A 72,089-nucleotide genomic window follows, 5' to 3' on the forward strand; every position below is an offset into this window, starting at 1 on the left:
GGTTTCGCCTTGCCTGGAATTGAACCCAGGTGTCTCGCTTGCAAGGTGAGTGCTCTAACCACTGAGCTACAGGCCTTGTTGTTGATCAACAACAAGGCAAGCTAGAAATCATCACTCCTGAGAGAAGAAGACTCAGAGGGGACCTCAAAGAAGTACATGAACTATTAAATGGGATTGACAAAGTAAACTTGGATTAATACTTCAGAATATATTATGACAGCAGAACAAGAGAACACAGATTTAGAGTTGCAAAGGGCAAATTAATGACAGATTCCAGAAAGATTTATTTACACAGAGATTAATCAATGACTGGACCTGGATATCAGGAAAGGTTGTAGAGGCCAGGACACTGGACTTATTTAATAAACAGCTTGATTCTATGATGGGGGATCGTAGGGTGTTCTGGGCCAAAGGGCCTTCTTCATTCAAACCAATGTTGTGATCTTGTGAGGCTTAATTTAATCAAAAACACTTAAAATATGACAAATGGAACTATTTAGTAAATTGTCATGTACACTATTTTTCAAAAGAAAGAATACAATAGGGTGAATATTTTGATGTGCGATGTGTCAAATAACACCAGTAGTGTTAATTAACAAATTGATCAAAAAGTGAACAGGCATGGGTTAATGTATTGACTAGTCCTGAGTGTTCCCACATCCCCAGAAGCTGCTCACAATATTTACACCCAGAAGCCAGCCATGCAACAAACGGATTGGAAGTATGTGGACTGACACATCTTGGAGCAAAACCAGGCCACCATTCCAATGCAGTGCAGCGGAAGCATTGAATTGTCAGAGGTGCTGTGCTTCAGATGAATTAAATCAAGGGCTTGTTTGCCTGTTCAAGTAGACTTGAAAGATTCTATTGCACTATTGTGGACCAGGGCTCCCTTTGCCTCCTCGTCCTACTTGACCTCTCTGCTGCTTTCGACACGATCGACCACTCTAATCTCATCCACCGCCTCTCCTCTAACTTCAACCTCTATAGCGCTGTCCTTGATTGGTTCAGATCATGCCTCTCACACCGCCTGCACTTCAGCTCCACAAACAGCTTCTCCTCTAGCTCCCGGACCATCTCATGCGGCGTTCCTCAATCCTTGGCCCCCTGCTCTTCAATATCTGTATGCTCTCTCATGGTAACATCATCCACAGACATGGGGTCAACTTCCACATGTATGCAAATGACATTCAACACTACCTCTCTGCCACCACCCTTGACTCCAGGATTACTGCTGTCCTGACAGAATCTCTGTCAGATATCAAGTCCTGGATGAGAGCTGACTTTCTTCAGTTGAATGTCAACAAGACCGTGGCTCTCCTGATTACCTCTGGTCAGCGATTCCTCACCTCAGGCGCCTACAGCATCACCATACATGGTTGCACACTCCACCTTACTAAGCCAGTCCAGTCTTATTTGACCCTCAACTATTCTTTCTACCCCACATCGGTGCCATGACCCGCTCTGCCTTCCCCCACCTCTACAACGTCGACCGGCTCCGCCATTGTCTCACACCGCATGCCGCCAAAACCCTCATACACGTCTTCATTACATCGAGGCTCGACTATGCAAACTCATTGCTTGTCGGTCTCCCCAACTCCTCCCTCCACAGGCTGCAGATCATCCAGGACTCTGCAGCCCATGTCCTCTCCCGCACTAGGCTCCGCGACCCTATCACCCCCATCCCTGCCCAACTCCACTGGCTTCCTATTATACAGAGGATAAAGTTCAAGATCCTGGTCCTCACCTTCAAAGCCCTCCACTGTCTTGCTTCCCCCTACCTCTGTGACCTCCTAGCCCCCTACCATCCTGTTCACTCCCTCTGCTCAGTGGGCTCTGGCCTACTTCATGTCTCCCGCCTTGCTCACCCCCCCAGTATTGGTGGGTGGGCGTTCCGCCACTCTGCCCCCAACCTCTGGAACTCTTGTAGGATATTGCTATGCACAAATTGCTGTTATACTCACCTACAAATATACAGTCAATAAACTTCACAGTAATTCCAATGAAGTAAATTGAGACTTTTGATAATGTGATAAAATGCTACATGAAATATAAGAATTATAAGTTATTATAACTTGGCCAGTTTTCTCTGAGGTGGCACTGAACAACAGCTATCACAGGTAACAATAACAATAATGATAGTATTGGAAGCTTCAGACAATTGATGAGTAAAAAGAGATTTAGATCACACTTTTTGGTAATGTATTAAATACCAGATGAAATTCATGCCTGGATTGCTTGAAGGATAATGGTGTGTGTTCCTATATGAGCAAGTCAAGGTGTCCAAAATTATGTTTGTGTGTCCAGCAAAAGTTGCCATCGATAGGCAGCTACATGAAGATTGATGATGCCATCCAAATAGATGAGGAGAGTCTGTAGCAGCTGACTGCAGCCTTGGGAAAAAAAGGTGGTGGCATCTCATATCCTTCTGACATCTGGATCCTGGCATCCTTCATGATTCTGTTGCTTCTTCATTCCCCAGTGCACAATCTTGTACCTAGCTGCAAGACTGGAAGACTGTAAGTTACTGCACTGCTTGGTCATGTATAGCAACAACTCTAGTCATCTGTCTGAAAATCCATGGAGACTAATTAAAGCTAACCCCACAACCACACTACTATAACTGCAAAAAATAACAGGGAAGTAGATGAGCACAGGCAACAAATCATATGTACTGCAAAAATATGATCACACTTTATTTCACAACAATAACAAATTACATTTGTATAGCACCCTTCACATCGGAAAGACATCCCAGACATTGGTCAATTAGGGGTTTTGGACCCGAGCTGGGAGTTGAGTTCAGAAGGGGAGGAGGGCTGGGTGGGTGGGAGGGTGGCCAAAGGCACAGTCGAAGAGGAAGGTCTTCAGATAGGACTTGAAGGAGGCAAGCGAGGGGTGAGGTGGAGGGATTGCGAGATAGAGTTCCAGAATGTGGGAACAGAGATACTGAATGCCCGACCGACAATGGTGGGATGGGAAGTGCAGGGGACCTGAAGCAGGCCCGTGTCCACCAAGCGTAGGGAGCAGACAGATTGATATGAGGTTATGAGTTTGGGGAGGTAGGGAGGAGAACATCGTGGATGGCCTTGAAGGTAAGAATGAGAGTTTTAACTCAATTCTCTGAGGAATGGGGAGCCAGTGAAGCCCAAGAGTGTTAGGTTCATGGAGCCTGGTGCAGGAGAGGACATAAGCTGCAGAATTCTGAATAATGTGGAGTCCTGTAGCTCAGTGGTTAGAGCATTCGCTTTGCAAGCGAGAGACCTGAGTTCAATTCCAGGCAGGGCAAAACCTTGGGCAAGTTTCCTTACTCCACACGCCTAATAATAATCCCTCCAAAAAACAATAATAAATTGGTCATTTTCAGTCTACGACTGTTTGTGGGACATTGCTGTGCGTAATTGGCTGCCGCGTTCACCCACAAATATACAGTCAATTCACTTTACAGTGTGTTCTGTGAAGCGCTTTGGGGCGTCCTCCCGATGTGGAAAGTGCTATATCACATGTAAGAATTATTATTATTATTATAATCTGCAGCTTGTGAACGGAAGAGTTGAGAAGTCCAGTGAGCAGGCAGTTGGCGCAGTCAAGCCGGGACATAATGAAAGCGTGTATCAGGGTCTCGGTGGCCTGCGGTGAGAGGCAGTGGAGGAGGCGGGCAATCCTTCTCAGGGCCTCCTCTGCGTTATTTCCTTCACAATTAAAATTTCAACTCAATAAAACTCCACTTTCTTATCTGTCCAGTCTTATTTCTTGTGCAACAGACTGTGCCTATTCTGTTTCATTTTGAATTCACAGCTCTTGCTATACAAATAAGATGTTGTTGTTGTTAAAGCTCAGTATTAGGCCCCTCAGTGTTTAAAACTGTTTATTTTTCTTATTGGTGTCTTAAGTTTAGTCTGTTCTGGAGATTTTTGGAATTCCTCCTGTGCGTTTTAGTTGGGCTTATCAATGCATGATAGTTTGTAAATTTACGCACTAATTTTCACCAGGCTTCTCTTTCTAAGATCCACTATAACATGCCAATTATATCTAGCCCCAAGAGCATTCACTGGCAAGATGGTGGATGTTCATGCCTCAGAATTTTCCCAGACTTTTCTGAGGGCATCAATTTAAGATGATTGCACAAGGAATCAAATGGATGTTTTTATTTAAAAAAACACAGTATCTTTATACTGAGGCTGTATCTTTAGACCTTTATAGAAGATGGAATACTCTTAACACAAACCGTTGTTGAATCAGAATCCATCAGCTATGTTAAAAGGGAATTAGATAGTTGCTTGAAAAAGAGTTCTGTGAAGCGGTAACTCCACGTGTGGCTGGTATGAGCATTGAGCCAGACTAATGGAATGAAATCAGAATGGTGGGGAGGCAGGAGATCAGCTGTCAGACATCAACTGACAAATCACTTGGGTGGAATTTTCAACAATGTAACAGCACCAATAATAATAATAATCTTTGTGTCTCTAAGCATTTCACAGAATATATATTGTAAAGTGGAGTGACTGTATTTTGTGGGCAAAACACAGCAGCCAATTGCTTACACCAATGATAAATACTAATAATGCTAATTGTCACATCTCATGTTGTGTTTCTTAACCAAAATTTTCTTTTAATATTCTCTAATCAGTTCCTAGCAAGTTAGGAAATGGCAGAGGTTCAATACCATCCATATCACATTTCCTGGCTGCAATGAGTACACATGCACTGTATTTAACATTATTGGCTACTGTTAATGGCTACATCGGTTATGCACACCAGCAAGTATTGCATTGGAAGTCAGCTTGGTTCAATGTGTAGCACTTTCATCTCTGAGTCAGACGTTGTTGGTTCAGGGTCTATATCGGGATTTGAACTCACTCGGACACTCTGTTGCAGTGCTGGGGGTGTGCTGCACTGTCAAAGGTTAAGATGTTAAATCGTCTCTCTGTTCAGGTGAATGTTAAAGATCCCATGGCAATACTCGAAAAAGAAGCAAGTTTCTCCCAGTGTTCTGACAGACAAATCCCCTAAATAAATTGGCCATTAATTTCATGGCTATTTGTGAGAGGTTTGCAATTGGACCTCTGTGTTTGTCTCACTTAACTTCATAGTAAATCTAGTAAAGCACTCTTCCTGACATGAAATCCTCCTATACCAAATGCAAGATTATTATTGTTATCTGATTGCATTGTTCCAAGATACCCACCCTAGCATCTTCCCATCACAGAATCAAGCTACTTTTTTAAATGAGTCCAGTCTCTTGGCTTCAACCTCCTAGCAACCTGTTCCAGTTGTTAATTACTTTCTTTTAAGATTTACAGAAAACCGGCTTCAAAGTTCAGACCGAATTCAACAATTTGCCAAATTCTAGACACGCTGAAAGGTTACCGAAATAGAGTAAGCCAAAGCCCAGATGGAATTTCTCTCCCCTGTGCAGTGTTCCCTCAGTACTTCAACAAAATGTCAGCCTGGTTTCTAAATTTAATTCCTGGTGTGGAGCTCAAACCCACAACCTGCTGATCCAAAGGCAAGAGTGCTACTAACTGAGGCAGAGTGACAGTTCCTATTGATAGCTATGCTAGGATTTATACTTTTTTTTGTTTGAAACCTGATGGTTGAGTACGTTATGATCTTGCGTAATAACATTTCTGAGTTGCTTTGGTAGAAAATCTTGGAGCCAGTTTGTCAAGACTGTGAAACTTTCACAAGGCATTTTTTTTTAACCCACCACAACTTATTTTTTTCACAGATTTTAGTCATAAACAACTGCTTCTGACCTGGAGTTCAGTGGATTGTGTTTGAGGTTATTAAAACTCAATTCTATCCATGCCTTATTTTTTGATTTCTACACACATGCTGTGGTAAACAGTCTGGCTCAGTTGTAGCACTTTCGCCTCGGAGTCAGACGATTGTGGGACTAAGCCCTGCATCGGCACTTGGAACCATATAGTCTAAGTTGACACTCCAATGCAGTGCTGAGGGGTGTTGCATTGTTGGAGGTGCTGTCCTTCACATGAGGTCTTGTCTGCCTGCTCAGGTGGACGTTAAAGATCCCATGGCACTACTTGAAAAGAGTAGGGTGTTTCTCCCGATACACTAGACAACAAATCAAGCAAATAAAATTGGTCCCTCGATGCATGGCTATCTGTATACTATTGCTCTGCGTAAACTAGCTGATGCATTTCGCCCACGAACTACAGTCACTCCACTTTACAGTACATCCTGTGAAGTGTTTTCAGACACCTTGATGATATAAGGTGCTTTATGAATTGGAAAGGATTATGATTATAAAAAATTATTAACAATATTTTAATAAGTGAAGGACAACAGCAATATAAAAACTGTTACACATTTTTTCTTACTGAACCTAAACTCTGTTAATATGAAAATATTTAAAAGGGAACTATATCTTGTTGCTCAGCAACCAAGATCTGAAAGCAAGGCTTCTCGGTGCCTTTCTGTGAAATGTGATTCTCACTTTGAATTATGGCACTGACTGGCGTTGTAAAAATGATACATAATCATATCATTTGTTTTATGAAGTCGGGATGGAGGTATGGTCAGCCTCACAAGTGGAAATAATGTTAGTATCTCATGGGGAGACGTTAAGTGCTCCTGTTTGTCAAATGTGATTGTTTTTGCATGACTGAAGTATAAATTATTGTGTTTTATTTTAAAGATGGATATTCAAAGGAAGGTTGTGTGACATGTGGTTGTCATGACTTGGGGAAGTATCAGAGATGAGATGCATAATCAAAAAGTGAAGCAGATCGCAATGCAGTTCAAAGCTACAGAGCAGTCCTCATATGTCACAGAAAACACATCAACATGAGGGAGACTTGACAGGGCTGATGGAAATGTCAAGCCAGCAGAATGCAGTGGTAGTAAAAATATTTAAAATATTTACCCATTTATCGCTTCCCATCAGAAAGACAAATTCAGCGCAAAATAGATTTTCAGTGGTGCCCGGGAAGGTTGGCCAAAAAACATTCATGTGGAAAATTTCCCTAAAACAAATAGAGTTGGCACAATTGGTAGTGCTCTCACCTCTGGGTCAGTAGATTGCAGGTTCAAGCCTCACATCAGGAATTCAAACTAACAGTCTAGGCTGACACACTAATGCAGTGGTTGACATTGTTAGAGGTGTCGTCCTTCGGATTTGATGATAAATTGAGGTCCCATCTGCCTGTTCAGGTGGATTGTAACGATCCCACAGCACTGTTCGAAAAAGAGAAGGGGATATTTCCTGGTATCCTGCCCAACCATCCTCTGAATAAAAGATTGGTCACTCACTCACTCATGGCTAATTATGGGACATTGCTATGGGCAAATTGGCTGGAAAATTCGCTTACAATATGCACAGTCACCACAACTCAGTATAATTCTGTGAAGTGCATTGAGCTGTGTCAATGATGTGATAAGGTGCTCTGTCAAATGAGAGGATTATTATTATTAACTATTTCTGCACAAAGCTTTTATGCAATTCATCAAGTTGTTCTGTGTTTTATTATTTTTCTAATTTCTCTGCTCCTCTACTGAATACTTTGATTCCTTCTTTGTTCTTTTGGGGCACAGTTGCACAGATGCCGAGCAGCCTTGGTTACCTGACCCAAGCGGCCATCGTTTACACGTGAGCCTTGACAATCTGCCAGCAGATGTGTAAAGATATCTGTCTCCTGGTGCCAAGCACTTCAGTGCTGCATTTTTCCTGCTCTCATCCTCTGAAGCAGAAAAGAGTCAAATTATTAAATTACTGAAAAGCAGCAATAGTTTTGCTCCTTTAATATGTCTTCTTTAAAAATACATTTTTTAACTTTCAGGCATTGTGCCCCGCTTTGTGGATCTCCTCCCACCACTGCATTGCCCCCTCTTTATCTGCCTTCAAAATTTGTCTTAAAACTTATCTTTTTCACTGAGCTTTAGTCTCTTCACCCCCCACCCCGCCTCCCACTCAGCTCAGTTTCCCAGTCAACTTTGTGAAGTGCTCCCGTCATGAAACATATAAAAGTAATTTTTGTTGTTCCATCTTCCATTATATATTTATAATAATAATAATACATAATAATAATCCTTGCATTTGATATAATGTTTTATTGTTGAAACATTTCAAAGTACTTCACAGAATATAATGTAAAGTGAATGAATTGACTGCATATTTTGTGGGCGAAACGCGGCACCCAATTGCACACAGCAGTGTCCCACAAACAGCCGTGGATTGAGTGATTTTTTTTATGGGTTGCGATGGGGGATAGTGACAGCCAATTAAAACATAGACAATCAGAAATAAAAATGATCAGATAAAATATTGCCAGATTCATGAAAATGATGAAGTTAATGTGCAAGCCAGATTTTCAGAGGAATGTCAGGAGCGAGGAATGTGAACTACAAATGTGGATCTGCTCCCTCTGGAGAAATCATGATATAAATTTACATGGGCTGCAACCTAAGGGTTAAAACTGATAGCAAGGATAGAGCTAAAGACACTGACATAATGTCAAGGCTCAAATAATGTGTTCAAAGCACATGCACATCATTGCAGTCTATGACATCACCTAAATACTTCAATTGTCTCCTGCCTTATAATTCTCTTACATGGGTAACTATCCATCATTCTCCATAATAACAATAATTACATTTGATTTTTTTTTAAATAACAAAGTTTATGCATCATTTCACTGCACTGACAGATCAATGAAGAAATCTTGGGCAAGCAATTTAAGATGATGGAATTTCAGAGTCTCAGAGAGAGTCTATGCTGTGCTGCACTGATAATACAAGCACCATATTCTCAGCTCCCCTACTTTTTGATATAAACTCAGTTCAATATCATAACACATATCTGTTATGATATTGAACTGAGTTTATGTCAAAATGTAGGGGAGCTGACAATATGATAGGCAACATATTAATTCCCATAATTTTCCACACAGCAAGTTCATGATTTTGACTGCTATCAGAGGAGAAGCTGTATGGAGGATGGGGACTGCCTCAAGAGCAGAGAGAAAAATAGAAATCAAGTCAAATGGGCTGTTCTCAAATATTCCTATAATCATTTATGAAGAAGTATTATGAAAGAGCCAGGAGAAGAGTCATTCATTTCATGGCTGTTTTGGAGACATTGCTTGTTCAAATCGGCTGCCATGTTCACCCACAAAATAATAAATAAATAATAATAATCCTTGCATTTGATATAGTGCTTTTTACATCTTCTAGACTTCTCAAAGCGCTTCACAGAATATACTGTAAAATGAATTGATTGTATATTTGTGGGCGAAATGCGGCAGCCAATTGCACCCAGCAATGTTCCACAAACAGTTGTGGATTGACTGACCAAATTATTATTTTTTTCCTTGAGGGATTATTATCAGGCATGTGGAGCAAGGAAACTTGCCCAAGGTTTCACCCTGGCGGGAATCAAACCCAGGTCTCTCGCTTGTGAGGCGAGTGCTCTAAACACTGAGCTACAGGACTCCACAAAATACTCAATCTTGGTACATACAATCCTGTGAAGTGGTTTGATCCATCTTCCCAAAGGGAAAGTCATTATATAAAATGCAAAGATTATTATGAAATTATATTATGCTCTTACCCGTAGTCCTATTCTTCCATTGATAATCCTTATCCTATCTCTAATCACCAAAGAGCAGCAATATTCTTAACAATTATAATAATAATCCTTGGATTTGATGTAGCACCTTATCACGTCAATGAGATTTCTCAAAGCGACTTACAGAATATACTGTAAAGTAGAATGACTATATTTTATGGGCGAAACATAATGAAAGTTTTTTCTAAGATGATTCTGCAATTGATGGTTCTATGTTATGAATGAAGGCAGTAATTTTGGATACTGCAAGGTCATACAAACTACCTAGGGGTGAATGACCAATAGATCTAATTGTTGGTTAGGACACTGGGAGAATCTTCTTTCTCCTAATTTCTCTTAATTTCTCTGCTTATCTACTGAATATTATTATTCCTGATTCCTCCCTTGGCACTATTCAAACAGTGAGCCAGAAAAAGAGGCAAACAGCAACTTGGTTTCATGTATTATCCAAAAGACGGCATCACTGACAATGCGGTACTTCCCCAGTGCTGCCCTGAATTTGAGCTCAATTTCTGACAAGTGATTTAAAGCCGGAACCTTCTAACCCATGCACCAAAGTTCTACTAACTAAGCGAGGCTGATGATGATGGAAAATAGATTAAAAAAAAGAACATGATAGAGTTCTTTGAAAAAAACATGTGATGTTGATGTAAGCAAGTTTTTTAACTTAGAAGTGAGCAAAGAATTGGAAGATGTAGAAAATAAACAAGCCTCCAGCAAGACTGAAGTTGAAAATATTTTTCCCTATAGAGTAATGGATATGTGAAACAGACTCTCAGAAACAAACATCGCCTAACTTTAGAAAAAATTGAATATAAATTAAATTTGGAGTCCTGTAGCTCAGTGATGTCGAGTCCTGCAGGTCAGTGATTAAGCATTTGCTTAATCAATTACAAGAAAGGGATTGCTGGAGCAAGTTCCTGAATAACGGAGCTATGGACAATTTGAAGAGTAAAGATATTGCAACTCTGTGTAAAACAACTTGTATTCATATAGCTCCCTTCATGCATAGTGGCACCTTGGAGCACTTAACAGTGACAGAGCTTGGCGCTGATCTGGAGAGAAAGGGGAGGTGACTTTAGGCACAGTCAAAGAGGAAGATCTTCAGGTGCAATCTGAAGATGGACAAGTAAGGGGCAAGGTAGAGGGATTGAAGCAGGGAGTTCTAGAGGGTAGGGTGTAGTGGCTGAAAGCACGGCGGCCGATTGTGGAGCGGAGAGAAGTGGAGAAGACCTTTCTTCCTCCATACATTCCTCTTGCCCCTGGTCTAAGTGTCTTTAAATCCCTTCTTAAAATGTACCTCTTCGATTGCACATATGGTCATCTCCCAATCTCCCTTCCTCGGTGTTCAACCCCACTACTATGATCGTTCTGAGATATTAACCAATATGAAGGGCCCCTATATACAAATTGTTGCTGCAGTTGTATCTTCCATCCTCACTGTATTCATTCTAAAATAATTAATGGAGCATTGAAGCAAAAACATCTGAAATGGTTACTGTGGCAACTGTTCAAACGCTACGCCACAGAAAATGGGGACAAGCAGAAAATGATTTGGTAAAGACAGGAGGTAATAAACCACATTAAGTTAAAATGATTGCAATAATAATCCTTGCATTTAATGTCTTATCACGTCTTCGAGACTTCTCAAAGCGCTTCACAAAATATACAGTAAAATGAAGTGTCGGTATATTTAGTGGGTGAAAAGCAGCAGCCAATTGTACAGAGCAGAGTCCCAAAAACAGTCGTGGATTGAGTGACCAAATTATTATTATTTTAATGGAAAAGTGATCCGCCAATCGACTAATAACCGGGTTCCTACATACTGCTGGGTGAACAGAGGTGTGCGGAGTGAAAGTTGCTCAACGTTTCGTACCTCCTGGGAATCTAGCCCAGGTCTTCTTGCTTGCAGGGCGAGTGCTCTAACCACTAAGCTACAGGACTCCACAGTTGAATATATGCCCTTGAATTGTAATTTGTATGTTAAGTATTTGCTCGAAATTGCTGCAGAAACAGAAAATGGCATGGAAACTATCAGTAAAATGTATTAGTATTGTAGATGAGCAATTCCATTTTAGTCCTATTGGTTGAAGAAATGAATACTATATCAAATAATAAGCTGAAATTGTGATTGGTGATAAATTACTTGTCTCATTGATAAAAGATGTCAATGAGGCTCGTTATAAGGAAGTCAATAATTAGAATGGCAGCATGTTGTGAGTTACAAAATAAAACAATTCTAGGAAATCTAGAGCGCAAGATGGTTCCAAGTTCAATCTTGTTATGTGTTATGTTACCTCTTCTCAAGTGGGGTGATATGAGGGGGAACTAAAACTTATTTCGACATCTCAAGCTCTGAGGGAAAAAATTAGCCAAGCTCCATGTTCAGATTGCTTTTATGCATCTATGGATATCGAGTAAGGATATGATAGGGCTTGGTTTGGAATCTCCCTCTCACAACAGTAAAGTTGCCAGACAACACTGTCAAAGGTCAACTGTCACTTGGGTGAACTATCAGGAGACAACTGGCATCTGAAGAGCATTATTTCCAAAAGAAAAAAAAGATTAAAAAAAGTTAAAGGTTAAAGCCAATGATTCGCATCTGCTTCAAATCCAAGTGTTCGACTGCAGAATCTACTGTTCAAGTTATTTTTCTTGAGCTTTCTCTGAAAAGGGATTGTGCAATGCACAGCACCAGGCAAGCAACTAGTTATGCTAAGGCGAAGCCTCCTGCCTTTTAACATCTATAATCAGAAAAATAGCTAAAAATAGTCAAATGCAGTTTAGAATTAATTGGGAATATTCGCACAGCAATCGAGAAAGATGAAGACTGCTTCAAAATTCAATTTCCTTCAGAACAGTGAGAGATAAATGAGACATAAAGCAAAGCATTGATATTAAATTAGAACAAGGTCTACCAAAATGTTCAGGTAATCGCTGGAACTAAGCAAAGGTGGAAAAGAAAAGAATATTCACTGCAGCAACATTGAATTTAGAAGCCTCATTAAACAAATGGAAAAAGATGAGATGAAGGAAATGTTAACACCTTCCTCGAGGAGGGAAGAAATTATACTACTGACAATGAAATCCTTCCTGATAAGGTGATCTAGTCAACAAGACAACAACAACAACAAGATTCCATTTATAAAGCGCCTTTCACGTCAGGAGGACGTCCCATGAATCAGAGAAGCCAATGATATAGAAAATTGAGGCCATTGCACAAACCTAAGAATATGGGGAACCATCAACTTCTTCCCACATTGTTACTGTCCTCTAAAATGTGCAGGAGAGCAGCCTAGGTAGCAACCTATGATTCTGTCTTTTCCTGAGTGCCCCTGTGACCTACCCAGATGATGTGGGTTGGATGGTGAATTCACCACACAGGGATCAAATCTGTGTCCTATTGGGCTATGCAGTAAAATAATGAATCAGAAATTGGATAAAACTAGAATACAGATTATATCATTTTCACAAAATTCCTTTAAATCCTGGCAGCAGAGTAGAATTTAGGAGGAAATTTTCCACGAGATCCTTCAGCTCACAAATATACGGTCAATTCACTTTACAGTCTATTCTGTGAAGTGCTTTGAGATGTTGAGAAGACGTGAAAAGCGCTATATCAAATGCAAGGATTATTATTATTATTATTATTATTATTACATTATCCTGCAAGATAAAACAATGATTTCAAATGGGTATTTTGAGATGAATAGAAATTGTGCTTTCTCCTACAACGCGTTAGTAAAACCTAGAGGCAGGCTCTGCAATACTACAATAAACCCAAATATAATGATGATAATAATAAAGATAATAATTCTTACATTTAATGTCTCAAAAGTACTATGCAGGATCTTACTGCAGTGACTGTGCATTTGGTTAGCTAATGTAATACTTGCTTTGACTTAGCAATTTATCCACCTGGAGCACCTTAAAACTCTTCACAATAATTACTGTTCAGTGCAATAACTGTGTGTTTATGGATGAATAGAGCAGCCAATTTATATGCAGTGTCCCACAGATAGCAAGGAGGTGAATGATCAATTTTAACTGGAGAATTATTGGCCAGGATACTGGCAGAAACTCTCTTCTCATTTTGAATAGTGCCATGAGAACTTTATTATTCCAGCTGAACAGGGAGAGTGTTTCAGAATTTTGGGGCATAGTGGCTGAAAGTACGAGCTCCAATGGTGCGGCGGAAGGTGCAAGGGATGAGCAGGAGGCCAGTGCCAGTCGAGCAGAGGCGCTGGGTGGTAGATTGTGGAGTGAGGAGGTCAGAGAGGTAGGGAGGTGCCAGGGAGTGAAGGGATTTGAACACGAGAGTGAGGATCTTGAAGTCAATCCGTTTGGTGATGGAGAGCCAGTGGAGTCTGGCCAGAACTGGTGAGATGTGGTTATGGAGTTTGGTCTCGGTCAGTATGTGGGCAGCAAAACTTTGTACGAGCTGGATCTTGTGAATAGTGGAGCTGGGGAGACTGGCGAGACGTGTGTTGGAGTAATCTGAGTGGGAGATGAGAAACGTATGCACAAGGGTTTTGACTACATTTGGGGTAAGGTACGGTTGGAGGAGGGCAATGTGAAGGAGGTGGAAGAAAGTGGTCCTGGTCAGGAACTGGATGTTGGGAAGAAAAGGATAACTGGGCATCGAACCGGTAGCCTAGGTTGCGCGCTGGTTCAGTGAGTCTGAGAGAGAGCCCAGGGAGGTTGAGGAGTTTAGATCCACAGGAGTGAAGATGAAGATGGGAGCCAAGGTGTATGGCTTCTGTCTTGTCCACATTCACCTGCAGGAAGTTTACACTTATCTAAGCCTTGATGTCTGCCAGACAAGCTGATAGAACATCGGAGGATCTGGAGTTCTTACTGGAGGAGGCAAAGTAGATTTGTGTGTAATCCACATACATGTTGAAGTTTACCCCATGTCTGCGGATGACATCGCTCAGAGGGAGCATATAAATAAGGAAAAGAAGAGGGCCAAGGATGGAGCCCTGGGGTACCCCGCAGGTGACCAGGCAGGGGTGGGAGGAGAAACCATTTGCTGAGATTAAATAGAGGCGGTTGGTTAAGTAGGACTCGAACCAGGCAAGTGTGGCCCCACTAAGGTAGATGAGGGAGGAGAGGCGGTAGAGGAGGATGGCGTGGTCAAATGTGTCAAATGCGGCGGAGAGATCCAGGAGGATGAGGAGGCAGAGGGAGCCCTGGTCACAGATAGAGAGAATGTCGTCTGTGACTTTGACAAGCGCTGTATCTGTGCTGTGGTCAGGGCAAAAACCAGACTGCAGGCGCTCGAGGAGGGAGTGGAGGGAGAGGTGTGACTGAAGTTGACCTGCAACAATGCGTTCCAGGACTTTGATAAGGAAGAGTAGGTTGGAGATTGGACGGTAGTGATGGTTAATTTTGAAATAATGTAGCTTGCCAGTGAAAGCACTGTTTGCCAAGCTTCCTGTGGCTTGTCCAGCTAGGACCACCCTACCAGTGAGGGCTTTAGCTTGGAGCATTAACAAAGAGCTGAGTGGGAAGAGTCCTATGTGGATTTGAATTAATTAACTGCAACAACAACAACTTGCATTTATGCAGTGGCTTTCATGCAGGATAACAACTCTGAGCACCTGCATAGTGATGGGATTGGATGTCAAGCAAAGGACACAGATTTAGTGAAGTAATTAAGAAGACTTCACACCAACACTATACAGTTACGAAACACATTGGTGTATATTCCTTATCTTAATTAGAAAAGGGAACACTGCCATTCTTATTCCTAAGGTCCTAGTCCCTACATGTTTAAGAACAAGTAAGGTTTGATGCAATTAAATAACACTTGCAAGCTTCACTCTGGCTGAGTGAGTTTATCCAGTGAGTAACTTAGGCACACAGGCCGGGAAAGCCCAGGTTCAATCCACAGTCAATTCTGAGTTAGCTGGTCTGAGCTTTGGTATCAGTAATGGAGCTACTTTTGTCATCAGTCCTTTGTGCTAGGCTAAGAAAAGTCACAAGTGACTCTTGCTCCTGGTCACTATCTAGGAATTTCTGCTGGAGGTGCTCAACCTGCTCATTGAGTGAGGTGAACATCAGACCCACTGTGACATGGCTTAACCTTGGCACACACACACTCAAGCAGAGAATAATAATAATAATAATCCTTGCATTTGATATAGCGCTTTTCACGTCGGGAGGACGTCCCAAAGCGCTTCACAGAACACACTATAAAGTGAATTGACTGTATATTTGTGGGCGAACGCGGCAGCCAATTGCGCACAGCAATGTCGCACAAACAGTCGTACATTGAAAATGACCAATTTATTATTGGTTTTGGTTTTGGAGGAATTATTATTAGGCGTGTGGAGTAAGGAAACTTGCCCAAGGTTTTGCCCTGCCTGGAATTGAACTCAGGTCTCTCGCTTGCAAAGCGAGTGCTCTAACCATGGAGCTGCAAGACTCCACAAACTGCATTGGAGGTGCACAGTACACACAATGGAGACTTTTGTCATTGGAAGGGCTCTAGACAGTGACTGCCAGGATTAATTTTACAGAAAGGGCCAAGACAAGTACCTCAGGAATGCTTTTAACATATCAAATCTGATGCATCCCGACATGTGCGTTTCATGCTGTGTCATACATAGTGTTAACAGTATTGAGAGTAGAACATACCATAAACCAGGTAAAAGAAACCTCTTATCACCTTCAGTCATATCCTACAGAGGTATGTAGATCAGCGCAACTGCCATCTTTTATTTGGTTCAGTAAACATCAACATTTATAAGACCACAGGGGAAGCAAAGTCCATATGTTGGGCCATCTGGGATGTTGATATATTCATGCATGCAGATAAATACAGAGCTGTCAATGTGCAGTGAAATGTCTAGTGAGGCCTCTGAATCCTTTACTTTCAACGGTGTGTCAGCTGCAGGCTACATTAAAAGTGCATTGGAGGTGCACAGTCATCATTTAGTGACATGATGACAGTTTATGTCATGACTGTTTAGTTGGTACTTAAGACATATCAAAGTATCAAAGTAATTAACACATTACATTATAATTGGCAAGACATTTACCGTGATGCCTATCTAGAATATTCAGTTTGTTTAATTGTTTTATGGCTATTTTGATGTGTTCTCTCATTCTTATTTGATAAGTTTCACTATATTACTCAGCTCTCTCAGATCATGCACATGTTATGTAGTCTACAACAGAGGTCATGTTATCTCTGAGTCTTTGGTGCTGGCAGTAAGCAGAATAATAGCATTATCTTTTTTACAAATTTATTGAAAAGAGGTGATTGAATGACTAGATCCATAATAATGTTATAACATAATCCATCAGTTTGAGGAAGAGAATTCAGTTTGTATCCGTCTCATTCATAATGCATGGATTTCACTTCCCCAAAACCACAGCTAAGCAATCATGGTGCTTTGCTGACAGGTGTGCAGCATCACTATACCCATTGGGCTTATTTTATCAAAAACAATTCAGTCCAATTTAAAATCTTCTATCTGTCCACAAGGTTCCCTTTGACATATGACTTTTCAAGGCAGACGATCCCTAACCTGTCTAATTGTTGCTCATAACTCATTCGTCTAACATTGGGGATCATCCTCGTTGCTCTCCTCTGCAATGCCTCTTGGGATTGGGCAGCTAAGGCAATATGTTATGTTATGGCAACCAGGACTAAAGCAGGTGCATCTTGAACAGAGCATTGTACAACCTGAGTATGATTTCTAGATATCTGAACGCAATGGATTTGGCAATATAGTCCAGAACCCTTGTTGATTGCTGCTTCACAATTGATATTTCTGCATCATGCATCGACCTCCACAGACTGGATGATTGATTTGGTTTTGATTTCCTGAAACATAAGTCTTTTTGGAGTCACTTTCCAGAGAGTGAAAGCCCAATTGTTTGAAAGCTGTTCTCACCTCTGAAATAATCAATGGGAGTCAGGAACAAGGTAACCAAAGAGTTTCAAATTTCAGCTCTTTTTACAAGAATGGTGAAGTAAACAACATTCTTTGTAATATCTTTGATGCGAAAAAATAAATTAATTAAATCAGACAGGCAAAGACAAAATGGAAAAAATAGCAAACAGGGGAAAAAAAAGCAATGACGCAGAATTTAAATGTTTTATTCTAATTAAGATAAATCTTAAGATGATTGAGTTGAATATCCTTGTCCACAGTCCTAAGATCCTCTCATTGTTTCATCTAAATTTGGTATATAATCTTCTTTAGCCAAACGTTCCAGATATCAAGCTCTGTCCTCTTTTTCAAAACCACTTCCACTTGTTACATTTCAATGTCTTTAAAATCCTCTTTAAAACATATTTCTTCAATCATGCCTTTAATCAACACTCAAATATTTTATTTCCCTACTCTGTGTCCACAATTATATTTGTCACATATAATATCTCAAACATGGTAGATTGAAGGAGTAACCAGATTATTCCTTCTATAGAACTGCTTTAGTCTATCTTAATCGATCCCAATCATTCAAGCTAGGTTTGGTGTATTGCTACTTGTCAACAGTTGACACACAGTTCTCTGACAATGATGTTTTGTAATTGCCTGCTTGGAAGTGTGGAGTAATGTAGACAGGCTGTAGTAGTGCTGCTGTCCCTATGGAAAGGTGCTATCACTGCCCAGTGCTTGTCCTCGACAGCCTGAAAAGTTTTGTATAAAGAAAATCATGGATATCGATTTGTAAGTATGAGTGTCTACAGGAATCATGTAACTCAGTGGTTAGAGCACTTGCTTTGCAAGCAAGAGACCTGGGTTTGATTCTTGGCAGGGTGAAACCTTGAACAAGTTTCCTTACTCCACACTCCTGATAATAATCCCTCAAGAAAAAAAAACAATAATAATTTGGTCTCTTTAATCCATGACTGTTTGTCGGACACTGCTGTGTGCAATTGGCTGCCGCATTTCACCCACAAATATACATTCAATTCACTTTATAGTCTATTCTGTGAAGGGCTTTGCGATGTCTAGAAGATGTGTAAAGCGCTGTATCAAATGCAAAGATTATTATTATCACTACATAAATGCAAGCTGTTTTTGAACTAACATTTTTGAATAAAAGCAAAGTTGAAGCTTTGATGGTGAAGGCTTTCAGTGACTGTTTTAAGAGCTGAATCTACTTATAAACGCTGTAGCCTGGATTTGTACTGGGGGCTTTGAATGATTTTTCCACAATAGAGAACAGTAGTTGCTTTGTTTTAAGTTGTAATGTGTATTGACTTCTCAGAGGGCGATTTAACAGGAATGATAACTCAGTTATTTGATCAAAGAAGATCGACAAAAAAGTAAGCTGAGAACACTTGTCGGTGGATTATATTTATGAGTAAAGTATCAACATTAACTCTTTTTAAATGAAGTAGTAATCTTCTTTAATTTTATTTGAATGTTGATAAGGAACTTTCATGGACTTCTCCATTCCAGCTTTTAACTAAATGGTGAGTAAACAAACAAGAGATCAAATGCTATTTATTTTGCTTCTTAAATTCAAATACTTTGCAATAATTGCAAACTGCTCTTCTGTTATTAAAGCTACAACAGCCCTGATCAAAGTGACAAATGACATTCTGTCCATCTGTGACCAGGGCTCCCTCTGCCTCCTCGTCCGCCTTGACCTCTCTACTGTTTTTGACACCATCGACCACTCTATCCTCATCTACTGCCTCTCCTCTCACATCAACCTTCATGGCACTGTCCTTGACTGGTTCAGATAGTACCTCTCGAACCGCCTCCATTTCATCTCCTCAAACGGCTTCTTCTCTAGCCCCTGGACCATCTCATATGGCATTCCTCAGGGCTCTGTCCTTGGTCCCCTCCTCTTCACCATCTCTATGCTCCCTCTTGGTGACATCATCCGCAGACATGCGGTCAACTTCCACATGTACAACAGCAACAACAAAATCACATTTATAGAGTGCCTTTCACATCAGGAGGACGTCCCAAACTCTATCTCTCTGCCTACATCATTGACTCCAGGACCACTGCTGTCCTGACAGAATGTCTGTAAGACATCAAGTCCTGGATGAGAGCTAACTTTCTTCAGTTGAACATCAACAAGACTGAAGCTCTCCTGATTGGCTCCTGTCAGCGACTCCTCATCTCAGGCACTGACAGTATCACTATCCATGTTTGCTCACTCCACCTCACTGAGCCAGTCCGGAACCTTGGGGGCTTGTTTGATCCTCAACTATCCTTTCGACCCCACATCTGTGCCATGACCCCCTCTGCCTTTCCCCACCTCCGCAAGGTTGCCCGGCTCCGCCACTGTCTCACACCGCGGGCTGCCGAAACCCTCATACACACCTCCATTACATCGAGGCTCGACTATGCAAACTCATTGCTTGTCGGTCTCCCCAACTCCTCCCTCCACAGGCTGCAGATCATCCAGAATTCTGCAGCCCGTGTCCTCTCCTGCACCAGGCTCCGCGACCCTATCACCCCCATCCCTGCCCAACTTCACTGGCTTCCTATTATACAGAGGATACAGTTCAAGATCCTGGTCCTCACCTTCAAAGCCCTCCACTGTCTCACTCCCCCCTACATTTGCAACCTCCTAACCCTCTACCATCCTGCTCGTGTCCTCCACTCAGTGGGCTTTGGCCTACTTCACCTCCCCCACCTCACTCACCCCACTATTGGCGGGCGGACCGTCTGCCACTCTGCCCCCACCTTCTGGAACTCCATTCCGCAGTCCCTCCATCTCGTCCCCTCCCTGCCACCTTCAAGACCCATCTCAAGACCCTCCTCTTCGACCGTGCTTTCAATCTCCCTGCTTTCCCACTTACCCTCCACCTTCCCCGAACCCCAGCTCGGATCCGTAACTCTGTCTGTCCAGTGCCTTGGGACATCCTCCCGACATGAAAGGCGCTTTACAATGTAAATTTGTTGTTGTTGTAAAACAGAATACTCACACATCAACACTCCCAGATATCTGCTTAGTTCTTTTGCATCTTGCCCTGCAATCATAATCGTAACCTTTCGATTTCAATGAAGGATTTTACACTTCAAAAACCAATCATATTTTAAAGTGATTGAAAAAGATTCACCATCTTCTACCAGGGCATGTTATACAGGAAAAAGAAAACATATCTGCCAAAGTAAATAGGACGTCTGTGTTATGAAAATCCTATTCGGTATGAAATCTGTAAAGATTTGATTGTTTTGGGGAATGTAACTAATTTTTATGATCTGATAGTGAAAGTCTACAGGAAAAATAATGTGCAGCCATAATGTGTGCTAAAGAATTTGTGTGAGCATTCTGGCTCCTTCAGTACCTGTTTTTTGTGTAATTCACTAAAAATTTTATTGAATAGAATCATATCATGTACAGCAGAGAAACAGACCATTCGACCCATCAAGTTTCCATTGGTGTTTTCTCCACTTGAACCACCCAATGTAATCCCACTTTCTTCTTATTCTCCAAATTAATTCCCTTTAAAATAAATTCTGGACTCTGTTTCAACTATGGTATGTGGTAAAGAATTTCACATTCCAAACACCTTTGGTGTAAAGAAATACAAATGCAGTTTGTGACTTTTTAAGCTTTCAACTTGATAATTATTGCTGTGCATTACCCACATCAGGACTTGAACTCTCACAGTCTAAAGTGACACTCCAATACAATGCTGGAGTGAGGGGGGTGGGGGTGTTGCATTGTTGGAGGTGCAATCCTTAGGATGAGGTGTTAAACCGAGGTCCTGTTTGCCTGTTCAGGTGGATGTCAAAGATCCCTTGCTACTACTCGAAAGAGAAGGGAGTTCCTCCCCTCCAACAATCACTCAAATAAAATTGGTCATTCGTTTCATAGCTGTTTGTGGGACATTGCTATGTGCAAACTGGCTGCCCTATTCACTTACAAAACACACAGCAACTACACTTCACAGTAATATTCTGTGAAGCATTTTGAAGCAGCTTGACAGGGTGATATGGTGCTTTATCAGATTCAAGGATTATTATTATAGTTTTAAAGACCTCAAACTATTACCCTTTAATCTTTTCAGTTCAATAAAAATGCTCTGACTTGTCAAGCCTTCTACTTTACCTACTGAGATCATGATACGATTCAATGTCTGAATCAATTGATGTATTAAATCAAATGCTCTATCATTTGATTTATTATTCAGTTTCAGATGGAAAGTTAAACATTTGTAAACTTTTACTTTTTACATTAAAATCTTATAAATTCTCCACATATTCATCAGTGTGAAATATTCAGATGTCCTTTTTTTTTCCCCCTGCAAGTATAGCATTTTATCATGGTGTCAAGACTTCTCACTTCGCAGGAATCACTGTAAAGTGTAGGGACTGTGTATTTGCAGGTGAATCCAGCAGCCAATTTGTTCACAGTAATCACCCGACCCATAAACAGCCATGAAGTGACTCCTTGTCATATTCACACGTGCAGTACGTTTGCCAAGCCTATTAGCAGCTATTTGTGAGTTCCTTTAAATTATCCCTCCAAGTGTTGAATTTCTGTTGTAGCTAGAAATACAACTGCTGCAGGCAAGCCAAGAGGTAGTTAATAAAGCAAATTTAGAAGCTTTGTTTGAAGGTAGATGTTTGATGGTTCCCCCTGGATCATCTATAAAATAAATTGTTTTACAAGGTTTCTCATTTCATGCTAATGGTATTTTTAAAAGAGGTTCTTAATTTTTTGTTTTAAAGCTAATTGCAATTTGAGTGGTTTGTAAAATTCACTGATTGACTTGTTGCTGTGTTTCAAAGAGCAATCAAGTTAGCATAAAATCGGAAGCTTTATAAAATTGTGCAATCCTGTCTGTTTCGCTTAGGAACATAGGAACCAGAATGGGCCATTCGACCTGTCAAATCTGCTCTGGCAATTCTTAGGTCATGGCGGATCTAATGCTATTTGCCTGCCTTTTCTCCATACTACCTGATATCCTTACTAGCCAAATCAAAAAAGAGATAGTCAGATTCTTGGGTAATGTGAATATTAAGAGGTATGGTGAAAGGGCAGGGAGGGCATTGAGATTAAAGGATGTTCACACCGATCCCCTTTTCAGTTCCCATCCACACAACATTCTTACCTAGTTTGGGTGCCCAGCACAGTATCAAATGACATCCTCCCAGTGTGAAATGTGCTATATAAAAGTAAATCGTATTGCAATGTGTCTGTCAAGATCTAAATCTGGTGGAACAGGCTCGATGGGCTGAATTGTTTTTTCTGTTCCTGTTTCACATGTTCAGAATTGGTATCTTGTGCAGTGTAACTGTTTTTCCTTTTAAATACAAAATATAATTTACATGGTACCTTCACATCAGGAGGACATCTCAAAGCGCTTGACAATGCTTTGAGGGGGTGGGAAGGGGAAAGGTGACCGAAAGCATGGCAAAGAGATACGTTTTGAGGTGGCACTAGAACGAGTAGAAAGCAAACGAGTTGGAAGGCCTCTAGGTTGGAGTTACAGAAAGCGAGAACAGAAAGGCTGAACGTCCGCCTGCTAATGGTGGGGCGAGTAGAGTGGAGGACATGTTTACAAATGTAATTTTGTTGTTGTTGTTTCAGTGTTTTTAAATGTTTCAATATGCTATCAATTTTATTCGGGAGTGAATGTGTTAGTTTTGTTTAGTGGGGAATTTGTGTATGTACCAAAAGCTTGACAAAGGCCTACCCTGAGATCAGGAGTTTTTGACAACTGTCCAGCAGCACATAACCTCAAGGGAGAAGCCATTATTATACAGTATCATCAACCTGAGGGGAGATGTTTATGTCAAAATATTTAGGAATATAACAAAATTTACAACAAGAAGAGGTAATTCAGCCCTTTCCTTCCATAAAGAGTACACAATGTATACTATCAGGTATCTACTTCACTAGCCCCCTGAAGCTAACTTAGAGCTACATAGAATGATGGATGCACGGAAACAGGTCATTTGGACCCACTAACCCATGCCGGTGTTTATACTCCTCCTATTCCCCTCACCAATACCTCTCAATTTCCTTCTCCATCATGAATGGGTCAAGATTTTTAAAAACATCATTGATTGATACATTCCTTTAACCACAGATTGCAACAAGAATGAGAAAGAGTTCCAGATTCTTTCAGTTCTCTGAGGCTTTTCATGGTTTTGACCTTAATTTTAACGATACCACTAATCCTTGCATTTGATATAACGCCTTATCATGTCATTGAGATGTCTCAAAGCGCTTTACAGAATATACTATAAAGTGAATTGACTGTATATTTTGCAAGGCAAGCTAGTTAACCACTACACTACAGGACTCCACAAGATAAAATTGTATGGAATGAATTTGGAAACACTTTAAGTTTAGTCTCAGTTTTGAAGTCAGTTTTTTTACAGTTCTTTTTAAAGTATGTGGTATAATAATCATAATAATCCTTGCATTTGATATAGCAATTTTCACGTCTTCTAGATGTCTAAAAGCGCTTCACAGAATATGCTGTAAAGTGAATTGACTGTATATTTGTGGGTGAAACACAGCAGCCAATTGCGGACAGCAGTGTCTCACAAAGAGTCGAGGATTGAAGTGACCAATTTATTATTGTTTTTGTTTCTTGAGGATTATTATCAGGCGTGTGGAGTAAGGAAACTTGCCCAAGGTTTTGCACTGCTGGGAATTGAGCCCAGGTCTCTTGTTTGCACGGCAAGTGCTCTAACCACTGAGCTACAGGACTGAGCTACAGGTATCCAACAAATAAGCATAACAAGAACATGTTTACATTTAAATAGTACCTTTCACGTTAGGTGAACCTCCCAGGTGTTTAGGAAACAATAAAGATCTAACCAATATGTGCATACAATTGTCTTCTGGTTGACAAAGGTAAGGCAATAAAATAGTATTGTAGAAATTCTGAAATAAAAAACTAAATAGTTTTCCTAAGAGTTCAGCATTAATAAGTTTACTTCTTCAAAAGGGAAATTACAAAGGATAAGACAGACACCAGGTTTCTATCTACAAAATTTGTGGTGAGAGTACTGAAGCTGATCCACAAACTATTACTGAAGTTCATGAGGTGGTGACAGGAACCACCAGATGGTTTGGCTTCTGCTCAGCATGATTTCATCTTATACAAGATTCCCTCTGAGATGTCTCTTTTCAATGCTGTAAATTCTTGATTTATTTATTCTGTTCTCTGAGCTCTTCTCTGACGTTGGATTCAAACCACATTGCTTTCTATCTGCATAATGGATGCATCCCATACATCATTATGTGTTGGCACTTATGTGTAAGCAGGTGAACAAGATTCAGGTGTAATCCACACTCTACAGGAGTTCATCACAAGTTAAAATCCTTGTTAAAACCATGTAGGGTGTAGAAAGACCCTTTACATTGCAACGGGGATAGATTAAAAGTTCTGACTGATATAAATTCTATAAGTGTTTCAGACTCAAACAGCATCTCACGTTATATGTGAATGGGAGACTAACAATCTGGAACAGGTTTTGATGGAAACTTTTTCTCCTAAGTCCTATCATATCAAGCCTGAGGGAAGTGACAGCCAGATTCTTTGGATCAAAGACAGCACAAATCTCTAATGGATCAACAATAATTGTCATGATTTGTTTTATTTTATTAATTCTGTCTTTCTGTCATGCTGGATAATAATCTTCTTTTGGACTTGGGCTATTTAATTTTCTTAACTTTTTCCGAACATACATGCAGCTTGTAATTTAAATCAAGTTTTAAGGTACACTCCGGAGTACATATCTTTGCAAGGGAGACATTGGCAAACATTCAAATCAACAAATATACAACCAATCCAACAATATGGGAAACAATATAGACAGAAAATCAAAACAAATACGTTGGACCCAGAACATTCTCTCTTCTATTCACAATAACAAAACATTATTCGGTACAAATACATTACCGTCTGAATTTTCTGTCAGTTGGGTGCCTCTCAGCCTCTCAGCCCCTAGGCTCTGGAACTCCATCCCCCAGTGCCTCCGCCTTGCTTCCTCCGTTTCCTCCTTCAAGGCTGGTCTCAAGACCTTTCTCTTCAACCGTGCCTTCACCTCCCCTCTCAACTCTCTACCCCCTCCTTGCTCCTTCCCTTCCCTCCCCTCACCATTTCCCCCCTGCTTGGGTCCCGACCCAACTGTCCAGCGCCTTGGGACATCCTCCCGACTTGAAAAGCACTCTATAAATGCAATCTTGTTGTTGTTGTTGCCTGACATATGCAGAAATCCTGCACAAAGCTTAAATGTATCAAAACCAGACTGAGAATGCCACATGTTAGGTGTCAGCTTCACTCTGTTGATAGAACTCTCATCTCTGAGTCAGAAGATTGTGGGTTCAAACGCCATGTCAGGACTTTCAACTCACATAGTTGAGGCTGATACTCCAATAAAGTGCTGGGGCTACACTTCATTGTTAGAGGTCCTGATGTGAAAGGCATTATACAAATGTAATTTGTTGTTGTTGTTGTATCCTTTGGGTAAGACGTTACACCGGATGTTAAACCAAGGTCAGATGAACATTAAAGGTCCCACGGCGCTATTCAAAAAGAAAAGAGTTTTTCCTGGTATTCTGACCAAAATCCCCCACCATCACAAATTTAGTGATTGATTTTCATGGCTGTTTGTGGGACATTGCTTTTGGCAAATTGACTGCCGTCCTCATGTCAAAATACAGAGTTACTGCACTTTACCGTAAATGTTGTGAAGTGATTTGAAATGTTCCTCCAAAAGTCATTATATCAAATGTAAAAATTATTGTTGTTATTTATAAGTATGCCACTATGTATAGTGACTAGTTGGTCATTTGACCATTGATGAGCAAATGTTTGGGCTCTCCTTAAATGGATAACTACCTGGTAAGCAGCACAGCTCAGCATGAAATATGTGAAAGCATTGCCAACTTCCTCCTACTCACAACTCAGATACACATCCCTGCTCACTGAGCAATGGTTTCACCAGTTGCAAGTGTGGAACTTGAGCAGTAGCTGGTTACCTCTCTTCATATCAATGACAGTGGAAACCAAACCTTGGAATATATGAGCATGTGCTCATAGGTAATGCTTTACAGGTAGCTATCATCCCAAGTTTTGTCATCAACTATTTGATGGACATGTATCTTCAGCATGATGGGAGGACCTAAGCAGGACAGTTTGTGATTTGCCAGACACCTTGCTGTTCCAAATGTCCAAGTCCAATCCGAGGCTTACTCAACACCAACTACTTACTCCTTGATCTCATGTGAGGGGCTGTGACAAAGGGACATGCCCACTGTGAAGCTGATTTCTATCTAGAGGGTGCTCAGAAACAGGTCATTGAAGTCCAGAGTCCCCCCCCCCCCCACCCTGAAGCCATTTACCCTGTTTATTGCACATCCATTGCCTGGTTCTGGACTTCTCAAATGTGCCAAGAAAACCCTTCCACTCCATGCTAATGAGCTCAGAACTTTGTTGACTGAGGTAAAAGAACCAAACTGGTTCCTCCAAAAATAAATTGTCCTTCAACTTCTTCAGGCAAATATGTTTAAAATATTAAACAGTAACTTGTTTAAAACATTAAACAGCAAGTCTTTTTCAAGCTTACAGAATCTTAACCACAAGTCAAGTTACATATTGCATATTCTTTGATGATTTGTTCTCTGCCTTTCCACTTTTTTATTTTTAACCTATTTTGGTTTCAGATTGTTCCTCATTTATTGCTGCTGTTTTATTCCTTTTGGACTTCTATTTCTGTATCTCTTGTGCTTTTTTGGGGTGTCAGCCGAACACATGCAGAAACCCATCACCATGCTTAAAAGTACCCAAAACTGATTGAGAGTTGCATGCCTGCTATCTATACATAGAAATTTCCATGTCTGAAATGGAATGCTCACTCTCTCCATAGAGGAACACATCCTATTTACCTTATTCCAGAGAGTATAAGGCACAGATTGGCAAGAAATAAGGCTTGTGGACTCCAGAATATGTGTTGGGGTACTGCTCAATCAACTAAAACTGCATTGAAAGCTTACTACTATTTGACAAGCTTCCCACTGCTTGTCTGCCTAGGGCCACCCTAGTTGTTCGGGCTTTGGTTTGCAGGATTAACGGGAGTTGAATGGGACGATTTCCTGCCCCAATATTTATCTTGCGTTTACCTATTCTTTAGTATACAATGCTCTGGGGAGGATGCAAATGGTTAATTTTTTGTTCCTAAATACAGTTAGACATGTTCAAGAAACCACCTCCATTCAGCAACCACCCTGGAGCAGCCAAGACAGCTACTTCACATACCAATGAACCCTTATTCAGAGGTCATCTTTATATAAAAGCTACTTTGGCCCAATCCCCTGAGTGGTTGTTGAAAACAGGTTTGACTGTGCTTGTATTGACTTAACTTGTCCTTGTACTAGTTTGGTTTCCTTTAAGTTATGATTTTTTAATGTAAAATATGACTTAAATTTTCCCATGAGTTGTCACAGTTGCATATGTGACAGTTGCGTGACAAAGACCAGTGAATGTGCTGCCAAGTCATCATGTCACAGAGAACAGGCTGACAAAAGTTAACATCTGCTACATCACTGATTACTATAGCTTCCAGGCAGTATTGTTAAATGTCTGTATCTTATAGTTTATAAGCAGTGACTTCACGTAGCAATGTGATGATCCTTTCAGCTAAAGTACAAATTACTGCTCAAAGTTAACTTGTTTAGCAATGCAGTTCAAACAAATTAGGGTGTTTTTCTGCTATCCTATGTAATCCAACTTCTGTCTTTCTAATCCATTCATTTTAAAAATTTAGATTCTTATTTAGATTTTACTGGAACTTTGCCATACTTTGGATAAAACGTTAAACCAAGGTCCTGGCTGCCTGTTCAGGTGGATGTTAAAGATCCAATGCACAACTCCAAAAAGTTTCTCCCGATGGCCTGGCCAACAATCTCCCGAATAAGATCGGTCATTCAATTCATGTCTTTTTGTGTTCATTGGATAAATTAGCTGCTGTGGGCGAACAAAGTCACTGCACAGCATATGTGATGAAGTGCTTTGGGATGTCCTCTTTATATGAAAGGTACTATGCCAAGTGAAAGGATTATTATTTTTTATTATTACATTTTACTAGAAATGTCAGGTGAGAAATTCTACCGGCCCTAGATTTATTTATTTTATTTTATTAGCATTTCAGAGCTTTCAGAATTTGTTAAATTGTTGAATTTATTCTTAACTTTGAAGCCAGTTTTCCTATGGAGCACTTTGGGACTATATCAAATTTAAGAATTATTCTTCCTAGTATATTTAGTTCCCCATTGGACTAACCAACCATTTTAAGTAGTTCTCATTATTTTCTCCACTTTCTGTACAGCCCAATTCCTTTGTACTTTACAAAGATGAACTCTATGCCTTATTAATTATTTCAAATTCCTGTCTTGTGAAGATGCCACTCATTAGTACATTCAAACAGAATGCACTGAAGGCAATGTATTTATACACCAACATGATTTGACTCTGTTGTAGCAATTTTATCTTAGCAAGAAATAATACAAAAGGCATGTCACTTTAATAGATTTTATAAACAACTGATAAAATTCCCAGGATCATCAATCGAAGCATATCTTAGCTTCACTTATATAGAAACATCATAATATTTAACACAGAAAGAAGCAGTTCAACCATTATGTCTGTATCACTGTTTCCTGCTTTCATAAATTACCTTTCATTATTTATCAAACTTTCCCCTTTTTTTCCATATATCTCAATGTTTTTCTTTGTCAGCTGCTTATTTCAGAAACTACCAATGATTGTTTTTCCCTGAATCTTTCGACACAAAATGTACCAGTGCCTCTGAAGAGCTTACTTCCCCTCATTAAGAAAGCCTCAGGCTTTGAATTATTTTGTTAAATGTAATATTGAGATGTCTTATACGGTACACACAGATAATTACTAACTTCGTAAATGGCATATGCTTAGCCAATTAACCAACCTTTACTCGGTCACCCGTAGGCACGTGAAATGAACACAATACTTAAATGTTCACTGTTACCATGAAGATTCACCTTATAACCGCTCAAGTGTTTCATATCTATTGTGGTGTTACTTTGAAGGTTAGTGCACCACATGTAACAGATATTCTGCTTTTTTGAGGATAATCTGGATGAAGGAAAAATGGCTAGTTGATTGTGAAAACTCGTTTCTCTTTACCAATCTTCTTCAAAATAGGACACTTAATATCCACCTGAACATGCATACATGCTTTTAGTTTCAAGTCTCACCTGAACTATAGTACCTTACATTATGCCAACATTCTCTAAATAATACACATAAGTGACAACCCCCAGATTATGAGCTTGAATCCTGATTTTAATCGACTGTCTTCACATACAGAAGTGAAAGTGCTACCAACTGAGACGAACTGACACCTGACACAGCTGAACCACTGCAATATAAATGCAGCATGCAGTATATTCAGTTTCTATTGCCTTATTCATTAATTACTGGAACTTGCTCTCTTCCACATTCAGTGTAGAAATGCATATTCCTTTATCTTTACACTTCTTTCCATCAGGTGTTAATGGCTGCAATGCAACTCCCCTAATGACAGCAAAAAACATATTATGTAAAAATAAAGCCATTTAGATGCATTTCTGACAGATTTACTTCCACATGCTGTTAGAGTACATTGCAGAATAATGTCTTCACAGGCACATTTCCAAAACACATTGGAGGATTGCACAAGTTTCAGAGAAGAATAACAAGAATGATTACATGGCCTAAAACTTTAGCACTAAAACATCATGTTGAGGGTTTCCTATTATTTTCTTCTGTGCAGGCTCGAAACCTTTGAAATAGTATTTTGTTTTGCAATCTATCTAAATAATGATGGCAGAAGGAGTAAGAAGGATGGGTGCAAAGTTGCTTGGGTTTTGTTTCATTGCATTGGACTTTAGGGAGCTTTAATGTAGATTTTTTTCCAAGTATGAAGCCAGCTCACAAACAGGCTGCATTGTTGCCATTGCAGGGATTTTTGGGGGGCTAGTTGTCTGAGACATGCAGAAACCCATCACCATGCACCGTCCTCCAGAGATAAAACTCACCAAAGAGGCATTATATCCCCCTCAATACCTCTTTCTCTCCCTCTTCCCCGCCTCTCTTCATCCCTCTTTATCCCAATCTGCCGCGGGAGTCACTATCTACAGCAACAGGAGCTGGTGGTTGCTAAGGACATGGTTGATAAGAGACGCGCTTGCCTTCCTGACAGACTTCAGCAGTGGCTAGTATTATTTCCCCTCACCTCGCTGCGTCCTCCAATCTGCCTGCACCTGCCACTGCCCTGGGAAAATGTTCACCAGGGAAAATGGGAGGGAGCAGAATTTGTAATGTTGGAAATGGTCTTGGGCAGGATAAAATCACATGCTGTGCCGGATGTGGCCCAAGGGCTACCAGTTGGACCACACTGGTGTAGGCTAAAACTTTAGCACAGTATAAGAGGAGTGCTGCATTGTTAGAGGTCCCATCCTTTCGATGAGGCGTCTACCTGTTCAGGAGGATGTTAAAGATCCTAAGGTGCTATTTGAAAAGAGAAGGGAGTTTCTCGCAGTGTCCTGGCCAACAATTCCTCTGATAAAATTGATCATTCACTTCATGACTGTTCATATGACATTACAAGCGCCCTGGGACATCCCAGCAGCCTGGAACGTGTTGGCAGCCATGGGTATTTTATGAGATATTCATTGTATAAATCATCACATCAACTACATTATGAAACGTTACTGATTTCATCCCTATAATACTGATCTAGTGTCCATATTATACCATTCTGTCAATAATAGAAACAGATTGCACTACATAAACTTTGGAATAAAAATAAAAATCTAACAAAGTAAATGGGATTGCCATCATCAGATCTATTCAAATAAAGCCATACTGTGCTTTGTTCACCTACACTTCGTCTTATCTGGTCTCTAGGTGTAAGGTTGATTCCTGCCTGTCGCAACAGAAAATCAAACAAAAGTTTAAAGTATGCTTCAAAATTGTACCTCAGTACTTAAAACATGGATCTCATTTATCCCCTGGTCTATGACATATTGATCTATAAACAAGCTACAAGCATTGCTTTTGTTCAGTTAGAACAACTAAATGTTGACTTTTCAAGCTTTTGATGGGTGTTTGACAAGATCATACCAGATTTACCAGTCAGTCAGAAGCTGTCTTTGGAATAAAACTCATCTCGGTCTTTTGATTCCCTCAGAAAAGAAATAAAGACAAACATATTTTCAACAAGTTTCTTAAGCAATGTAAGAAAACAAGTTCAAAATATGGAGTTCTGTAGCTCAGTGGTTAGAGCACTCGCCTCGCAAGCGAGAGAACTGGGTTTGCTTCCCGGTAGGGTAAAACGTTGGGCAAGTTTCCTTACTCCACATGCCTCTGTTTATCTAGCAGTAAGTAAAAACCTGGTTGTTAGTCGATTGATGGATCGCTTTTCCAGGGGTAATAATTCCTTTTAAAAAAAATTGGTCACTCAATGACTGTTTGTGGGACACTGTTGTGCGCAATTGGCAACTGCATTTCGCTCACAAAATATGCAGTCAATTCACTTTACAGTATATTCTATGAAGCGCTTTGAGATGACTCGAAGATTTGGTAAGGCTCTGTAGCAAATGCAAGGATTATTGTTATTATATACAGCAAAACACTTGCATTTATATAGCACAAGGCTTGACTATGCTAACTCCCTGCTTGCCAGACTTCTCAAATGTTTTCTTCACCAGCTGCAGATTATTCAGAACACTGCTGCTCATGTCTTCAATTGCACCAAATCCATTAGTCAATCATTCCCATCCTGTCTGGCTTCACTGAGTTCCTATCCGCCAGAGGATCGAGTTCAAGATCACCCTTAAAGCCCTCCGTGCTTTACCCCTCCTTATCTCTGTGACCTGCTAAAACCTTATCAAGCTCTGCACTCCTTCTACTCGGCAGGCACTAGCGTGCTCCATTTTCCCCCTTCCACTCCACATGGGTGGTCAGGCTTTTAGCTTTTCTGCCCCATCTTCTGAAATTCCAGATCTTTTGCCTCCTTTAAGGCCCATTTCAAGATCTTTGACTGCGCCGTTGGTCTTCCTCTCACCCAACCCCTTGCTTTCAACCCTAGCTAGGATGCAAACCCTTGGCTGTTCAGTGCCTTGGGATATCCTCCCAACTTGAAAGGTTCTATATATATATATATATACATACAATTTGTTTCTGTTGTTATTACTGTTGTTGTTAGCTGCTTTTCTTCATGACTGATGTGAGCAATTCAGTTTTGGGTACAAGGCCGTTCTGATCAGTATATATGGGATCCTAACACAAGGAAGACTTTTGTGGTTAACCTTTTTCTGTTATAACCACTTTTTAAGTTTGCTGGCACCACGTGGGTAATTAATCCTATCTGCTATCTTGTTACAAGTGACAAATTGGCCTTGTGTTGGTGTCCATTTTGGTTAATTCTTTGGTAGCATTTCTTTTACACATTGGTTTGCCAATCCTGATTTTTCTCAATAATCTTGACTATTTTGTTTTGTTTAAGAGGTATTTATTTTACTTATGTTTTGTAGCAATGGAACTCAAATTCAAGACTTGAATATGAGATTTATCCTTCAGCTGCAGAAGCACTGGTGGAAGTGGCACTGAAAAGGAGAGAGGATCTCCAGGGGAACGCTGCTTTTGGTGGAGTTGCTGTCCTTTGGGTGGCATGTTAACTAAGATCCCGTCTGCCTGTTCAACAACAACAACAAGATTCCATTTATAAAGCGCCTTTCACGTCAGGAGGACGTCCCAAGGCGCTGCACAGTTGGGTCATGACCCGAGCAGGGGGGAAATGGTCAGGGTGAGGGGAGGGGAGGGAGCGAGGAGGGGGGATCAATAGATTTCATGAAACTATCTGAAAAGAGAAGAGAGTTACTCCCAGTGTCTTGGCCAAATTAAATTGATAATACATTTCATGTCTGTTTGTGGGACATTGCTGTGTACAATTTGGCTGCATTGTTCACACACATGATACACAGTCACTCCCCATTATGTTATATCCTGTGAAAAGCTTTGAAACATCCTTCCAACGTAATGGGCACTATATCTATTGTAAGGCTTATTTTTTTTTATCACAGAAACTGGCTGGCAAGTCTGGAATGAGTGCTATCAAAACCACCATCTCACCTCAATATTGGGTTGTGATTTAATGGATCAAACAAAGTGTTAAGACAAGAATCCACTGTATAATGTGCACACAATAACTGTTTGGGAGTTCATTTCCCAGGCCTGTCAAAACCACAGGTGACTTCTATCTATCAGAACTGCATGGCACAAGATGACAATATCAATGACAGACTTCAGATATTGCCGAGGTTGATGAATCTGCTGGATGTTACATATAACTGTTCTGAAATCACAAGTGAAGAAGTCTTCACACCTGATCACAGCAGGCTTTGATCAGTGGGAGATTTCTAATAACAATGCGTTTGCAAAGGTGGAGGGAATGAAATGTTCAGAGATTAACCACGAAAAACAAGGAAAGAACTTTAAAGAAATATATTTGTTTAAATTTAACACTTTCAACATGTTTTTGTTTTCATTTAAACATTTTAACATAATGCATGTATCATTAACCAAAATGTGTGCATACATTGAAACACAGTCTGAATTACATATCATGCTTCTGTTCCTTTTCCGTGCATGTATCTCATTATGGAGTTATTGTGGAGTCCTGTAGCTCAGCCGTTAGAGCACTCACCTCACAAGCAGGAGACCTGGGATCGATTCCTGGCAGGGTGAAATGTTTCCTTACTCCACACGCCTTTGTTAACCTAGCACCAAGTAGGAACCCAGTTGTCAGTTGATTGACAGATCACTTTTCTGGGGGTAATAATTCCTTCAAAAAAAAATTTTGGTCACTTCATTCCATGACTGTTTGTGGGACAATTCTGTGTGCAATTGGCTGCTGCATTTTGCCCACAAAATATACAGTATATTTTGTGAAGCCTTGAAGATGTGATAAAGTGCTATATCAAATGCAAGGATTATTATTATTATGGATATTTAACACTGCCATTTCTCCTCTGCATTTCAGTGCTCTAGAATGTCACCTTATATCTGTTTCTAATAGTTTTCATCAACACGTGCAATTTACCTGCAAAATAGAATTAGAAGGGAATTCATGAGGCACAAATACAGTAATATACAGTCACAAATGGCTGGGGAAATGAAGTTGCAATACAAGAACATGCAAAATAGGTCAAAATTATGATATATGCAGACAATTATTTAACTATCACCAATTTTAGTTAAGAACACAACAACAAAGTGTCCTTATGACAGGTTTGGGACTGAACCACACTCTTTGTAAGACAGGGAAAGCTTACGCTCAGGATATAGAGAGTACTGGATTCATTCTTCTTTGACCCCTCTCCAATGCATCTAAGTTCTTTGACAGTAGGGTACCCAAAATTACAAGTAAGCTTCTAAGCATGACATCTCCAGTAAGATATAATGCTAATCTGAATGGACTCTCATTTAAATTGTCTGAGTTTGAATCCTCGCCTGGATGATATATGAATCTGAGTACTCTCTGTGCAACACATCATCAGATTTCACAGAGACACTCATATGGTTTTAGTTTCCCTAAAAGATACACAGTTGCTACCCTTTAACAATAAATCTTATGAAGTATTTTGAGATGTCATCAAGCTGACCTATGCTGTCTCACAAGTCAGATAATTACACAATGGAAGTATTTTAGTGTAGCTGAATTACTCGTTAATTTCATATAAAGTAGCATAATTAACATTCACAGGAAACAATCAGAACTTGAATAGATAAAGCTAGGGTGAATAACAAGTTTATTTGGGGGGATTGTTGGCCAGAACTCCCTTCTCGTTTTGAATAGTTCCACAGTATCTTTAATGTCCACCTGAACAAGCACAGCCGGAATCCCAGTTTAACATTTCATGCAAAGGATAATACCTCCAATAATGCATGGGATCCCTAGCACTGCATTGGAATATCAGCCTTGACTATTTGAGTTTCAAATCCTGATGTGGGGCTTGAAGGATTGCATCTCTGACAATTCAGACCTTCCCTCCCCAGCACTACACAGGAGTGTCAGCCTATCTACTGTTCCTAAACCATAAAGATAATTATTATTATTCAGTTTCCAGTTTCCTAATAATTGCTGTTCAAATTGCCTTCCTCCAAACAGGACTGCTATTTTATGAAAATGTTCTGATTTTTGCATTAGTTCACAATGGTGCTTTTTGCAGGAGGTGATAAAATATGTTTCTGCAGTGGTTTAATGTGGTTTAAAGACAATTATTGGATTACTTTTACTTCTAAAGTAAAATTTACAATTCACTTTTGGTGTACAGAAATATTTCATAACCTGTGCTTGGAACAAAAGGTCTATACATAAAGCATCTTTAGTCTCCATTTTTTTAAATGAAGTTTATGATTCTGAGTCAAGCGTCCTTTTTTCAGCTCTTAAATAAATACATATATGTTTGCTGAATAGGGTTCATGTGAGTGGTACTGTATAAGACATTTATGAAAATGTGGTGCAAATCTTTACAATTTGATACTTTTTCCAAAAATAAACCAGGACTAGGAGTCAGTATTGTAACTTCCTGTAGTTGAATGTCAACAAGACTGAGGCCCTCCTGCTTGGTTTCCATCAGCATCTCCATACTCGGGCGCTGACAGCATCTCCCTCCATCTCTACATCCCACAGAGCCAATACAGAACCTTGACATTCTGTTCAACCCTCAACTATCTTTCATACCCCACCTCCTTGCCATGATCCGAACCGCCTTCTTCCCACCTCTGCAACATCGCCTGGCTCCGCTACTGTCTCACACCACAGGCCGCTGAGACCTTCATAAATGCATTCATAACATCCAGGTTTGACTACGCCTGCTTGTTGGCCACCTGAACTCCTCCCTTAACAGACTGCAGTTGCACAGAGCTATCCGATTCTGAATGTTTAATGCGTAAATCAGAAGTAAAGGGAAGATCTCTAGGACTCTTATTAAAGTAGGGGAACGGATCATTGCAATTAATATGTATCGACTTAATCAAGATGCTTCATTCAACAGTTTATTTATACAATAATAATAAATAACAATAATCCTTGGATTTGGTGTAGGGCCTTCAAGTCGTCTCAAAGCACTTCACAGGATATATTGTTAAGTATATTTGTAGGCAATTGGGGCAGCCAATTGCGCACAGCAGTGTCCCACAGAAAGCCATGGAGTGAGTGATCAATTTTATTTGGGGGAATGTTGGTCAGGACCCTGGAAAAAACTGCCGTTAAAGAGAAACTAATATGAACTCATACAGAAACTAATATGAAGCTGCTATCAAAGGTTGAATCAAATATTGTGTTAGTTGCAATGATGTTCAAGACACATTCTTATATATCAAGAACATTAACTTTCTGAAAGGGCTCACTTGCATGCTCAATCATCTGTCAGTTAACTCGTCAAAGAACTCCAGCAGATTTGTGGGCCATTACCCATATCTTATAAATATATGCTGGTTGCTCCTTTATACAATACATTTGCATTTATGAGGCATCTTTCATGTCGGGAAGTGTCCCAAAGAGCTTAACACTGCACACTAGGGGTGGAAGACAAATGGATAGGGAGGGGAAAGATGACTGAAAACAGGGTCAAAGAGCTACTTCAGCTTCCCATACTCTTGCTTTTCTTTTTCTCAAAGTTATTTGACTCGTTTTGCCTTGGGCTGGGTTTCCAATTCCAATGAAATAAGATACTGTAAATTGCAAAATCAATGCACATTGGAAAGTCTTAGATTGGTCTGGGTAAATTAGCATTTTGATTAATGGATATAGCCAGATAACATGGTCTGGCAATGAGAACACTGTCTGCAAGCTTCTCACTGCTTGTCCAGTTCAGACACTCTACCTTAAGGCTTTGCTTTGAAGGGTTAAGAGTTGAGTGTGAAGGACAATAATCTCCCTCCTCATCGGCCTTCCCAACTCTTCCCTTCACAAGCTCCAGATCATCCAAAACTCTGCAGCTTGTGGACTCTCATGCACCAGGCTCCGTGACCCCATCACTCCCACCCTCGCCCGACTCCACTGGCTCCCCATTCCCCAGAGGATCGAATTCAAGATCCTAGTCCTCACTTTCAAGGCCATCCATGGCCTTGCCACCTCCTACCTCTCTGACTTGCTGACTTCCTACCAACCTGCCCACTCCCTCCATTCAGCGGGCTCCGGCCTGCTCCATGTCTCCCGCCCGACCCTCCCTACCATTGGTGGCCGGGCTTTCAGCCTCTCTGCCCCCACACTCTGGAACTCCATCCCACAGACCCTTCGCCTCGCTTCCTCCCTTGCCTCCTTCAAAGCCGGTCTCACACCCTCCTCTTCAATCATGCCTTCGGTAGCCCTCCCACCTCTCTGCCTTCCCTCACCCCTCCCCTCCTCCATGCTCAGGCCCCGAACCCTGACTGTCCAGCGCCTTGGGACATCCTCCCAACATGAAAGGCGCTCTATAAATGTAATTTTGTTGTTGTTGTTGTGACAACAAATTATGTTTATATATAATGCCTTTTATATTAGAAGGACATCCCAAGGTGCTGGAGGGTTAGAATCCCTACCCATAGTGACTGATCTCCTTCCAAGCCCTGCCAATAAACCAGACTGAATGGTTTGGCTTAGTGGCGTGCCTTAAGACCTTCCTATTCAAACGTGCTTATGGTCACCTTCCCCTCCCCCAGCTCAGAGTTGTGCTCCGCCACTGTCAAGTGCTCTGGGACACCACCCTGTGTGAAGAGCACTATATAAATGCAAGTTGTCGTTGTTTGTCATCAGCAGTGCCCTGCAGTACGATGGGCTCAGCAACCGGACTGCCGAGACTGTCACAATAGATGGACTCAATTCAGACCCAAAGTTAAGTATGGAGCCAGCTCAATTTCAAGAAGATCCAGCTTACCATCCTCCAAACCCGAAGAGCATAGTCACAGTGTGTTTTAGCTTCCTAAGACCCAAAATATATTCAGTGTGCCAGATGTAGTCACACGAAGGCGAGATACAATTTCAACATTATATCATCTAATAAAAGTTAATAATAATCCTTGCATTTGATATAGTGCCTTATCATGTCTTCAAGATGTCTCAAAGTGCTTCACAGAATACACTCTAAAGTGAATTGACTATATATTGTGGGCGAAACCAGGCAGCCAACATCGTACAGTGTCTACAAACAGTCGTGGATTGAATGACCAAATTATTTTTATTTTGAAGGAATTATTACCTCCAGAAAAGCAATTGACTAACAACTGGGTTCCAACTTACTGCTAGGTAAACAGAAGTGGATGGAGTACGGAAACTTGCCCAACGACAAGGCGCAATATCAAATGCAAGGATTATTATTATTATTACTCCTGTGTGGAATTGTAATGGTAACTGCTGACACAAAAAGTGACGGTTCTAGCCCCTTCCAAGATTCATGAAGTGATTTTTCAGACACCTTGCAATCAACTTTGTTTAACTATACACAGGAGGTTTACTGATTCACTGTTTCCTGAGGCATTCATTTCCCCAAAGCAAAGGATCATCAGATATATAGATTTTATGCCATAGCCACTTTTTCAAGGTGACTTGATGCTGTTGGGTACATTCATCCAAAATGTCCACCTACCCAGAATGTCTATTTAGATGATAAAATAATCAACATTGAGTTCCCTATGCGATTACACATGTAAATCCAAACTGCCCAGAGTCTCCTCTTTTATTTGTCTGATAAACCTTGTTTGTTTGTTTGTTTGTATAAAATACATGTATTTGTATGTACATGTATCTCAATATTTTGAGCTATTGAGAGATAATAATCCTTGTATTTTTGATGTAGTGCCTTATTATACCATTGAGACATCTCAAAGCGCTTCACAAGATCTCACTGTAAATTGTAATATTTGGTTATTTTGTAGGCGAACACTGGCAGTCACGTCACTGACAAATGTGACTGACCAATTTTATAATAATAAAATAATAATCCTTGTATATTATAGCGCTTTTCACATCTTCTAAATGTCTCAAAGCGCTTTACAGAATACACTGTAAAGTGAAATGACTGTATACTTCTGGGCGAAACGCAGCAGCCAATTGCACACAGCAGTGTCCCACAAACAGTCGTGGATGAAGTGACCAATTTATTATTGTTTTGTTTTGGAGAGATTATTATTAGGCGTGTGGAGTAAGGAAACTTGTCCCAAGGTTCCGCCCTGCCTATCTAAGATTCTTACAAGGTATTAAGTCATGGTTGCTGCTCTCTTCCTAAAACATACAAACTAGCCATTTGCCATACAGTCTCATCTCAGAATTCCAGTCTAACGTGGATATCACTTCACAAAGATCATAAGAGATATTCAGATGTATCTGTCTCTTTGGTACATTTGATCTTGTCCTTCAAGAACACCAGCCTTACTTTGTTCCCATCATAGCATCAAGCTGATACTTAAACGAGTCATTTCCTGACATGAACCATCCTCAGTGACAACTTATTCTAGTTGTTGACTATCTGCTGTGTAAAGAATTACTTTCTATTATCCTAGAATTGCCATTCACAACTTTGAAACACTTGACCTTTAAGTTCAAAGCGCACCTCACGGGATTTGTATTGAAAAGTGTAGTGACTGTGTATTAACAACAAACAACAGCAAATTACATTTATATTAAGGCAATATTCTGTGCGTTAACACTGAAATGTTATAATCCAAACGGCAGCAGACTCAATAGCTGCACAAGCAGTTTTTGGTCAAACCATTTCATGCAGTTGCTGGGGAAAATGTTCACCTGAGGCTAGTCATCATCTGGAACATCATCAGGAGTGGAAATTTTAATGTGATTATTATCAGATTGAATGTTGTATCTTTAATAATAATCTTTGCATTTGATAGACTGCCTTATCCAAGACCTGGAACAAGTCCCAGCTTTGTTCTTTCCTCTCCTGCCATTCCCTCTTTGAACCCCTTCAACCGGGTGCCCATAGCATGGAAACAGCCCTGGTCAAAGTAATTTACAACATTCTGAACATATGTGATCAGGGCTTCCTCTGCCTACTTGACCTCCTTGACCTCTCTGCTGTCTTTGACACTGTCAACCATTCTATCCTCCTACACCACCTCTCTTCTCAGCTCAATCTTTGTGGACCTACCCTTGTCTGGTTTGAATCCTACCTCTCCCCCCATCTCCACATTGTCACCACTAACAACTTCTTCTCCAGCCCCCACACCGTCACATGTGGCATCCCTTAGGGCTCTGTCCTTGACCCTCTTCTTTTCAATGTCTATATACTCCCCCTTCATGATATCATCTGCAGATATGGGGTCAACTTCCACATGTATGCGGATGACACCCACTCTAACTCTCTGCCTCCACCCTCGATTCCAGGACCACAGAGACTGCTTGTTGGACATCAAGTCCTGGATGAGAGCTAGCTTCCTGCAGTTAAATGTCAACAAGACCAAGGCCCTCCTGCTTGGCTCCCGTCAGTGCCATCCACCTGGACAGCTATTATGTCTCGTCCGAAAGTTGGAACCTCCAACAATGCAGCATATCCCAGCATTACAATGGAGTGTCAGCCTAGACTATGTGTTCCAAGTCCCAAAATAGGACTTGAACCCACAACTTTTTGACTCCGAGGGGAAAATGCAATGACTGAGCCAGGCTGATAATCCTAAAAGCTATTCAGATGAAGACGTTCCTTCAGCTCACTTGATCTCAGGCTTGTAGGATACGCAACCTTTCTGTTTCCCAACAGAGTATCAAGCTGTTTCTTGAATGATTTAATTTATCTGACCTCTAACACCATTCCTGGTAAAGTATTACAGCTGTAAATACTCTCAGTATAAAGTAATACCAAATGGTGGTTGTCTTGAAATTGTCTTTCATAACCCCACATCTTGTCCTAGAGCAAAAGTGTATCTGAAAGCAATGTTCTGGGTTTACTTATTAATTCTTTTTAGCAATGGATATCTCTATAAGGTCACCTCTGACACATATCTTTTCCAGGTTGACAAGCCGTATTTTGCCTAACTATTTCTCATCCCTCAAATGTTGGGGATTAGCCTTGTTATCACATTGAACAGCAAAATGAGAAACTGAACTGTTTGTTACATCAACTATATATAACTAAAGGAATTTTTATCAGGTTTGAGATTATAAATATAGTCTAAGTTTTGCTGCATACAAACCAAGCAGATAGATTCCCTCCTCTTCCAGATCAAGCAAACGTTTTATGAGCAGAATGAAAGCTGGTAAATCACTTTCCTTCTAAGTAAGAAAAATCTAATCTTTCTGCAATGGCTGCCACTACTGACAGTGACAGCCTCAAAGTCTAGAGCAACCGCAAGATTTCCACTTAATTTCACTTGTATTTAAAAGACAATCCCAAGCATTTTGAGAGAAATTTACATATTCCCAAATTGAAAGATTATCTTTATGGAAATGGCATGAGTTAAAGCTAAAGGAGGTGCCAGATTTTCAAGTCTTCAATAATGATTCTCCAAACAGTTTCTTTGATATCAAAGTGAGTAAATTCAATACAATTTTTAAAAATCAAGCAGCCTTTTTTGATTGCTCAATTTTCTTTAATCTAAATAAATTTGAATTTGGTTAGCAAAAGAATGATAAGTAATATCTGCATTTGATCTGACTCTTTGCCACAACAACAATTTGCACTTATATAAAGTCACGTAGGAGGACATGTCACCACACTTTACAACAACAACAACAACAACAAGATTCCATTTATAAAGCGCCTTTCACGTCAGGAGGACGTCCCAAGACGCTGCACAGTTGGGTCATGACCCGAGCAGGGGGGAAATGGTCAGGGTGAGGGGAGGGAAGGGAGGGAGCGAGGAGGGGGGAAATGGTCAGGGTGAGGGGAGGGAAGGGAGGGAGCGAGGAGGGGGGAAATGGTCAGGGTGAGGGGAGGGAAGGGAGGGAGCGAGGAGGGGGGAAATGGTCAGGGTAAGGGGAGGGAAGGGAGGGAGCGAGGAGGGGGGAAATGGTCAGGGTAAAGGGAGGGAAGGGAGGGAGCGAGGAGGGGGAAGAGAGTCGAGAGGGGAGCTGAAGGCTCGGTCAAAGAGAAGAGTTTGAGTGAGGGAGGGAGGTAGGGGGAAGACGATCAAAGACACGGTCAAGGAGATATATTTTTAGTTTGGTTTGAAAACACAGAGAAGAGCTGGGGCTGAGGGATTTGAGAAAGAGTTGGGGCAAAGTGGCTAAAAGTGGGATGATTGGGTGAGTATAAATGTGAGGGATTGCAGAGATGGGCAAGATTGTGAGGGAATTTGAGGGTGAGGCTGAGCATCTTAAAGTTGATCTACAGTGGGATAAAGAATCAGTGAAGCAAGGGTGAGGATGGGGAATGATGGTTTCACAGTGCTCGGTGAGGAAGAGTATGTGGTCTGTGGAGTTCAGGATGATCTGGAGCTTGTGGAGAGTAGTGAAAGAGAGACCAGAAAGCAAAACATTGGACAAATTGTGTTTGTAGGTAATAAACGCATGGATCTGGACAGAAACTGGAGGAACTAGGACTTTTCAATGCAACAAAGAAGATTGAGGGATGACCTGATAGAGGTCTTTAAAATCACGAGGGCTTTTGATAGAGTCAATAGGGAGAAATTATTTCCACTGGCCAGTGAATCAGTAACTAGAGGGCATCAATTTAAGAGAATTAATAAATGAGCAAATGGAGATGTTAGGAGAATTTTTTGTGTATTAGTTAGTGTATGGAATGTTCTGCTGGAAGCGGTAGTTGAGCCAAAATCCAAATTGGACTTCAAGAGGGAACTAGACAGATATCTTAAAAAGAGTCAGTATGGTGAAAGGGTAAGTGGGACTGAGAGAATTGCCCTGGGGGGAGTCAACACAGCCACAATGGGCCAAATGGCCTTCTTTGGTGCCATAAATGTCTTTGATCCTATGGTTCTATGGATTAAGATTTTGGCTATGTTGGGTTGAGATTTTGTCACATATGAGTCACTTTAAAGTGTAGTGAAGCTTTGATTTGTAGATTCATGGAGTAAAAGTAAATTCTCTTCCAATTAATTCACTGTATACCTTCCAGCAACAAAAAGTATTTTTTTCTCAATCTATAATAATGATATAACAAGGGCAATATGTTGGTCAAGTTTCCTTACATGCATCTGTTTACCTAGCCATAAGTAGGAACCTGGCTGTTAGTTGATTGGTGGATCGCTTTTCCGGGGCTAATAATTACATCAATTTTTTAATTTTTTTATAATAATAATCAATTGGTCACTCAATCGATGACTGTTGGACAATAGGCTGCTGCATTTTGCCCACAAAATATACAGTTAATTCACTTTGCAGTATATTCAGTAAAGCATTTTGAGACCTCTCGAAGACATGATAAAGTGTTATATCAAATGCAAGGATGATTATTATTATATTTGGATTCAGTTTTGAGCACTCTAGTAGAAAAAGATTATTAAGGTGATCCTCTGTTAGTTTGGAATGGTATTTATTTTTTATAAAGTTTATGGTGGCGAAGGGCTGCTCACAGGTGTAGGTTGATCCAAATCTGGACACATATCGAAGAGCATGATCCTGCAATTTAGGAAAATAATTCTTAGGTTTGAATTTCCAAAACGACTTCAAGTCCTGGCTTAATGGAGAAGCACACAGTTCTTTGAATTTGCTATGTAAGCCTGAATGAGTTTTAATTTCCAAACTTTCCAACTGCATTTCTGGTGGATAATGTACAACTTTGGTGTCCAAAAGAGAGAAAGGGTTGGTGAAAAGTGCTCTATTGTCTTTGTCTTCTTTAAAATCTTGAAAACAGGCATCAAAGGAATTATTTAGTGAAGAAATTGCATTCTGATATGTTTCAAAACTGATGATGACATTACTGTCACTTTTTAATTGTCGCCAGTGAACAGAGTGATCCCGTTTTTTGCGAGACAAAACATTCAAAAGAAAGGTTAAGTTTAGCCTTAAAGCTGAAATTAAATTAAACAGAGATGGAAAAATGCATTCCTTTTGTTGCAAGCGTGCATTGAGATTGTTAAGATGACCGGTAATGTCCATAATGAAAGCAAGGTTTCAGAGTTGTAGTCTTCAAGAAGTTCTCCCTTCTCCTCCAAAAATGTGAGTATTTTTTCTTTTAAATTCCAAAATCTTTCAAGAGCCTTCCCTTTTAATATCCAACGGACATTGCAATGAAGGAGTAATGCCATTTCCTCATTTACCTCTTCATCTAACACGTACCAAAATTCCCGGGGATTTAATGCGTGAGCACAAATGTTGTTTATGCAATGCATCGCAGGATCAAGTGCACAAGCAAAGGCCAAGTCTTTGGCATAAAGTGCCTCCTGGTGAATAACACAATGATACTCGAATAACTTGCATTCCAAAAACATTTCCAACAAAGCAACATAACCACTTCTGTTTCCATTCGTAGCAGGTGACCTGTCTGTATAAATGCTCTCTAATTTGAACCAGTCAAGCTTATTGTCTTGAATACATTTTTTTTAGTTCTTCAAAAATATCCGCTCCATGGTTGAAATAAGCTGACATAACCCAAAAAGTTCCTCAATTATATCAAAATTTTCGTTGATACACCTAACAAATACACTGAGCTGTGCCATATCAATAGAATCACATTTCCTCCTTTTTAATAAAAAAATTTTTGCTGAGAGGCTAATTTTGGGGGGAAATAAAATCTATATGCAAAGCCGACCCAACGGAATATTTTGTGTTGAATTCAGCATGTCTTTGCTTAAAATGCCGCCTCTGAATTATTTTTTTTAGGCACAGCAACTGGAACGCCACAATCCAAGTGTACTGGTTTTGAAGCTCTCCTTGTGTAAGCAAGAACGGTCCTTCCCAAGCTGGATTAAACTCTGTCAACGCGATATCCTCTTCATATTTTCTTTTTGACGTATGGAGCTCACTGAGCGACATGTTTGGGGGTAAAAATCAAAACACTTGCAAGAACAAACAATTAAGCTTCAACACACAGACTGGCGTTGACCTTGTCGGTGTTTGGGGAGAGGGGGACAGCAATGACGTCACTTCAATGTGGGATCCAGTGATTGTTATTGAAATTATTTTTAATATTAAATGCGAGGATAATTATCTAAGAATGCCACAGGGAGACTAACTGGCATGTGCTGCCCAGGGCTGTTAGCTGCTGCTTTTGTGCATTCGCCTCACACTGCCATCTTCCAGGGCCAGGACGATGAGAATCCGCCTCCAATACCTTATACTGAACAGAACATTAATAGCAGGATGGGCTCTGTGGTGTTGTTTTTGCTGTGCGGGGAATGAGGGCTCTGGTAATGTACATCTATTGTGAAGTGCCTGACCAAGAAGTCCTTGACCCAATCAAGCCTTTGTCACACCCGCTTAGATATCCCAGCGCTCTCCCTTCCTGCTCTCCCTCGCCGCTCTTCCTCCCCGCTCTCCCTCCCTCGCCGCTCTCCCTCCCTCACCTCTCTCCCTCCACGCTCTCCCTCCCTCCCCGCTCTCCCTCCCTCCCCGCTCTGCCTCCCTCCCCGCTCTCCCTCCCGGCTCTCTCTCCCTCCCCGATCTCTCTCCCCCGCCGCTCTCTCTCCCCCGCCGCTCTCCCTCCCCGCACTCTCTCTCTCCCTCCCCGCTCTCCCTCGCCGCTCTCCCTCCCGCTCTCCCTCCCCGCTCTCCCTCGCCGCTCTCCCTCCCTGTTCCTCTCCCTCCCCGCTCTCCCTTGCCACTCTCCCTCCCTGATGCCCCTCCCTGCTGCCCCTCGCTGCTGCCCCTCATGTGCCACTACCTAGAGCGTGTCATGTCTCTTTGTGGCACTCATGTCACTGATTGGCCACCACTGATCTATACAAACAAACCAACCTGATACACACAATGTCATACAGAGTGCATTTTATCTATTATTTCCTTGACTATTGACATTCTTAGAATCACCATTTCTTCTGATCTCAAATCAAACTCTCACATCTCCTGCAGTGCAGCAAGAAACTCTTTCCACTTCCTCTAAATAAATAGATAATTATTTGGGGAGGACAAGTTTGCAGGGCTATGCAGAGAGAGTGGGGGAATGGGATTGATTTGGATAGCTCTTTTCAAAGTGCCGACACAGACATGATGGGCCGAATGGCCTCCTTCTGTGCTGTATAATCTATGATTCTTTAATGCCAGGAATCTCTTTTCCTCATAACACTTTAACTACCACGCAAGATGTCTCTACTCCCATATCTGAGCCAGCACCTATTATGCATTCCTGGATTGAATGCATTGCCTAATGCTTGTTGTCTTATACTGATGCTTCCCACATCTCATATAAAGTTAAATTAAAATAATGACAATCATCTTTATATTTGGTACAGCACGTTTTGTGTTGGGAGGATGTATCAAAGCACTTCACCTTTCCTCTTTCATGCCAGACACTTATTTTCCCTTCAATTCCTTAACCCTCTTCATATCTGGGGATAGTAGCAATCTTTACTAGTCCCATATCAGAGTTAAGATGCAACATGTGAACAGCAGGGCCTCACCACAATCAGGGTCATGTTTACCCTTGGTGAGACAGCTACAGGGGCAACAATATTCTAATTCCAATGGTGTCATTATCATATTATGTGCTGTATTTTTCACCCCTAACTGTGTGGTTGCGTGGAAGAGCATTCTTGCTTTTCTTTAATATTCTTTTTTCTCCCAATTTTCTTAGTTAAATTCAGTAAATTCCTCCTGAAACCTCCATCAGTGACATAAATTTAGCACTGTAACATGTCGATGTTTCTTGGAGGGTGAGAGCTTTCGAATAAAGGCTTTATTTACCTCAGCTACTAATCATTTCAGAGACATCAACAACTCTGCTACCTCTACTGCCTTCTTTTCCATTCTAACAATTGCTTGTACTGCAGAATATGTCAACGGCCTGATGTTTTCCTCTGGTGAATGAGAGCATTGTGGTTCATATTAAAATCAATTGAATAAGTGAAGTCAAGAACCTTTTACGAGGAAGATTGACAGATAACAGCCCAGAGCACAGAATAGAATTTTGAATCATACATGCAAGACTGCTGAGCCACAGCAGTACTAATTGTTTGAGGCAGGATAGCAAAAGTGAAAACTTGCTCCTGCCAAAGATGTACCTGACTTGAATATGTAGTTTCGTACTTTACTTATTGAAGATTACTTTGAGGAAAAATTAATACCAAGAACTTATGTCCACAAAGCAATTTTTAAAAAATATAATTCTTGCACACAGTAAAATCCCATAAACAGCAATGAAGTGAGTTACCAATTTTATCTTTGGGATGTTAGGCCATGTCTTGTCACTTTTTCTACTCCAATGTGAATAAACGTTGTTCCTCTTCCTTGTCATCTTACACTTTCAACAACAACAAAATTACAATTATGGAGTGCCTTTCACATCGGGAGGACCTCGCAAAGTACTGAATAGTTAGGTGTTGGGGTCTGAGCATGGAGAAAGGGTGGTGTAGGGGTGAGGGAAGGCAGAGAGGTGGGAGAGAGACCAAAGGCATGGTCGAAGATAAGGGTCTTGAGACCGGCCTTAAAGGAGGCAAGGGAGGAAGCGAGGTGAAGGGACTGTGGGATGGAGTTCCTGAGTGTGGGGGCAGAGAGGCTGAAAGCCCAGCAACCGATGATAGGGCGTGTCGGGTGGAAGACATAGAGCAGGCCGGAGTTACCACTTAATAATAATCGTGATGAACAGAGAGAGTGGGCAGGTTGGTAGGGAGTCAGCAGGTCAGAGATGTAGGAGGGGGGCAAGGCCATGGATAGCCTTAAAGGTGAGGACGAGGATCCTGAACTCGATTCTCTGGGGGATGGGGAGCCAGTGGAGTCGGGCAAGGGTGGGAGTGATGGGTTACGGAGCCTGGTGCATGAGAGTATAGGAGCTTCAGAGTTTTGGATGATTTGACATTCGTGACATTCATCCCTTGTGCTCACTCAGGATTCTCTGTATTTGTGTCTGCGTGTCCATGGGAACCATTTTTCGCTCAAAGTAGACTTTATACATGTGCAAAAAAAGAATTGGAGTGGCTAGAAGTTGAGGTGTAAAGTAGCAGCATAGTAAAGATTGTTGTTCTTAACTTCATTTCCTGGGCAGGAAGTAATGTCAAACCAGGCATCTTGACCATGTGCCTCCTTACAACATGGTCCCTTCATGTCTCTTTATATCTGTGGATGTGCACCACACAAGGCAGGGTGAAACCTTGGGCAAGTTTACGTACTCCACACGCCTAATAATAATCCCTCCAAAACAATAATAAATTGGTCATTTTCAATCCACGACTGTTTGTGGGAAACTGCTGTGCGCAATTGGCTGCCGCATTTTGCCCATAAATATATGGTCAATTCACTTTACAGCATATTCTGTGAAGTGCTTTGAGACATCTAGAATACGTGAAAAGTGCTATATCAAATGCAAGAATTATTATTATTATTATTATCTGCAGCTTGTGAATGGGTAGGCTGATGATGAGGGAGTTCCCGTAATTGAAGTGGAGGCGGTGTAAAAGGTAGGAACTGAACCAGTCAAGGATAGAACCTTGAAGGTTGAGGTGGGAGGAGAGGCGGTGGAGGAGGATTGAGTGGTCCACGATGTCAAAGGCGGCGGAGAGGTCAAGAAGGACGAGGAGGCAGAGGGAGCCCTGATCACCCGTGGTCAAGATATCATTTGTGACCTTAACCAGAGCAGTTTCCAGGCTGTGGGCAGTATGGAAACCTGATTGGAGGGGTTCATGGAGGGAGTGGGAGGAGAGGAAAGAGCAAAGCTGGGAGGCACTGGCTCTCTCAAGGACCTTGAATAGGAAGGGGAGGTTTGAGATGGGCCGATAGCTAGATAGCTGTGATGGGTCAACGGAAAGTTTCTTCAGGGTGGGGGTGATAATGGCTGTTTTGAGGGGGGAAGGAATAGTGTCAGATGACAGGGAGAGGTTAATAATGTCATCGAGTAGTGGGGCAAGGAGGTGGAGCTGGGATTTAAGGAGAGGGATGGGGATGGGGTCCAGGGAGCAGGTGGTGAGCTTCATGGAAGTTATGGTGGTGAAGACAGAGGAGGGGGTGACAGGTTCAAAGGTATGGAAGGAGGGATGGGTAATTGTCAGATGAGTAATTGTAAGGGGTGGGTGTAGGGAGGGGGTGGAAGTTGGGAGGGCAGTGGCAGCTGAGCAGATTCCCTCAATTTTGGACTCGAGGAAGTCCAGCATTTTCTCACAGTGAGAGGCAGAGGAAAGAATCTGTGAAGCGTGGCGGGGAGGGTGGAGGAGCCGGTCAGTGGTGGAGAACAGGAGCCTGGGGTTGCCCTTCACATCCAGGATTAACCTGGAATAGCAGGATGATTTGGCTGAGGCGAGAGCGGAGCGGTAGTTCTTGATGAGGTCCAGCCACATTTGGCGGTGGAACGTTCAGCTGGATTTGAGCCTTAAGCAAGTGGAGGTGGCTGGTGAACCAGGGTAAGGATTGGTAATAGGAGGCAGTTCGGGAGGTGAGGGGGCAAGGACGTCAAGTGTGGTGGAGAGGATGCTGTGGAGAAGAATAAGTGCGGCGAGTGGGTTGGTGCAAGAGGTGGGCCAGACGGGGAGGAGTTCAGAGCACTCAGGGCAGCAGAGAGGGATTGCGGGGAGATCTTCTTCCACGGGCGGTAGAAGATGGTGGTAAGTTTGGAGGCAGTGGGGAGAGGGATATGGGAGTTGAGCGAGATTAAATGGTGGTCAGAGATGGCCTTGTCAGTGATGGTGACATCCGAGACGTTGAGGCCCCGGGTGATCACCAGGTCGAGCGGGTGACCGTGAATGTGGGTAGCAGAGTGGATGTGGAAGGAGAGGTTGAGAGAGGAGAGGAGAGAGGAGATGTCTGAGGAGGTGGAGCAGGAGGGGGTGAAGTGGAGGTTGAAGTCGCCTAGGATAATGAGGCAGTCGAAGCAGAGACAGAGGGAAGCAAGGAAGGTGGGGATGTCAGAGATGAAGGTGGGGGAGAATTTTGGGGGGCAGTAAAGTAAGAGAATTTTTAGAGAGAGATGGGAGGGATGGCAGAGGGTCCCCTCCTCTTCACCCTCTATATGCTCCCCCTTGGTGACATCATCCGCAGACATGGAGTTAACTTCCACATGTATGCGGATGACACCCAACTCTACCTTTCCTCCTCTACTCTCAACTCCACGACCACCGATGTCCTGACAGCTGCCTGTCCGACATCGAGTCCTGGACGAGAGACAACTTTCTTCAGCTCAACGTGCGAAAAACCGAGGCCCTCCTGATTGGCTCACGTCAGCGCCTCCGAACCTCAGGCGCTGACACCATCAGCATCCAAGGCTGCACTCTCCACCTCTCAAAGCCAGTCAGGAACCTCGGCGTTTTGTTCGACCCTGAGTTGTCCTTTCTCCTCACATCCGCACCACAACTGGCACCGCCTTCCATCACCTCCGGAACATCGCCAGACTACGGCATTACCTCACCCCTCACGCTGCTGAAACTCTGGTCCACGCCTTTGTCACCTCAAGGCTGGACTATGGGAACTCTCTCCTCGCCGGCCTTCCCGCCACCTCCCTCCACACTGCAGGTCATTCAGAACTCTGCAGCTCGTGTACTGTCCCGCACCAGGCTTCGCGACTACATCACTCCCACCCTCGCTCGCCTCCACTGGCTCCCCATCCCCCAGAGGATTGATTTCAAGATCCTCATCCTCACCTACAAGGCCATTCACGGCCTTGCTCCCTCCTACCTCTCCAACCTACTATCCCCCTACCTACCTGCCCGTACCCTCCGTTCCTCTGGCTCCGGTCTGCTCCACGTCCCCCGCCCCAACCGCCCTACCATCGGTGGTCGGGCCTTCAGCCTCTCAGCCCCGAAGCTCTGGAACTCCATCCCCCAGTGCCTTCGCCTTGCTTCCTCCCTTTCCTCCTTCAAGGCCGGTCTCAAAACCTTTCTCTTTGACCGTGCCTTCAGCTCCCCTCTCGACTCTCTTCCCCCTCCTCGCTCCCTCCCTTCCTTCCCCTCACCCTGACCATTTCCCCCTCCTCGCTCCCTCCCTTCCCTCACCCTGACCATTTCCCCCCTGCTCGGGTCATGACCCAACTGTGCAGCGCCTTGGGACGTCCTCCTGACGTGAAAGGCGCTTTATAAATGGAATCTTGTTGTTGTTGTTGTTGTTGTAAGGTGTTCCAATGCGGAGTGGACAGTTGGCAGGGCGATATCTTGGATGGGAGGGGGTAGTGGATTGATTGACAGGGAGGGTGGGGATGCGGATGAGGGAGGAGAGGTTATCCCCCGGGGTCTGGGTCCAGGGTGGCTTGCGGTGGTGGTAGGGAATGGGGCAGTCATTGATGGACAGCCAACGTCGAGTGCTGCGATGAGCCCGGCGGAGGATTCCCAGGCTGGAGCAGAAGGAGGCGGTGGGGTGGTCAAGCAGAGATAGGAGGCGGGGAGGGCAGAGAGAGAGCAGGACAGAGTGGGAGAGTTGCAGGGAGGGGGACATTTTGAGGGAGGGCCAGCTCGGGTCAGGGGCGGCAGCCAAGATGCACAAGCTGGGACGAGAGGCGCCGAGTTTAGTAGGACACTGTCAGCCTGCAGGAGGCTGTGCGGCCTAAAGGTGGTGCAAAGGGTGGAGGGCGCTCATTATGGTTAGCAATGAGCAGCCTGCAGGGGAAGGACAGGGGAGACAGACAGAGGAAGGGTATAATCCATAATGGCTCACAATTTTAATCACTCCTGAATGCTTGTTTAATATATAATATAATTATTAATATTTGCATTTGTTATGGCTCTTTTTCACATGGAAAATCTCAGCATGGTTATTATTTGGATTGCTGTAAAAAAAAGCAAGTCCATGTCATCTGAAAACACTGGCGTTGAAAAAGCAGTCTAAATTAAGAGTCCTTGAATAACGAATATGGATTACCTGGATGTGTGGGAGATGGACACCATTATTACTGCTGACATCCTGAAGTCATTGTTGCATTCATCTTCCAACTGTTCACTGCCAGCAAGCAGTTTTACTAAAACTCAGAGTTAAAGCTCTGATTCTTCAGCCGGAAGACACATACGTTAAAGGATTTTAAAATGTGAGCAATGAGAATGCTGTTGGGAGTCTGTTTCTCACACATCTGTGTAGTTTATATTCCATGCCCCTCCAAGTACTACCGATGAGCCAAGCTGGCTGGTCACAAGCAGTGCCCTTGAATACTCCAGACCCACCTGGCTCAGGAACTAGACTACCAAGATCAGTGTAGCTCAGTGGTTAGAGCACTCGCTTTGCAAGCGAGAGACCTGAGTTCAATTCCAGGCAGGGCGAAACCCTGGGCAAGTTTTCTTACTCCACACGCCTCATAATAATCCCTCCAAAACCAAACACAATAATAAATTGGCCATTTTCAATCTACGACTGTTTGTGGGACATTGCTGTGCGCAATTGGCTGCCGCGTTCGCCCACAAATAAACAGTCAATTCACTTGACAGTGTGTTCTGTGAAGCGCTTTGGGACGTCCTCCCGACGTGAAAAGCGCTATATCAAATGCAAGGATTATTATTATTATTATCACCTCACAGGGTTGAGTGAATTCTGTCATTCCATTGCCAAAGACCTCACCTTGGAGACAGCTCACTTGCAAGGAGCTGTTTCCAAGGTGAGCTTACATACCTTCCTTCCCTTCACCCACCCCCACCCCAGGAAGATAAGATAATCATATTTCTGCTTTTCATTTAGACCACATTTTCAAAAACATTTTAAGGACACTTTTGTCAAATTTATTTTAGGACTTATTTTGGTGCATGGTGGGCAGCCACTTGATAAGGAAGGTTATCTTATTTCTTTGTCTGATAGATTCATGTTGCAAAAATGGAACATTCATTTTCCAGTTCCTTTTCCACATGGATCAGTCAGCTTTCCAGGTCAATCTTTTTTTATCGTTGTGATCTGAAATTAAACATTGTATTTCTACTTATTATTCTGTTTGCTCAAATTATCTTTGCTTGGCTTTGCCTTAGGGTTCTCTGTTGGGTTGTGGACTATAGTAGGGTGTATATTTATCTTACACATTGATGGTCCTGTTATAGTAATTCATGCCTATGTCGCATCCCACTTGGACTTTTCCAACCCACTCCTCCTTTGCTCCACCATTCACAAGATACAACTCACCCAAAATCCCTGTAACCTCACTTGCACTAATTTCAGCATGCCCATCACACCAGTCCTCACTAGACTCCCCAGTCTCCGAGCGAATTAATTTTAAGATGCTCACCCTCACTTAATAATCCATCCACTTCCTGGGATCTCCCTATCTCTGCAATCTTTTACCCTATTCCAGCACTTCCAGAGCCTCTGCTCAGCTAACTTAGTAATAACTTAATAATAATAAAACTTGAGCTTGCTTTTCATCTATCACTCTCTGCACACCGTTATTAACTGAGCCTTCAGTTCCTATGCCCCTAACCTCTGGAACTCCCTCCCCCTACCACTCCGTCTCACTTTATTTCTCTCCTTGACCCACCATTAATCTTCCTATCTTTATGAATGTAACTATCGCTACTTCCCCTTCCCTCTTTCACTTCCCTTTCCAACCCCAGCCTTGTAAAGTATTTTGAGTTACCTTATGTTATGATGCTATATAAATCTAATTTCTTGTTGTATGTCCCAAAGTGGTAAGATACGACCACTTTGCTTTTCACACTGTACACTTTTCTGATGGGTGAGTCTCATTAAGGCTAATTTCACAGTTCACAAACTACGTTTAAATTTGTAGTTGTTACAGCATGCTTTTAGCATAAAAAGTATTGATTTATACAGTATCTGAAATTTTCAATGTTCATTTTCACCTGAACTAGATAGATTTTATCTATACTTTAGTTACTATAGTTACATTAGTTTTGCCATTTCAGTGAAATAAAATATGCAAACAGTGACATTAAGAAAACAATCCAAGGGACCAAGAAGCGAATAGGTTTGGCACAATCCTATCGGAACTCCTACCATCAAGCTTCACCAATTTATGGACCAGTGCAGCAGAGAAGAAAATGTTCTTATCGATAAAGATCCAGAAATGTCCCAATTTCTAATTTGTAGCCAAAGTTCCACAAATAGCATTGAGGTAAATGATCAGCTGATCTGAAGGATTGTTAGGCAGAACGTTTTTCCCTTTCCATACAGCACTGAAGGCTCTTCAGCACCCACCTGAATAGGAAAACTGTGTATTTGTTGACAAATAAGGCAGCTAATTTGCACACAAGATCACAAAATTGGTTTGGTTGAAGAAGAAGGCCCATCTGATTTCGTCCATCCAGAATAACCACCTGACTATCTTATCACAGCATCAAGGTATTTTTAAATAAGACCAACAACAACAACAAGATTCCATTTATTTATTCCAGTGTCCTGGCCTCAACTATTCTTCCTTGTAACCTGTTCCATTCATTAATTTGGTGTGAAAATATTTGGTGTGTCTGTTCTGAAATTGCCCTTTGCAACTCCTAACTTATGTTTCTTGTTCTACTGTCTTGGTGTATCCTAAAGTGTTGTTCTAAAACAACAATGTTCCACAAACAGCCATAAAGTGAATGACACATTTTATCAGAAGGATTTTTAACCAGAAACTTACTTCTCTTTTTGAACAACGGCATGGGATATTTCACATTCACCAGAACAGGCAATGGAACCTTTGTTTAACATCGCATTCAAAGGACAGCCCCCTTCCCCAGCACCATATTGGAGTATCAGCCTAGGCTGCCAGTTCAAACTTCAGACAAGGGTTTTAACCCACAATCTTCTGACACAGAGACAAGTGCGCTATTACCAAGCCTGGCTGATCCCCACCTTCCTGAGAGAAATAAAAAAAGTCTATATATTTGTTGTTTTAGGCTCTTTTAAATAAAGGTTATTCATTGCAAGGTACATCTTTGCCATTGGGTTGTACATAAAACATTTATCCCTGCTTTTAAGAATCCATTTCAAGTAGGATAGATACCTAAATGTGTATTTTGTTGAACAACCAGCAATTTGTTTTACATTATGAGTAATAATTCTGAGGTTTATTGTGTTATACTGTCAATAAATTGTAAAACAAACAGAGTTAGCAGACTATATTTTTCCATGTAATAGGATTATGTTGTACTCTGTTTCTTCAAAAGTCAGAATTCTAAATAGACTCTAGGATGAAAACTTGTTAACTGAAATATTAACATAACTTTTCTTCTTGGTATTCTCATCAAGTGACATGCTCTGTTATGTAATTTTGACAGCCTGCAGCTCCCACATTATAACTGTATTTATGAATATTAATGAAAGTTATGGCCTAGCAAGTTTCTGTAGTAATGAGACTTGCAGTCCTTTAGACAGCTGCCATCTATCTGTGCCTCTTGTAAATTCTCTCAGTCTAACACCAGCTAAAGCTAACAACCCAATAATTATGGGCTTTGTGCAGTCTGTTAAATGTGGACTTCAATCAATTAACTTGAACAGCAGTTAAACCATAATTGTTGCCAATACATAAGAGTTCAGAACTTTAACATTTTGTTCCACACAATGGCTCATTGGTACAGTTACCCGAACTGTATAGGTTGCATGTTTGAATTTAAATTGTGGCTGCTGACAAAATTAAAGTATAATGATTGTCTCTCTGCTCTCGGCCAATGTTTTTAAAACTGCACAAGGATCTGTTCCTGCCCTTGGGAATCACGGGAGAATTTTCCAATTAATCCTTCCCAAATTGGCCATTTTTGGTTTTCTATGGTCAACAACCGCTCTCCCCTTCCTCCTGTTCAGCATTTGCCCCTGTCACTATAAAGTACTCTTTTCCATGTGCTTTTCTATGTGATGCACCATATGAAAACAAGTTGTTGTTTTGACTCCCCTAAAAAGGGAATTAAGAGCTTGCATGAGAAGAGATGTGTAATTGTGCAATTCTGAGTTCAAGCCCCACATGCATATGATTACCAGGTAGGTGGAAGGCAAAGTGGATGGACCTGGGTCTTCTTTTGTCTAGCAATTCTCATGTTCTTACATTCTTATATACATTGGTGTGCGTGTTTCGGTTGCTACATGTATTTTGTATGTGAGATGTGGAGTGGGGAGATTTCTCCTGGGAGTGAACATGATGGGCATTTTTTTTTGCTTGTTCCTGTCAAGAAAGGGAAAGGAATCTAAGAGAGTGGTCAAAACAGTTAACAATTTCGGTTGAAATCAACAGTATTATCAAAACAAAATGGATTAATGTACCAGGTTTTGTAGGAAATGTCATAACCAGATCTAACAACACATTAGAATATAAATCCATGCCTTAAGGTATGAAAAATGGTGAGTTTGCTCAATTTAATTCAAGGTTAGCACTTCTACTGTTAACCTCATATATATATTTGTTAGTCATAATGTGATGATACTGTTTGTCAGAATCATATGTTTTGGTAAGTGAGAACTGTGTGATATATAAAATATTTATGCTCCCGGCATTCTGGGAATTTCAGTTTCGGAGAGTAAAACACCATGGCAAATCATTTAATTTAAATAGATTTCATAGCTGTTTTCTTTGAATATTTCAGCATGGATATGCGAAGACTCAAACAACATTGAGAAGAGAGAGATGATGGTAAAATCAATGGTATTATTTGTTCCTCCTCTGGATTTCCCATTGCTTCTCATTCCTCCTCTGGATTTCCCATTGCTTCCCGTTCCTCCTCTGGATTTCCCATTGCTTCCCGTTCCTCCTCTGGATTTCCCATTGCTTCCCGTTCCTCCTCTGGATTTCCCATTGCTTCCCGTTCCTCCTCTGGATTTCCCATTGCTTCCCGTTCCTCCTCTGGATTTCCCATTGCTTCCCGTTCCTCCTCTGGATTTCCCATTGCTTCCCGTTCCTCCTCTGGATTTCCCATTGCTTCCCGTTCCTCCTCTGGATTTCCCATTGCTTCCCGTTCCTCCTCTGGATTTCCCATTGCTTCCCGTTCCTCCTCTGGATTTCCCATTGTTTCCCGTTCCTCCTCTGGATTTCCCATTGCTTCTCGTTCCTCCTCTGGATTTCCCATTGCTTCTCGTTCTTCCTCTGGATTTCCCATTGCTTCTCGTTCTTCCTCTGGATTTCCCATTGCTTCTCGTTCTTCCTCTGGATTTCCCATTGCTTCTCGTTCTTCCTCTGGATTTTCCATTGCTTCTCGATTCTCCTCTGGATTTCCCATTGCTTCTCGATTCACTGCTGGATTTCCCATTTCTTCTCGATTCACTGCTGGATTTCCCATTTCTTCTTGCTTCTCCTCTGGATTTCCAATTTCTTCTTGTTTCACATCTGGTTTCACAAATGGGAAATCACATCGACTACAGCCACAAGCAATATACCTGGATTCCTAACAAGCCTTTCTAAATGGAATACCAGTGAAACACCATCCTGCTGGGAGAGCAAGGTATCAGACAAAAACACCAGGGACAAAACAAGCAATTCCCTTGAGCTGATTCTGGCAATGGGCCTCTGCCTCAGACATTCAGCTTTGTAGCAGACAGTGAGTTGATTGGAGATGAGGCTCTGATAGATCTCAGAGTTCTTGCATGGTTACTCAGCCTCATTTATTGTAGCGGACTCTTTTCCTACCAAAGTACATTGTAACTTGGAGCTCAATGAATAGGTTGGAACCACCGTGTTTGTCACAGTTACATCCATGCTTATATTCTGCTTTCACCCACAGTATGCAGAACAACAAATTACATTTGTATAGCACTTTTCACGTCAGGAGGACATCCCCAGGCTCTGGACATCAGGGATCCGCACCTAAGCTAGTGGTTGGGATCAGGAGCGGTGGAGGGCGGGGAGGGTAGGGGTAAGAAAGTGATCAAAGGCACAGTCAAAAACACTTTACAGTATATACTGTGAAGCTCTATGTGAGAAGATGCTATATCAAATGCAAGGATTATTATTATGCTTGACTCTTACGATAAGCCTGGCCTGGATTACTATCATTTGCTTCTTCCATCTGGACAGCACCCTTATGCTATGGTGACCAGACTGTATGCAATACACTAGGTATGGCCTGCCCAGAGCATTATATTGCCTGAATACAAATCTGGAGATCTAAATTCAACTGAGTTAGTAATATAACCCAGGATCCTATTTTCCTTGTTTATTATAATAATAATAATCCTTGCATTTGATATAGCGCTTTTCACGTCTTCTATACGTCCCAAAGTGCTTCACAGAATATACTGTAAAGTGAATTGACTGTATATTTGTAGACAAACACGGCAGCCAATTGCGCACAGCAATATCCTACAAACAGTCGTAGATTGAAAATGACCAATTTATTATTGTTTTGTTGGGATTATTATTAGGCGTGTGGAGTAAGGAAACTTGCCCAAGGTTTCGCCCTCTGCCTGGAATTGAACTCGGGTCTTCACTTGCAAAGCGAGTGCTCTAACCACTGAGCTACAGGATTCCACGCTGCCCCACGCTGCCTTATTGCTGCCTCACACTAAATTAACAACAATTTGAAAAAGAGAAGGGAGTTTCTTTTGATATCCAAGCAAACAATTGCTGAAATAAAATTGGTAATTCACTTCATGGCTGTTTGTGGGACATTTCTGTGCATAAATTGACTGTCGGGTTTGCCTACAAATACACAGGAACTGCAATACTCCTGTTGAGATCTTTGAGACGTTTCCAATTTGTGAATAAGGCGTTCTTTCAAATGAAAGGTTTATTATTAGTTTTTGAAATTGATGGGATACCAAGAATCACATGTTCATCAAGGTATGTAAAAAAGTGGGTATTGTAGGATTTTATAAGGCAATTGTTGATGTAAAGCCTGGGATTCTGGATGAATTGCACACAGAAATGAAAGAGGAGTGAGAACAAATCTATTTACATCTGTGGAATCCTGTAGCTTAGTGGTTAGCACCCTTATTTTGCAAGCGAAAAGACCCTGGTTCGATTCCCAGGCAAGGCAAAATCTTAGGTAAGTTTCCTTACTCCACACGTTTCTGTTTACCTAGCAGTAAGTAGGAACTCAATTGTTCCTTGGTTGATAATAATCCCTCAAAAAAAAATTGGGAACTCAATCCACGGCTGTTTGTTAGACAATGCTCTGCGCAATTGGCTGCACCCAGTCAATTCACTTAATCGTATATTCTGTGAAGTGTTTTGAGACGTTTTGGCGACATGATAAGGTGCTATATAAAATTCAAGGATTATTATTATAATAGTCAATCCACTTTACATTATATTCTGTGAAGTTATTTGAGACATTTCAACATCCCATCTCGTCTCATCCCTCCAGAATACTACACCCTACATGGCCTGGCCCCGAAAACCTTTCCTGGCAACCTATTCAAGTCATAATTACCCTCTGTTTAACGAAAGACTTCCTGGTATCTGTCCTGAAATTGTCCTTTACAACTTTAAGTCTATGACATCTTGTTCTATTTGTTCTACTGTCTATTTGTTGCATCTTCCAAAAATGCAGGTGAACATTTGTAGCTATTGAAATCATGATGCGCCAAAAGAAGTTATCAACTTTTCAATGCATTTAAATCCTTTAGTAAACATGAAAACTTCTTCATATGACCTTTTCCCCAGCTAATAGTCTACCTTTTGTAATAAATAATGATGTTGCAAAATTAGCTTTTTTTTCCCAATTCTAATCTCCCTTACTTGCAAATGACTCGGGGGCATTGCACTGAACATTGGAAAATAATAAATGCTGATGATGATAACACAAGACAATTTATTGCAAAAGAAGCTGAGGTGGGCAAAACTGCAACACAGCTGTTTTTACCCAGCACATTTATTTTCATCCTTTCAGAATACCCATCCAACTGTCTCCCCATTACTATATCAAACTGTTTCTTAATTGAGTCTGCTCCAAAACAGAATGCTGCAAAACATGTTAAGTTTTCTTTTATACAAATAAATATACTGTAGTACTTGAAAACAGGGTGGAAATGCTGACTACTGCAATGTGAAGTCTCTTAAAAATAAAAGGCTGATGGGGACTGGTGGATTAGCTAAAGATTACGCACCAAGAGCTTGATGGTTTGAATCCCATGCTGAATTTGCTGACCTCAGCTGGGGTTATATGGAAAGACTAAATTGGACCTGGAGAGTTAGGGCAGAGATAATTATCCAGATTCCTACTCCAGGCCCCTTTACAAGCTCTGTGTGTGTGTGTGTGGCAGCTGGGTTGAGAGAGGTAGTGACACCTTTTTCACTTGAGTTTGACCATTCCCTGCTAACACAGGCGCAATGGTCACATGGGTGGTTTGACCTGAAGCAACCATTGCCTATGAAACTACCCAGCATGAGAAGACCAGACGCAGAGGGGATAATATTAATTGGATACACTAAACATATATGTACATAAAAATATTTCCCTTCTCTTAGACTAACTAGTTATTGTACACAATACAATGGTGTTTTTCTCCATCTTATCATTGCCCAAAGCGGAATTTAAATGCTAAATTATCGCACTTGCCAAGTTTACACATAAACTCACATCCATATCAAGATGGTGCTCAAGAATTCAGGAAACACAAACATCCCCTTTGGTGGAGTATCATCAGTTGGTCTTAATTTTACAAGATGACTGAACGAACATGTTGGAACTCAGCCCTTGGCACAAATATGCTTCATGAATCTAAACTATAATATACTTGGGTATATTTTAAATATACTCCCCAAATCATCAAATATAAATAACAGTCCCTTTCAGATACTAAAAGAAATGGAGAAGCACTTCAGTCCCCTTAGACCAAACTAAAATGTTATAGCACATCTCTTTACAGCATTGCCACAAAATATTTAGAACAGTATTGAAGTAAAAGTAAAATGTTTTTATGTGGGAGGAAAGAGACTTTGTTGCAATGTGTTACCAGATCAGTTCACCTTGTGGGATATAAATTGATCCCATGACAGCTGATCAAGTATCCTTTGTGCCCATTATACAAGGCAAGATGAAGCACACTGGAGGGGGGAAATCTGATTCCTGTTTACCTATCCCCTTTGGTGGGAAAGATTACTATGCCTCTTGCTGTAGAAGTTGTTTCCAGAATGAATATAAATGACCTGGACTTGGGTATAGGGAGTACAATTTCCAAGTTTGCAGATGATACTAAGCTAGGAAAAGTAGTAAACAGTGAGGAGGATAGTAGCAGACTGCAAACGGACATAGACAGACTGGTAAAGTGGGCAGCCATGTGGCAGATGAAATTTAATGTGGCGATGCATTTTGGGAGGAAGAATAAGGAGAGGCAATATAAGCCTATGGTAGAGTCTTAAAGGGGGTGAAGGAACAGAGAGCCCTGGGGGTTCAAAGTAAATCTTTGAAGGTGGCAGGACAGGTAGATAAAGTTCTTTAAAAAAGCATATGGGATGCCAGGTTTTATAAATATGGGGCATAGAATACAAAAGTCAGGAAATTATGATGAACCTTTATAAAACACTGGCTAGGCCTCAGGTACAATACTGTGTGCAGTTCTGGGCACCACACGTTAGGAAGGATGTCAAGGCATTGGAGAGGGTGCAAAGGAGATTTACCAGGATGGTACCAGGAATGAGGGTCTTTCCAAAAGACTCCTTCAACATACCAATCTGTATTCTTATGACAAATATTCCAGGCTGACGTTCATTAACTCTTAGCTGTGAATCATATTCACACTTCACCTCAACAAATGAAAATTCTTGAGTGTTTGTTTTTGGTTTTACCAAACACGAGGATTAGAAATTACCAGTCACATAGCTTCTCATTAAATGTTTACCTTCAGCAATAGACAGAAATCAGTTACCAAGGGGCTTTGCATGGGCCAAATCTTGTTCATGATTATGAAGATGACTTTCAGTCCCATGTTACTTTCTTAATAAATATGTGGCTAAAATTTGTAAAAAATAATTAATGCATTATTTTGGGGTTAATTAGTACAAGGAATTTGTTAAGAAATACCCCACATTCATAGTAATAATCCTTGCATTTGATATAGTGCCAATTTTTAGCATTAAAAAATATTTTAAAAAGGGATTTCTTTGCAATGAGCCCACAAGGAGAATAATTTTCTAGTTAAAATGGCAACCGACTTAATAATGAACACAATATAAACCGAAGAATAAAAAGTGAATCAAACAAAATATGCAGAAACAACATGGTATTTATAGTTTAGAAATGCTTGCCTCAGCATCAACCTGCTCATTTTTGTAACGGAATGATTTTCAATATTTATAGCTTCCATTCTTTTTGGGGAAAGTGAAAAAATTATTTGCTGTAGTAAGTGATTCATATATCAGGAGGGACAAGTTAAAAATTAAGAAGTCAGCAGGAAACAAACTTTTTTTTGTGATAATAATTTTAAAAGGTACTTTTTCATACACAGATGAATCTGTCATTCTCTCAAATTGCAACATTAATTATACTTATATGGGAATAACTGAAATTTGTTCATCATGAAAAGGTGAGATTCACATTTGCCTACAAAAATACACAATCACTACACTCTGTATTAAAATCCTGTGAAGTATTTGAGCTATTTCGACAGCATCATAAGGCATTATATCAAATGCAAGAATTATCATTATAATTTCACAGTTGAACCAATTGCATTGTTCATGAAAAATGTAAAAGGTCTTGAATTAACATTTGAAATAATTCCTCAAAGTATACCCATATGTTTTTAAGGAACAAAAAACCACATCAGACTACTCAAGTGAGGTTCAGATGAAAAAGAGCCTTTGGGCAATTAACAACTAAAATTCCAACCCCACCAACCTCCCTTTACAGCATCACGTTGTTTCTTAATGAATAGCTACTTTAACAAGGGAACAAATAAAGATGGGGAAAAATTTTATTTTCCTAAATGCATTCTGCTTCTGATAATTAACCACATAATGCAGTTGAAACGTATCTTTAAAACCCACCTTTAATGAGAGGTTTGCGAATAAAACAACCTCTTCCTTCCACTCCCCCGTTGACTTCTAAACAATGGTTTCTCCTCAAACCTTTTCATATTCTAAATCGCTACCATATTCTTTTTAGTCAGCCAGGACTTGAAGCCTTTATTCCAAGCCACTGGACCAGTGTTTTAACTTGTAATGTTTGGTTTTAAAATTAATTTTCAGTTTGTGTTTGGTGAAGACTTGGAGAACAAAAACTTTTGCAATCTTTGCTTGATGAGAGAAAAGTTGTTAATATGCTGAACCTGTGAGAGAAACTATTCTTCACAAGTCATTGAGTGATCACTCCAAAAATTTGTCATGAAGGACAGCTTTTAAGGACACCTTTCAACCATATTTTCTGGCTAGTCAATAAAGTGTTAATGAAGAAGGAATGCATTCAGGGATAGTGCAATTTTCATCCTGGCAGTCTTTACAATCTTGAACATATTATGACTGCTTGCAAATATTTTAGATTTGGATGTGTTTTCAATCTTGAAGAGTGAATAAGCAGCTGCAGAAATGATCTTTAGGGTTATAAGCTTGAGGGCTACAAACTTTCATGTTTAGGATGATGACTTTACCTCTGGGTAAAGTTTGGCTGATATTCCTGCAGATGCACTCAAATGCCACGCTCCACAGGCACTAACAACAATAGCAGCTGTTGAAGACTTTAGGCCAAGCAATTGTGCCAAAGTAAGGGTTGTTCCCACACAAATCTAGTCGATATTTAAAGAATACTTTGGCTAACAATATTTGGTGATATGATAATTATCACATCACAAATCAAATGTTTTAACCCAATGTGACTATCTGACTCACACTTATCTCTAAGCTCTTGGAGTTAATTGATCCATCCGGGCTAGAACCAGGAGATTAAAGAGTGTAGAGACAGCATTGCTATCTGTTATTTGTCTTCTCCTGATAATACGCACAGTTAAATGGGAACCTCTGCACTTGAAAGCACATTATTCTCTGATAAGTGCAAGATAGATAAGACAAGATAAATAATATGATAATGATCCTTACATTTAACGTGGCACCTTTCACATTGAGGAACTTCTGAAAGTGCTTCACAGGATTTATTGTAAAGTGATGTGACTGTATATTTTGTGGGTGAATGTGAAAGCTAATTTTGTGCAGAGCAATGTCCCACAAACAGACATAGAGTGTATGATCAATTTTATTTGAGGGATTGTTGGCCAGGACACTGGGAGAATCTCCCTTCACTTTTTGAATAGTGCAATAGGATCTTTAACAAATTAGTAACAAATTATATTTGTATAGAGACTTTCACGTTGGGAGGACGTCGCAAAGTGCTTTAATGTCCACCTGAAAAGACAAGCAGGGCCTCGGTTTAACATTTCATCTGAAGTACATACCTTCAACAATACAGCACAGCCAATGTACTGTGCTGAAGTGAGTTCTAAACCCTGAAGTTTGTGGCCTAAAACCCACAAACTTCTGACCCATAGGCAGGAACACTACTAGCTGAAACACAATAAAAAAAATAAAGTAGGAAAAAAGCTTTAAAAAAACACTAAGCTAAAGCCTAAAACCCACAATCTTCTGACTCATAGGCAAGAACACTACTAGCTGAAACACAATAAAAAAAAGTAGGAAAAAAGCTTTAAAAAAACACTAAAAAGCCCCTCCAAAATAAAAACACATTAAACTCCCCATTCCTTTACCACCCTATTCAGCTACACTGAAATTTCAGTATCAATCTATTCACATTCCTAATTCCCAGGAAATGTCCTGAATTGGAGACTATTGGTACTTGCTTCTGCTGATAATATTTTCAATGTAGTTCATTTGATGAGCATCCCCTGACGCTATTTCCCCAGATGCGATAAATCCTGACTACTTCTCACATAAATCCTCACGTCTTACTTTTTCCAATAAATCTGCAGGTATAATATCACTAGGGTTGCTTTTATAGTCTCACAAGAAGAAGCTGAAATCTCAGGAGGGAGAAAAGGCTCTTTTCATTTCCAAATTATTAAAGTCTTCTGACATTTCACATCAAAAGGGCAAGGTCCGAGCTGGTGAGATTGGCTACTTTTCCTAACCCTTATCAAGATGCATCCAAATATGCTATCCATGTTGCTGACATTTGTTCAAGGATCAGTGCTAACTGGATTCAGCTTAACCTTTCTGCGTATCACATCACACAAAAAAAATTGCCTCTACTATATCTTGGCTAGCGATTCCACTACTATTTTTTAAAAAAGAAGTTTGAAGATTAAAAGATAGCCAAGAAAAGTATTGTTACATGCACACTCTTTGCAAATTTCATTATCATAAATATTATATGTTCGTTCCTGTCACAAGTACTATTGTAATCGAAAAGTTGCAAGGATATAAAGTGTTTGCCTTCCAACCAGATGGTTGCAAAGTTTTAATCCCATTAGGAGTTCATGTGGCTTGAGCTCATCTGGCAGTGCTGTGAACAGTGTTCAACATTTTTCAATCAAGTGTCACATGGAGCTCTTCTTTGTGGTGAAATAAAAGCCTTGGTGAGAAAATATTGGCAGAGCTGCCTTCCCCACTGGATTTGCAGTCCCTGTTACCTAATTATAATGGAATTGATGGTGATTACAAGGCAGTCAGTATATCAATAATCCCACCTGTCATCCTGAAGAGATGTTGTGGAGGGCTGAATATGAGAAATTAAATGAGATAATATGAGGTAAAATAATATAAGTGATATATTCTTAACTGATGGTTATCAAAATCATTGGAATTATTAAGTATTCCCCAAAACTTAAGGTTTCAAGTGTTAAATGTTACTATTTAACTTATGTTGGACAGATCACTTTCAAGATCCTCACACTAGTTTTCAAATCCCTTTGTGCCCTGGCACCTCCCTACCTCTCCAACCTGCTTATCCCCCAACCCGCTGCCTCAGCTCGACTAGCTCCAGCCTTCTGCATGTCCCTCAAGCCCTCTGTTCCACCACTGTCTGTCGTGCTTTCAGCCACTACGCCCCAAAACTCTGAAACACTCTTCCTCTATCCTTTGGCCTTGACCCTTCCTTCCCCATCTTCAGGTTGCACCTGAAGACCTTCCTATTCGACCGTGCCTACGGTCACCTCCTGCCCCTCCCACTCAGCGTCATGCTCCGCCACTGTCAAGTGCTCTGGGGCATTACCCTGTGTGAGGGGCGCTTTATAAATTCAAGTTATTGTTGTTGTTATGTTGTAACAGGCATCCTTAGGATGAGATGTTAAACCAAGATCCTGTTTGCTTCAGCTGGACATTAAAGTTGTAGTACCCATAGTACTATTCAAAAAGACAAGGGAGTTTAACCCGGTATCCTGACCAACAATCCCCTAACCAAAAAAATTGATCATCCACTTTGTGCCTGTTTATAATACATTGCTATCGCATATGCACTATCGCGTTTGCCTAGAAATAGACAATCAATAGACTTTACAGTAAATCCTCAGTAGATACCCTCCCAACATGAATGGTGCTGTATCAAATGCAAGGATTTTCATTATGATTATTAAAAGTCTGCCAGGCATAGGAACATGGAAACAGGAGTAGGCCATTCAGCCCCTCGAGCCTGTTCCACCATTCTATAAGATCATGGCTGATCTGTACCTCAACCCCAATCTGTTCCTCAATGCAATTGGCTACCACGTTTTGCCCACAAAATAGACAGGCAATGCAATTTACAGTATATTCTGTGAAGCGTTTTGAGACATCTCGAAGATGTGATCAGCGCTATATCAAATGCAAGAATTTTATTAGTATTATTATTACCCATCCTTGCTCATATCCCTTGATACTCTGACCTAACCATTTCAGTCTTGAAATTGTGAATGGATCCAGCATCCCCAGCCTTTGGGGGAGAACGTTTCAGATTTGAGCATGGGTTGGTCAATCGTTTAACCTCTGATATATATCTTTTATCTGAAATAAAATCATTTCCTGTGACTTTTTTGCCCACAAAATACATAGCGAATTCACTTTACAATAGTGAAGTAGTGGAGTCCTGTAGCTCAGTGGTTAGAGCACTTGCTTTGCAAGTGAGAGACCTGAGTTCAATTCCAGGCAGGGCGAAACCTTGGGCAAGTTTCCTTACTCCACACGCCTAATAATAATCCCTCCAAAAAAAACAAAAAAAAACAATAATAAAAAAAATTGGTCATTTTCAATCTACGACTGTTTGTGGGACACTGCTGTGCGCAATTGGCTGCCGCGTTCGCCCACAAATATACAGTCAATTCACTTTACAGTGTGTTCTGTGAAGCGCTTTGGGACGTCCTCCCGACGTGAAAAGCGCTATATCAAATGCAAGGAAAAAAAATATATCCTGTGAAGTGCTTTTAGATGTGTCAATAATGTGATAAGGTGCTATTTCAAATTCAAGGATTATTATTATTATTACTGTATGTCATTGATATGCTGATAGGATTGAATCCACTCAATAACATCCTTATCTCTTAACTTGCCAAAATCTGCCCTAAGTAAATCATTTAGAAAGTGGGATTTATTGAGGAATAAGGTCTGCTCTGGACTCTGAACTCACAGTCACCACACTGGGCCTATACATTTCTTGAGTAATTGATGTTCAGCTTCAAGCATGTATTACTGTATCATTGCCACAGCCTTGCAAATTAAAATACTCAACAGACTGATAGAAAGTGCAGCAGGAACATCAATAGCTTGTAGAACATGTTATCTCTATCCCATCATTCAAAAAAAATCATGAGACTGCAAATTAGAGAGCAGTTAGCCTCACATCTGTAGTGTGAAAATTGCTGTAGAGAGCTTTATGCAGGCTACTATTAATCTTCATCTGGAGAGCATGGGCTCTGGAAGGATTATTATACAGAAACAATTGCTCATGAATCTGCTGGAATTCTTTACGCAGGTACATAAACTAATAAGCATGAGCCACCCAGTGGATGCCAATTAACAACAATTTGGATTTGATGGAATTGATGGAAATAAGCTACTTCAATTGAAACCGGTTAGCAACCGGAAGCAATGTTGGTGATAAATTATCCTGTCACATGACTGTTCAGAATTTTTTGCTGTTCATATTCATAATTTTGCTGTGAGATTTTTTTTTAAATACACTAAAACTCCATCCAGCTAGACAAATGAGGGGAGATCAAGTCCGGCGAGCCAGAATTTCTTGCCAAGTGTAATGAGAATAGCAGTATCAGCATTGTAATTGTTTAACGAAACACAAAATACTGCAGATGTTGGAAATCTGAAACAAAAACAGAGAGAGCTGGGAACACTCAGCAAGTCAGGCAGCATCTATGGAGAAAGGAAAGTGGGTCAACGTTTCGGGTCCATGACCCTTCATCAGAAAGGGTCGTGGGGCATGTTGGGAGGGAGAGGCTTTTAATGGCTAACAGAGAGGGTGGAATCAGGGCAAGGAAGACAAAGGATTAAATGGAGTAGAGGACAGGGGATGATGGATGAAAGAGGTATTAATGATACAGGAGGAAGGAAGAGGGGGTGCCCTCTGGACTCAATATTAATTTCAACAATCTCAGACTGCACTCTGACCTCTCCATCTATGGTTTCCTAAGCTGTTCCAATGAGCCACAGCTCAAGTTCACGGAACAGCACCTCATTTGTCTGCTAGGGACCTTACAGCCCTCTGGCGTCAATATTGATTTCAACAATTTCAGACCATGACAGCTCACCTTCCCCCTCCCCCTCTTCTGTGACCATTGTCACATCATCTGGGTCCCAGATATACCTTTTCTCTCTCTGGTCTGCCTGTTTTGTTGCAATTCCTCCCCCTTTGTTTTGCATCATTAACACCTCTTTAACCCATCATCCCCTGTCCTATTTTCTCCTTTGTCTTCTTTGCCCTGCCTCGCCCCTATCTCTTAGTCCTTAAAAGCCTCTTCCTCCCAACATCCCCAGCGAAGGGTCATGGACCCGAAAAGTTGACTCACTTTCCTTTCTCCATAGATCCTGCCTGACAAGCTAAGAAAATACTTGGTTGCATTTAACAACAACAACAAGATTCCATTTATAGAGCGCCTTTCACGTCGGGAGGACGTCCCAAGGCGCTGTACAGTTGGGTCAGGACCCGAGCAGGGGGGAAATGATCAAGGTGAGGGGAGGGAAGGGAGGGAGCGAGGAGGGGGTAGAGAGTCGAGAGAGGAGCTAAAGGCGCGGTCAAAGAGAAAGGTCTTGAGACCGGCCTTGAAGGAGGAAAGGGAAGAAGCAAGGCAAAGGCACTGGGGGATGGAGTTCCAGAGCCTAGGGGCTGAGAGGCTGAAGGCCCAGCCACCAATGGTAGGGCGGTTGGGGTGGGGGATGTGGAGCAGACCGGAGCCAGAGGAACGGAGGGTACGGACAGGTAGGTAGGGGGGTAGTAGGTCGGAGAGGTAGGAGGGAGCAAGGCCGGGAATGGCCTTGTAGGTGGGAATTGAGGATCTTGAATTCGATCCTCTGGGGGATGGGGAGCCAGTGGAGGCGAGCGAGGGTGGGAGTGATGTGGTCCCGAAGCCTGGTGCGTGACAGTACACGAGCTGCAGAGTTCTGAATGACCTGCAGCTTGTGGAGGGAGGTGCCGGGAAGGCCGGCGAGGAGAGAGTTCCCATAGTCCAGCCTTGAGGTGATAAAGGTGTGGACCAGAGTTTCAGCAGCGTGTGGGGTGAGGTAGTGCCGTAGTTTGGCGATGTAATAATACAATTTAAGACATTTCACTGGAGATTATTCTAACCTTCAAAGTAGACATTGAAAGATTGGAATGGATTCAGACAGGAGCAACACGGGTGATTTAGAGGTTTAGAGCTCTAAATTATGGGGAGAATTAATTTGCTCTCATTGCACAAAAGGAAGGTTGAGGGATTAGGCACAATAAACGAGGTTTCTAAAATGATAAGAGACAGAGATTAATGTAATAAAATAAGACTCTTTGGCTTAGAGTGTACAAACTCATCTCTGATGTGATTTCAAGTCAAAATGACATACGTGGGATACCAAAGGAAATGCACTTTACTTGTTGAGCAAGATTATCTGGGATCCAAGACACATTTAATGCTGCCCTTTTTCTCACTTTTACAACTCAATTTGTTTCTATGCAATGCTGAATGTGACCTGTGGAACTTACCTCACCAAAGTTGAATAGTTTGTATTGTCAAGTTGGATTAATAACTGCAGAGTTTTACTTAATTATATTTGAATTTTGGAAGATCTTTTACTTTTACGGAGGTTTATTTTCCAGAAAATTGTCTATGGTCGATTGTTTTAAGGTAAACCCCATACAGTCTGTGAAGGGATAGAGCTTGATCAGTTAGCATTTTCAGGTTATTTATTTTCCGATGCTCTTTGGGTATCATGAATACTTATCACGTTTGTAATTGTGCCCCTCTCATTCTATGATTTCAATATGTTAAAAAAAACAATGTCCATATTCAGTGCTTTAAAGACAATGGAGCGTATCCTCTTACGAGTCATCTTGTTTGCAGTGAAACAAGTTCAATACTGTAGGCCTATGCTCATGATTTCATGTTTTCAATCTTTGTCTTAGACCCTTGTGACAAAAAATACTTCAGCATCAACATTATCAGTGTTCAGTTTGTACAAAATTGATGATTTCCCATGTTTGGCCTCTGAATTTCATCATACTACCTACAGATATTTAAGACACAGAATCATCAAGGATAAATCATCAACCAAAGCATTTTAGGAATTCAAGAATAAATCCCCTGACCCTCAAAATAACAATACAGTAATCCCAATCATAGAGCAAAAACAATTGCATAACTCACAGCGCAGTTCAGAGGGGAGGACTCCACATAGATAGGTATTGTCCAGCTTCCAACTTTTTGGCACCTGAGTTGTGTCCAAGTTAGTGTACCCAACTCAAGGATCAGAAGAAACATTCAAGATGTGGTTCTGTGCTGGCTGAGTGCAATGAGTGTAAAGCGCAGGCACCTCTGGCAAGAGAGCTGTTAAAGGTGAAGTGATTTGAGAAAATCAGCCATGGAGAAAATTGTGTTCAACTAGCAAAGCAGGAAAGCAACAACAAAAGGACCTAACCCCTGACTAAGCTTTTAGCCTCAGTACTGAAGGTGATTGAATTATTTAACTTTAATCCTTGGATGGCAACACTTCTACAGAAATTTGTGACCATTTCTGTATGTTTTCAATTCACAAGCTGAAGATTTTTAAATAATATTATAATAATCCAATAATCCTTGCATTTAATATAGCATCTACAACATCAAAACTTCTCAAAGTGCATCACAGGTAATTGCTGTGAAGTCCAGTGACTGTATATTTGTTGATGAACTTGGCATCCCATTTCCAATTTATTTGTGGAAAATCCCACCTGGGTCTAGATTTACTCAATTTATGTAGCATTTGACAATATCCAGAAATTAGCAAATTGTTGAAGTCAGTTTTATTTTCAAAATTGTGTCTGTATTTAAGAATTTGTCAAATTCTGGATAATAAGAATAATCCTTGTAATTGATATAGTTCTTTTCACATCAGGAGGGCATCTCAGAGTTCTTTATAATAGTTACTGTAGAGTACAGTGATTGTATTTTATAGTGAATGTGGCAGCCAATTTGCAACTGGCCAACACAATTGAAGAAATTCTCTTCTCTTTTTAAAGTAGTGACATACAATCTTTAACATTCACGTGAACTGGTAGGCAGATAGGATCTAC

Source organism: Callorhinchus milii, unplaced genomic scaffold, assembly GCF_018977255.1.
Source record: "Callorhinchus milii isolate IMCB2004 unplaced genomic scaffold, IMCB_Cmil_1.0 Scaffold1, whole genome shotgun sequence".
Lineage (NCBI taxonomy): Eukaryota > Metazoa > Chordata > Chondrichthyes > Chimaeriformes > Callorhinchidae > Callorhinchus > Callorhinchus milii.